Genomic DNA, 72,089 nt, shown 5'->3' on the forward strand with positions numbered 1-72,089 from the left:
GGGGGCGAAAGAGAGAGGGAGGGGGTGAAAGAGAGAGGAAGGGGGCGAGAGAGAGGTGGGGGGGTGAGAGAGAGGGAGAGGTTGAGAGAGAGAGCAGGAGGGGGGGAGAGAGAGAGAGGAGTGGGGCGAGAGATAGAGGGAGAGGGCGAGAGTGAGAGAGAGGAGGGCGAGAGTGAGAGAGAGGAGGGCGAGAGTGAGGGGGTCGAGAGACTGAGGGGGGGGGCGAGAGAGAGGGGGGGTGCGAGAGAGAGGGGGGTAGAGAGAGGGAGGTGGCGAGAGAGAGAGAGGGAAGGAGGTGGGCAAGACAGAGAGGGAAGGGGGTGAGAGAGAGAGAAAGTGAGGGGGCAAGAGAGAGAAGAAGGGGGCAAGAGAGAGTGGGAGGGGGCAAGAGAGACAGAGAGAGAGGGGTGAGAGGGAGAGGGAGGTGTTGCGAGAGAGCGAGAGGGAGTGGGGCGAGAGAGAGAGGGGGAGCAAGAGAGATAGGGAGTGTAGCCGAGAGAGAGGGAGGGTCCAAGAGAGAGAGGGAGGGGGGCGAGGGAGAGGCTGTGAGAGAGGGGGGCGAGAGAGTGAGAGGTAAGGGGGGGCGAGAGAGAGAGGGGGAGGCGGGCGAGAAAGAGAGAGGGAGTGGGCGAGAGAGAGAGAGAGAGGGTGTGGGCAAGAGAGAAAGAGAAAGTGGGAGAGAGAGAGAGAGAGAGAGGAGGCGAGACAGAGTGGGAGGGGGCGAGAGAGAGAGAGAGGGAGGGGGTGGCGAAAGAGAGAGGGTGTGTTGAGAGAGAGGAGGGCGAGTGAGAGGAGGGCGATTGAGGGTGCTAGCGAGAGAGAGCCAGAACGAGAGCAAGAGACACAGAGAGATGACCAAAGGGGGTGAGCAAGAGAGAGAGCGAGAGAACGAGGCGGCGAGAGAGAGAGAGAGAGAGAGGTGCCAGAGAGACAGAGAGAGGGGGCAAGAGGGAGAGTAAGAGACAGCGATAGTGCACGCGAGAGAGAGAGAGAGAGGATTGGTAGAGAGAGAGAGAGAGAGAAAGGGGCAGGATAGAGAGAGAGAGAGGGCTACAAAGAAAGAGAGGGGAGAGTGAGAGTGAGAGAGAGAGAAGCTGCGAGAGAGAGAGCAGGAGCGAGAGAGAAGGGATAGCGAGATGGAGAGACGGGATGAGCGAGGGGTAGAGCAATGAGAGATGGAGGAAAGAAAGAAAGAGGAGGCGAGAGACAGAGGGAAGGCCCAGCGAGGCAAAGACAGAGGGGTGAGAGAGGAAGAGAGGATGTGAGAGCAATGAGGCAAGAGCTAATGAGGGAGAGAGGTGGCGTGTGTGTGAGAGAGAGAGAGAGGTGCCAATGAAAGAGAGGGGCAAGAGAGAGAGAGGGTCGGAAGAGAGAGGGATAGAGTGGAGAGAGAGAGAAAGGAGTGAGACGAAGAGGGGGAGAGAGATGGGGGGGCGTGATATAGAGAGAGGGAGAGAGTGACCGAGAATGAGTGAGACAGAGAGAACGAGCGAGATAGATTGAGAGAAAGAGGGAGAGAGTTGCAAGAAAGAGGGAAAGAGGGGGCAAATATGAGAGAGAGAGTGAGAGAGCGAGGGAAAGAGAGAGGGAGAGAGGGTGTGGGAGAGAGGGTGGGGGAGAGAGTGATCGAGAAAGAGCAAGGGTGGGGTTAGAGAGGGGCGACAGAGAGAGCGAGAGAGAGTGAAAGGAGCGAGACGGAGAGGTGATAGAGAGAAGGATAGAGAGAGAGCGAGAGAGGTGAGTGATGGTGAAGGGGGAACAAAAAGAGAGATATAGAGAGAGACAGGGGCGAAAGTGGGTGTAAGAGAGAGAGGGTGACATTGATGGGGTGAGAGAGGAGAGAAAGGGGGTGTGTGGGGGGAAGGAGAGCGAGAGAGAGAAGGAATGAGAGAGAGAGAGATGGGGAGAGCGAGAGGGCAAGAGAAAGAGGGGGCGAGTGAGAGACAGAGGGATGAGAGACAGAGAGATGAGAGACAGAGGGGTGTGAGATGGGAGGGATGGAACGGTGGCCCGGGGGGGCCGGGGGATCAGAGTGAGAGGGGGTGAATGGGAGGGAAGGGTGGCCCGGGGGGGCAAGAGGGGGGGTGAGGGAGGGTGTGGGGGGGTGCAAGAAGGAGTGGGGGGGTGAGGGGGGCGCGAGGGGTGGGAAAGGGGTGGGGGTTAAGAGGGTATGCTGGGGGCGCGCGAGAGGATGGGGAGGGGTGTGGGAGGGGAGGAGTGAGTGGGAGAGGGGGAGAGAGGGAAGGAGAGTGCTGGCTATGTCATTTCATCAGCTGGGAAACACATTAAGACCGGCGAAGTCCCTCATCCTGATCATTTTCTGGTCAGGACTCCAGTCACTAACTTGCTGCCAGGTTCTGATAATAATCAAAAACACAACAGGAGTTGCACTTGCAGACAATAAGGGTGCCATGTTTGCATCAACATCAGAGCACGAGGAGGCTATTTAGCTCCGTGAGCCTATTCCACCATTCACCCAAATCAAGGTAATCTTCATCATCATGACAAATCTCTGTCTTTGTCCCATAATCCTTCAGCATTTTCATTCGAAATCTACCAATCTCAGATTTAAAATTTGCAAATGATTTCCAATCAATCGCTGTTTGTGGAACCTTATCAAACTCTATCCATTTCTGTGTATAAAAGTGTTCCCCGATATTACACCTTAATGTTCTGACTCTAACACTTTATCTGTTTAATCTTTCTTCTTAAATTAAGCCTTGGAATCCAAGTATCACATCAGTAAATCTACACTGCACTTCCACTCAGAGTGATACTCTCCTTAAGCCATGGTACCCAGCCCTGACAGCTTGGTCTAACTAGGTTCGGATTTGCTGAAGCATGACTTCTAATTCTTTGGTATCTCGTCTTCTGTCGAGATCAATGTCAACATTCTACCGGCCCCTTGGTCACGTTTCTGAACTGGTTTGTGACATTTTCATGAACTATACAGCTGAATCAATCCCACCAAGTTTCTTTGAAGTCCACTCTCTCTCTATTTTCACAATCAAGAAATATCCTATTTTGATCCAACCTCTCACTTGCCGACACAAACTCATCTGTCATTGTTTTTTTTCATTTACTGAATCTATCAAGATTGCTTTCTAATGCTATGCTTCCATCTATCTACACTTGGAATCACAGTAATCTGCAGATTGGCCCAAATTTTGAATGTGGCTCTCCTTTCATTATGAATAGTGAATAATTAGGGCTCCAACATCGATCCGTGCAGGATATCACTAACCATATCCTTCCAATTAGAATATCGACACAAATGTCTCTTGTTCAAATCAAATTCCTCTGCAAGGATATCTTTTGCATCTTATTACCTTTAATGGAGAGTAGAAAGGTGTAAATTTAGGGACATAGTTAAATTTGCCTTGTGTTTATCTGATTGGGGGAGCAATGAATCCCATTAAATATTACTCTTTGTCTTCACCACATGGTAACTCGATCACAAAGATTCACAATGTGAAATATTTATTCTCCTTCATGATTTATAAACTCTGGGCACATTTTTACCGAGTGGTACTCGCTTTATTTTCAAAAACACAGGCCCCGCCCAACTGTTGGCTCACACCCGTTACACAATGTGGTCCTCGTCCTCTCCATCTGAATCTCATGGCAAGATACCTCGAACATGGAGAGGAGCAACTAATCCAAACACTGAGATCCCAGTAATTGGTACCACCACTCACCCTAATCCATAGGAGAAGCCGATTGGTTCCGCACTATGTCCTCATCTGAATCATCCTGCTGGTGCGTTTCGTCCCCATATTAAAGCGGTGATGGCTCTCTGATGGCAGAAGGGAATGGACAGATTTCTCTTCAATCTCATCTTTCGTCATTGAATCGTCGAACTCATGGGAGTACTCAGTGGCAACAGAAGCAGAGTCTGGAGAGACAATAAATGATTGACATTGTTCTTTGTTATTTTCCATTGCTCACTGAAAGGTTTAGAACTTGAACTTGAAGTTAAGGGCTGAGCTAGAATCTTTGGATTAATTATCTGCTCAAGGAGCAGAGTTGGGATACAATCATTGATTCAACACAACTTTGATATTGAATCAGACATTGTTTAAGTTTCCTTAAATAAAGGAATCTTGAATAAAGGAATAAAGGAATCTTGAAATAAATCAGTGCAGGACATGTGCCGATTTGACCCACATATCCTTTGGGTAAGGAAGGAGTGCTAACGTAGCAAAAGATTTGATTGATTCAAATCATCTAACTGAAGAGACACATTTCCCTGCTTAAGGCATGAGATCAGTGGAAGGACAAAACATTATTTCTGGTAAAAGAATTCACCTTTCTCACCAGGTAATGAAGTCACACTGTCTCTGTGGATCGAGACGTAGACCACTGTTTGAACCACCTCCTCAATAGAGCTATTTCCCTTTTCTGTGACCAGAGGTTCTGTTTTTCTCCAAGAATGGTAAGGGTGAGCTGCCTTGTTTACTGCTGCCGCTGCTGCTCCTAAAGAAATGTCACAGAACAACACAGATGTATAGTTTCAGGACACAAAAACAGGTTCTCAGTATTTGTGATTTACACAGACTTCCTTCCCAACCTAAACCCATCAATATAGTTTTCTTTGATTTCTTGTATTCCAAGCTCCTCCTTGAATTCATCTGTTATTTGCTTCAATTATTCCTGATGAAGTAAGTTCTACATTCAAACCCCTTTTTGGTAAAGACTTTGTCGCCTTCTGCAAATTCCCCATTAGATTTAATAGTGATTACAATTATATCCCCAGATCCAGTGGATTCTGTCATTCACAAGCAGAAACATCTTTTCCATGTCTACTCGATCAAACGTAACTGGACCATGTCACTCTTTTTCAATGAGACAACCCTGCCCAATCTTCCTTGATGAATTCAAACTCAGTTTGGATATAATTCCAGTAACTATTCTTTACCTTCCCCGATCCGAACTGTGTGCAGTGCTCCAAGGGTGACCTGTCCATGGTCCTACACATATCGAACACATTTCCATTCTGTCGCCCCAGAAATAAACCCATGGCCTACTTCTCCATCTAACCTCACAAACCGGAGCCATTTGCTGCCAGTGACTCATTCCTATCTCCAGATCCCTCTGCCCTATTTAAGGACATATTTCCAAAGAGGAAGTGGTCTCTTTAGTCTTTTGACCACAGTGTACGACCTCACACATGGGTGGAGGTTAATCTTCCACAGCTTTGACTGCAATATTCCCTTAACCAAATCTTCCCAACAGTAAATCCTCCTAAAAACAAAACTCCAATATATTAATGTACTTAATCTCATCAACTATTTCTTATTTGAAAAGCACTAACTGTCCAGCTCAGTTTTGAACCAACATCCTCTGCCACAGCTATTAAAATGTCACAAGCTGAACTACGACCACTATTTGCATTCATATTCATTGCAGCCCAAGAATGAGAGGTGGTATCATTGAGGGTCTATAAAATGGTCAAGGGATTGACCAAGTAGATGCAGAGAAGATGATTCAATCTACAATGATTTGTCATAAGTTTACAATAAAGGGAAAGTTGGAGGAAATAATTCTCTCAGAGGATGGTGAATCTTGGGAATTCACTACCTTAGAACAATGTGGATTCTGGGACATGAAGTAAATTTAAATAAGAGACACACGGGTTTTTAATTAGTAATGGGTTGAAGAGTTAAGGAGAGCTGGCAGGAAAGTGGTGTTCAGGCCAAGATGAGATTAACCAGGTCTGTATCAAATGGCAGAGCAGTTAGAAGGGGCTGGATTAATAATCCTGCTCCGAATTCTGATGCTCTTATGTTCTTATTTCAAAAGGAGGAAGTAAGAGGAATGGACAAATACAAGGTGTTTAATGGGCATGGTATTGGAAAGACTATGGTGAGAGGCTGTTTGATTTGGTGAGGTGAGGCACAATATCTCTACAGTAGTGTCAGCAGACCAGCTGGGCCCAGCACAGAGAAAAGACCGTGATGTCTCCTTTGCAGCATCTTTCCCCACCTATCCGTTTCTAGCCTCTACCTTATTCCCCTCTCCCTAGCTTTCAGCCTGAAGCTCCTTCACCAAAATCCTTGCAGCGTCTTTCTTCAAACCCACCATCACCGAATCCCCAACCATCAATATTCTGGGGGTTTACTATTGACTAGAAGTTGAAGTGGACTTTCCATATAACTACGGTAAGTAAACCACCCTCCAAATCTCTGAAGCCTGTCCACCATCTACAAGAATCAACTCAGGAGTGCAATAGGATATTCACTGCTTGGCTCGGTTTGTGTGCAGCTCCAAGGACACTCAAGAAGCTTGACAGTGTCAGGGAAAAACAGACTGCTTGATTGGCACCACATTCATTCCCTCCTCCACTGATGCCCAGAGCAGCACTGTGTACTATCTACAAGATACATTACATCAATTCATAACACTTCAATAGCATCTTCCAAACCTATGACCAATACCAAATAAAAGGAAAAGGGAAGCAGATTCATGGGAACATCACCTCCTGCAGGTTCCCTCCCAAGCCACTACCATCTGGAGTTGAAAATCTTTCAGCAGTCCTGAAGTGTCATTGAGCCAAAATTCTGGAATTCCCTCCTAACAGCACTACCAATAGGTCTACAACCCACACGGACTGCAGTGATTCAAAAAGGGAGCTCACAACCACCTTCTCAAGGGCATTAGAATGAGGCAATAAATGTTCGCACAGCCAGTGACACCCACATTCCATAAATTCATTAATTCCTTCATACCTCCTCCTTCCTTCCACAACACCCCCACCCATAGACAGCTGCGCTGCACAAATACAAAGCCTTGAGCAGCATGTGGTAACCCACAAGGAGGCCCAAGCTACATTCAAGCTGTGCTCAGAAAGGTGTGGTCCTGAGCGAACAATCATCCCCAGTGATTCACACACCATAGTCAACAGTGAAACTATCAGTTGCCAACGTTTTCACAAAGAGATTGGTTGCTACATGGGATAAACGGCCAAAGGAAGTGGTAGATGCAAGTACAGTTACAACATTTAAAAGACATTTGGAGAGGTACATGAATAGGAAAGGTTGAGGAATATGAGCCAAATGCAGGCAAACTGCACTGGCATAGTTTGGGATATTTGGTTGACATGGATGAGTTGGACCGAAGGGTTCATTTCCATGTTGATGACTATGATTCTATTCTTTTCAACCACAGTGGCATTTTGCAATTGTCCGAAACTATGGTGTAATTGAACAAGTTAATGGAGGCTTTTGACACCAGGGTCACAGTACTCTGTAGGTAAGGTGTTGAGTAGTAGCTGCAATTTAGTGGACATTTAATAAACAACATAATGAAGAAGTATAGAAGGAAATTACTACAGATGGTGGAATCTGTACTGAAAACAGCAAATGGTGGAGCTGACAGCAGATCAGAAAACATCCATGGAGACCAAGCAAGTTAACGATGTGTCTCGATGACTCGATCAGAGATCTGATGAAGGGTCATCCGGTCTCAAAATGTTAGCTTGGTCTCTCCATCGATTTTTTTTAAAAACAAGTTCATAGGATGAGGGTGTCATTGGATCAGCAGCATTCATTGTTCATCCCTAATTGCCCAATGGGCAGTTAAAAGTCAAGCTCATTGCTGTGTGTCTGGAGTCACATGTAGGACAAACTAGGTAAGGATGGTAGCTTCTTACTTCAAGCATGTTAGTGAACCAGATGGGTTTTCCGTAACCCGACAAAGGATTCATGGTCATGAGATTCTTAATTCCAGATATTCACTGAATTCAAATTCCACCATTTCCTGTGGCACGATTCGAACCTGGTTCTCCAGAATGCAACCTGGATCTTTAGATAAACAGTCTAGCAGTAATACCACTCAGCCACCGACTCCCTCCTGTGACCTTCAGTATTTGTTGTTTTCAGTTCTCAAAAAAATGTTATGCATTAATTTTGAACTCTGTAAAAGCATCCACAGTGAACACAAAAAGCCCACCTCCAGTTATGATGGTTGAGTCTGGATGACTCAGTCAGACTGGCTAATGAAGCAGAGTTACGCATTTTAACATCTGGCAGTTTCTCCGCAGTTTCGGCTGGCGTTGGGCTGCTCTCATTCCTTCTGCGATGAAACAAAGAAATGACAGTCGATACCCCCCACGAACTGTCTAAATGCAATTGTACTTTAACCAAAGTAATTTATTTTAATTCAAAAATGTTTCAGTGAAAGACATTTCAGCAAGCTCACCACCTCCTGTCTCAGTTTAATGGGAAATGGGATCAATTCTGTAGGGCCTACTGTCCCAATGGAAAAAGCCACTGGTTTAAGCCCTTGAACAGGCTATCAGCTGATCAGAGTTTTCAATCTTATTCTTTGACAGATTGCAACATGTTTTGCACAAGGGGGCATGCAGACAGGACAAACTTCAATTATATTCAACACAAGAAAAGGCAATTCCATTTAAATAAGGCAGATGAATTGAGATCAGGCCTCAGGTGAGGATACAAAACAGTCAAGTTTGGAATTCCCAGAGACCATCAAGACTGTCCATTCAATTACTGAAGTTTGTCTCATATTGCTTTCCCAATCAACCTATTTCAATGCATTATGACACCTCTGGAGCAGGTGGGACAGTTCCAGGCCTTCTGGCTCAAAGTTGGAGACACTACCACAGCATCACAAGAGCACTGTGTTTTAGGCTGAGTAACTGGTGGGTTAATTTGTCCAATTATCTTACGAATCTGGAAGATACTGTTACCACCCTAATGCTCGGAAACAAGCAAGTTATTAAATGGGAGCAAAGATGTTACAACAGTCTCTCTGACAAGGGACAAAATATCTTCTATTTGTTGTTTTGTTCATCCTTCGAGAGTTTGAAATTTTTAAACTTTCTAGTCTTCCAGTTTTGTACATCTTTTCTTTCAATTTGATGTCACTCATACTTCCCTCAGCTATGCACCGCTGTTCATCATGCATTTCACAAGTTAATATATATTGTTGAGAATTATAAAATAACTGAATATATTCTTCTGCTTTAACATTCTAACGAGAGTCCCATTCCAGTTTAGCGAACTACTACCTTATCCCCTTGTGACTGCCTTTAAGTTTAGATACTAGTTGAAGAACCAAATTCCTCACCCTAAAGCTAAATTCTATCATGCTGCATTGCATCTTACCAAAAGGGTCTTATACATTGAGCTCATTAATCAATCATATTATCAGGTCTAAAATAGCTGTTCCATGATTGGTTCCAGAGCATGTGTTCTGTGAAATTGCACAGAGCAGTCTACCTCAAATTGTTTCAGAAGGTAACATAAGCTGAGTGCACAATACTATTTTAACATACAGAGAACCCTCTGAATACCAGGATTCTATTAGATCCCCAAAATTACTCAGAGCATGGAATCCTTACATTGTGGAAACAGGCCCTTCAGCCCAACAAATCCACACCAACCCTCCAAAGAGTATCCCAACCAAATCTATTCCTCAATGTTTACCCCTGATTAATGCACCGAAACTGTGCATCGCTGGACACTATGGCAATTTACCATGACCAATTCACCGAACCTGCAGTTCTTCGGATTGTGGGTTTGCAGCCCTGGTTCGCAGTTGCTTCGTGAAGTCTGAATGTTGTTGCCTCTATTAGTCCAACAACACTGTCACTGACACAGGAGCTCTTCCCCCAAATCAGTTTGTGGCAGTCAGAGATCCTGCTACAACCTGCGCACATGCCAACCCAGTCAACTCAATCAGAAAGAATTATTACAGCACAGATTAGAAGACAACTTGGATCACATTGTGCTTTTGAAATCAGAGGCTTTTGAAATGTTCTAACAGTCTTTGTTACAAGGGACAAAGTATTGACCAACTAATAGGACTGAAGGCAGACAGGACCTAATGGCCTGGATTAAACATTTTTAAGGCAACTGACTGCAGAGATATTCAAGGCATCGATTGGAATATTCCAGAATCAGGGGATACAGGAAGCATCCAGTGGATTGATGCACCTGTTCAAGAAGGGAAGGGAGACAGAAATCAGGAAACTACAGACTGGTTAGTTTAATATCTGTTTTTGTAATATGGCAGAGTCGAATATTAAAGTAATAAATAGCAGGACATTTAGAAAAGCTTATCATTAAACATGGTAGACTGGGTTTTGTGGAAGAGACACTATGACAAATTTGCGACAGTTCATTGAGGAGATAACAAGCGGGGCTGATAAAGGGCAATCCAATGATGTTCTGTATTTGGATTTTAGAAATGCAAATGAAAAGGTGCTACAGAAAAGTTAATTGCATAATACAGGAGCTCACTGTTTCAGGGGTGACGGACTTGCATGGAGTGAGGATTGGTTAACCACACTGGCTGTTGCTGAGACCTCACTTGGAGTACTGTATGCAATGTTAGCTCCCATATTTCATAAGGGATAAACCAGTATTGGAGACCATTCAAAAAAAGATTCAGCTAGCTGCTTCAAGGACAAAAAGGTTGACCTATCAAGAATAGCTAAACAGGTTAGGTCAATATACAACAGAATCTCAACAAACAGATTGCATACAGTGTGGAAACAGGCCCTTTGGCCCAACAAGTCCACACCGATCCGCCGAAGCACAACCCACCCAGACCCATTCCCCGACATTAACCCCTTCATCTAACACTACAGGCAATTTAGCATTGCTAATTCACCTAACCTGCACTTTTTTTTGGATTGTGGGAGGATACCGGAGCACCCGGAGGAAAGCCACGCAGACAACGTGCAAACTCCACACAGGGAGTCACGTGAGGCAGGAATTAAACCGAGGTCTCTGGCACTGTGAGACATCAGTGCTAACCACTGTGCCACCCACATAATATAAGGGGTGATCTTATGGAAACAAGATTCTGAGGAGCTTGGGAGGGTAGATGTTGACTAGATCTTCTAGCACCATTAAAGTCTCAAACCAGGGGAGAGTACATAAGGGAGCACTCATTTTGTAAAAACTGTAAAGAATTTTTTTCTCTCAGTGAATGGCTAGAATTTTCTAGCCCAAACAATTGTGAAAGTTAAATGTGGTAGGGGAATGGATCTGGTTGGGTTACTCTTCAGAGGGTTGTGTGGCTTGTTGGGCTGAAGGGCCTGTTTCCACACAGTAGGGAATTTATGATTCTATCTCAAATTATTCTAAAAGAGGGCAGATAGATTTTTGAAATATTGAGCAGTTGAGGGCTATGCAGATCAAGCATAAAAGTGGTGTTGAGATCTGGGTTGACCCAGCAATGATCTGATAGAATGGGGGGAACAAGCTGGAGGGGATGAATGCCCTACTCCTGCTCCGATTCCTTGAGGCTCCATTTCATGCTTTTTTTATCTCCAAAGAAGAGTGTGATACAATGTGCTGAAGATGTCAGATATTGTGAAAATGGGGTGTTTATGTACTGGTTCATTTGGCATTGTTTCATCAATCACAGCTATCCAGTCGTGAGTAGGAAGGCAATTCCCTCCATTAATACAGGAAATCTACTGCAGAGCTCACACAAAGGTATCCTTCCCCTCAGTAAATCGCTGCCTGAACTGCTGTGCTCTTCCAGCACCACTAATCCAGTGTTTGGTTTTCAGCATCTGCAGGTATTGTTTTTACCTTGTTGATTTTAACTCTACTGCGAAACCTCTTGCAAGGATGTCTGCCTTGAAGAAGTTTTCCTCCTCTCTCTACAAAAATACTCTATGCTACTCTCTCCCCACCCCCAGCCTCCTCTAGCTTATCTCTCCACGCTTCAGGCTCACTGAAATATTCCTGATGAAGGGCTTTTGCCCGAAACTTCGATTTCGCTGCTCGTTGGATGCTGCCTGAACTGTTGTGCTCTTCCAGCACCACTAATCCAGTATTTGGAATTCAGCATCTGCAGTCATTGTTTTTACATCTCAGTAAACTCTCCCATCACATTACCAAACATATCAGCAAAAGCAGGACGCACTGCGCATGCTCTAGCCAACAAAGGGACCCCGGGTGATTGATGTTAGCACCGGACCAATGAAAGGACGGTGGGCGGAGCTGGAGGACCTGGCGGGAGGTTGGTCCTCCAACGAATCAAAGTGAACAAGTGGCAGAACCACGTGATCACCCTCGCGCGTGGAGGAGAGTCGCTGTGATGAATTCTCAGGAAGTAATGGAGCGAAAGGATACGGTAAGGAAATAAATAAATAAACAGAGGGAAACGGGAGAAAAACTGTGTTGCTATGAGCGGAGAGGTTTTACAAACATGTTGTGCACGCCGGAAAACACAAATTTGAACATCCCATCCTGTGTTTGTAGTAAACGGGGCTGCAGGCCTGAGTGAGTGCTGGCATCTTTATTTGGGGCAACGATTCAGTGGACACGTGCGCGGCCGCCATCTTTGTAGGGGGCAAGGTGCAGCCTTTCTCTGGTACAGAGTCATTGGGCAGGATTTACACAGAGCACGTTCAAACTCGGAGAAATGGATGTTTATTTCTGGATTTGTTTCGTCATTCATTTAAATGACTTGCTATTGTAACTGAGTTTGCAGGTCATTCAAAATTGGAGGTATTGTGCATCGTGAAGAAGGTCACCTCAGGTTCCAGTGAGATATTGATCAGATACAGATTAATTTAGATAAATGTGAGGTGCTGCATTTTGGAAAAGCAAGTCAGGGCAGGACTTATACACTAGGGGAAAGTGAAGACTGCAGATGCTGGAGATCAGAGCTGAAAACTGTTGCTGGAAAATCACAGCAGGTCAAGCAGCATCCTAAGATCAGGAGAATCGACATTTCAGGCATAAGCCCTTCTTCAGGATTCCTGAAGAAGGCTCATTCCCGAAACGTCGATTCTCCTGATCTTTGGATGCTGCCTGACCTGCTGTGCTTTTCCAGCTACACGTTTTTCAGCCCAGGACTTATACACTGAATGGCAAGGCCCTGGAGACGCTTGTGGAACAAAGAGACCTTGGACTGCAGATTCATAGTCCTTGCAAGTCAAGTTGCAGGTAGATAGGATGATGAAGAAGGTGTTCAGTGTATTTCCCTTTGTTGGTTAGAGCATTGAGTATAGGATGTGGGAGGTCATGTTGCTGTACAGGACATTCGTTAGGCCACTTTTGGAATATTGTGTGCAATTCTGGCCTGCCTCCTATCAGAAGGGTGCTGTGAAACATGAAAGGTTTCAAAAAAGACTTACAAGGATGTTGTTCGAGTTGGAGGATTTGAGCTACAGGATGAGGCATAATAGGCTGGGGCTGTTTTCCCTGGAGTGCCATAGGCTGAGTGGTGATGTTATGGAGGTTTATAAAATCATGAGGAGCATGAACAGAGTAAATGAACAAGATGTTTTCCCTGGAGTAGTGGTGTTCAAAAGTAGAGGACATTGCTTTCGGGTGAACGGGGCAAAAATTCAAAGGGGCCTAAAGGAAAACTCTTTCATGCAGTTTGTGGAATGAGCTGCCAGAGAAGGTGGTGGAGGCTAGTACAATTAAAACTCATTGAAGGCATCTAAATAGACACATGATCTGATTAGGAAGCATTTACAGGGATATGGGCCAAGTGTTGGCAAATGGGAATAGATTAGGTTCGGATACCTGGCTGGCATGGATGAGTTAAACCGAAGGGTCTGTGTCGGTGCTATACATCTCTATGACTGTGGGATCATAACAGCTTATACAACTCTGCTTCATCTCTGGGCTGCCTTATGACCACTTTGTCAATATCTAGCTTGCTCAGTATCGAACAATGGGTGTATTTTTGGTCTGTTTAGTATTTTACGATTACTTTTACAGACATGTTTGTAAGTTAATTTTTCACTGCTACCCAGCCCCTGACCATGTGCTACTTATTAATTTTTTTCTGAAAAATCTTTGACATTCAAGAATTATTTCTTCCAATAAGCAAGTGTATTTTCCTTCCATTTCTGACTATCAAATTCTGCACCATTTTCATTCCCTGTAATCCGTTTTGCACTCCCTGAAACATCAGCTGTGTTTCTCCTTCCACAGATACCAGTGATTAATGCCAAAGCCCTGTTGCCTGGGGAGAGGGTGATGTTTGACTTTTGTGTACAGCTGCAGTTTGTGTGGAGAAGGTGCTCCCACAATGTGGTTGGGTAAGAGACATTACAGAGTATTCATTACAGCAATAGTGATGATTTGAAGGTAATGTCCAAATCAAGAACAGTTTGTAGTTTTATTATCCTGCTTATAATTTCACCAAAATATTATTGGGAACTTTAGACATAAGGTCAGAGACTGATGATATTAGGTCAGGTGACCAAAAGCATTGCCAAATAAGCAGGCTTTGAGGAATGTCTTAAAGGAGGAAAGCAGACCTGAGAAGTTTTGGCTGCGAATTTCAGAAAATGTTGCTTTGGCAACTATAAAAGCAGCCACACAGGTGAAGTAATGAATTAACAGATCATTGGGAGTCTCGAACAGAATGGGTTGTTGAGGTCTTCAAGGATGTGTGATGCGGCGAGCTAGGGATGATCACAACCAGAAATTAAATCAAGGGTGAGAATTTTAAATTGAGGGATGTGGGCCGGATGCTGGCAGGTGAGACTAGATTTGGTTGGGATATCTGGTCGGTATGGATGGGTTGGATTGAAGGGTCTGTTTCCATAATGTACATCTCTGTGGCTCTATGTTGTTGATGATGAATAGGAGTCTTTTGATGGATCAACAAGTTTTGGTACGAGGGAGTACTTGGGCAGCAGAAATTTAGATTTTCTTAAGATTACAGGGAGGTTGAATGTGGGAAGCTGGCCAGGAGTGTGTTTGGATACTGAAGTCTGGAGATAACACAAGGTGGATGAGAGTATGTGAGCTGAGACAAGGGTAGAATCAGCTAGAAATAGTGATCTTGGAGTGACACTGGGCTGTCACACTCGCCTCACCTCTGGGATTCAGTTAGTTGTCAGATTGTGAATCAGGGCGGTAACACAATCGGGAGCTGAGTGGCCCTGGTGGAGCCTAAAATGAGTGTCATTCAGCTGGCTGTTGCTGAGCAGCTGCTGCTTGATAGCCATGTTTATAACATCTTCCATCACTTTACTGCTGATCGAGTGTGGACTGATAGATGGAACTTGCCTGGGTTGGATTGCCCTGTGTTTTTGTGTTGAACATCCCGGGGCAATGTTCCACATTGTCGGTAGATGCCAGTGCTGGAGCGGTACTTGGCTCGGTGGGTGGCAAGTTCTGGAGCACAAACCATCAGTATGATTGCCAGAATATTGGCAGAGCCCATAGCCTTTGCACTACTTAACCATTTCTTAATGTTATTCAAACTGAATGAAACTGGCTTCAACCACTGGAGAAGGCTCAGATGGATCATCCCACTTTGCACTTCTGGCTGAAGATTGCAGCAAATGCTGTTGTCTTATCTGGTGCATGGGTGTGTGAGACCCCTCCATCAGTAAGGGTGAGGATATCTGTGATACTTCCTCCAGTAAGTTGTTTAAATGTCCATCACCGTTCACAACTGGGTGTGGCAGAACTGCAGAGCTCCGATCTGTTCCATTGGATGTCGGATCACTTCGCTCTGTTGCTTGCTGCTGATGCTGTTTTACATGAAATAGCTTCAGGAAATGGTTTAAGTAGAATCCAAAGAGTTTAAACAAATATATCACAGACAAAAGATGAACTGGACCAGAGAATAGGACCCCTTAAAGATTAACGAGGCTGTCTATGGAACCACTGGGGGGTTGGAAAGATATGCAAATATTTCACGTCATTTTTACTGGAGAAAGATATGGAAGCTCGAGAGTTTGGAGAAATAAACAGAGAGAACTTCAAAAGTATCCATGTTAGAGTGGAGTGTACTGGATGTCTTGAATCGCATCAAGGTGGATAAAGCTCTGGGACATGATCAGATGTAACCCGGAACTGTCTCGAAATCGAGGGAAGTGATTGCTGGGCCTCTTCTGAGGTATTTGTATCATTGATAGTGACAGGTGAGGTGCCATTATTTTAAAAAAGGTGGTAAGGAGAGGCCATGGAACAAGAGAATAGTGAGCCTGAAGTCAGTGGCAGGCAAGTTGTTGGAAGGGATTCTGAGGGACAGGATATCCATCTGTTTGGAAAAAGTAAGGAATAATCATTGACTGTTGTCAATGTGGAGCTGAAAACGTGTTGCTGGAAAGGCGCAGCAGGTCTGGCAGCATCCAAAGAACAGGAGAATCGGCGTTTCGGGTATCAGCCCTTCTCAAAACATCGATTCTCCTGTTCCTTGGATGCTGCGTGACCTGCTGCGCTTTTCCAGCAACACGTTTTCAGCTCTGATCTCCAGTGTCTGCAGTCCTCACTTTCTCCTGTTGTCAATGTGGCTTTGTACGTGCACAATCGTGTCTCACTAACTTGACTGAATGTTTTGAAGTGACAAAGAAAATTGATTAAACCAGGCTGTGAACGTTGTTTATATGGACATTCGACAAGGTTCCACAAAGCAGACTGGTTAGCAAGGTTACATAACATGGAATGAAGGGAGAACAAGCCATTTGGGTACAAAACTGGCTTGATGGTAGGAGACAGAGAGTGATGATGGAGATTTGCTTTGTGGACTGGAGGACTGTGAGCAGCAGTGAGCTACAAGGATCGATTATTGGGTCCTTAAATAAATGACTTGGGTGTGAATATGAGGTATGGTTAGTAGCTGTACACAAGGCACCAAAATTGGAGGTGTAGTGGACAGCGAAGAAGGTTAGTTCAGAATACAACAGGATCTTGATCAGATGGGCCAGTGGAGCAAGGAATGGCAGATAGAGTTCAATTTAGATAAATGTTAGCTGTTGGATTTTGGAAAGGCAAATCAGGGCAGGACTTATACACTTACTGGTAAGGTCCTGGGGAATGTTGCTGAGCAAACAGATCTTGGAGTGCAGGTTCATCGTTCCTTGAAAGTAGAGTCACAGGTAGGCAAGGGAGTGAATGGAGCGTTTGTTATGCTCTCCGTCATGTTGTGGTTGTACAGGACATTGATTAAGGCTCTTCTGGAATTCTTTTTTCAGTTCCAATCTCCCTGTTCCAGGAATGATGTTGTGAAACTTGAAACATTTCAGAAATTGTTTGCAAGGACTTTGCCAGAATTGGACAGTTTGAGGACAGTGCATGTTTGGAGTGAGCTGCAAAGGGAAGGGGTGGAGGCTAGTACAATTACAACATTTAAAAGACATTGATGAAGCCATTTCTCGTATTCTGTTTTCAATTTGAATTTCCCTGTTCTGGGAAGGATGTTGTGAAACGTGAAAAGGTTCGGACAAGATTTACAAAAACGTTGCCAGGTTTGGAGGATTTGGGCTACAGGGAGAGGCTGAATAGGCTGGGGTTAATTTCCCTGGAGAGTCCAAGACTGAGAGGTGATTTCATGGAGATTTATAAAATCACGAGGGGCATGGATAAGGTGAGCAGCCGGGGTTCTTTTTCCTCAGGTTAGGTGGGTCCAAAACTAGAGCACATGGTTGAGAGGGCAACGATTTAAAAGGAATCTAAGGACAACGTTTTCAAGCTGAGTGTGGTGTGTGTATGGAATGAGCTGCCAGATGAAGTAGTAGAGGCTGATAAAATCACAACATTTAAAAGGCATCCGATTGGGTACGTGAACAGTAAGGGTTTTGATGGATACAGGCCAATAGCTGGAAAATGGGACTCCAGTAGTTTAGGATTCCTAGTTGGCATGGACGAATTGGACCGAAGATCTGTTTCTGTGCTGTACATGTCTATGACGTTAATAAACTAAGATGTGTTCCTCTTTTGAGGAGAGCAAGCTGCAGCACAGATAATTGTCCTTGGAGCTGAGAAGGTGAAGCAGTGATTTTGACCTGGTGCAGATTTGGTTCCAATATATTGAATTTGCGGAGAGAGAGGAATTGTTCACACTGTCACAACTTTTAGTAACTACTTTCAAGTAATTGGCAAATAATACAAAGTGAAAATGAGAACATTATTTTACTCAATAAGTTCTGAGCATCTGGAACAGTCTTAACGACAGATTCAGCAGGTATTCTGAAATAGACTTGGAATTTTAATTTTGAAGGAAAGATTTGGGGGCTGTGGGCAAATAGGAGGGGAATTCGGACAGATTTGCAGCATCTCCAGCGGGAGAGAGTACAGCCCCAATGGGCTGAATAGCCCCCAGGCCCTGTGCTCTGTGATACTGCCCCATTCTCTGTGAATGATGAAGCTCATCTCAGGGCAGAGAGAGGGAGGAGCCCTCCACTCTCATCACAATGGGGCCCAGCTGATTGACAGCAGCTCCACACCAATGGGAGGAGAGTCTGTGTGGTCCTGCAGCCAATGGGAGTGAATTAGGGGTGTGGCCAGCAAGATGACACACGTCCATGAGCTGTGCAGGTGCAGTGTCACTGTTTGGGGTTGGGAGAGACAGCAGAGACTGGGACAGAGGCTGTGGGACCTGAATTACAAACTCCCAGTAAATTAGAACCAAAGTAACTGCGGGAGATGTAAATCAGAAACAACAACCAGGAGGTTCTGGAAAAGCTCAGCAGGTCTGGCAGCATCTGTGAAGAGAAATCAGAGTTAACATTTCAGATCCGGTGTCCCTTCCTCAGAACTGATACTGAGAGAAAAAATGTTGGTTTACATGCAGAAGGTAGGGTTTAGGGGAGGATGTAAGGAGTAAAGGATAGGTGGGGATAGAGCGAGAAGAAGAGCTGGATAAAGGAATCGATAACGATCTGGCTGGGGGAGGGCGACTAGCTGTTAATGGAGACTGTTAGTGGCTAACCTTAGGTAGTGTGTAATGGCAGGCTGTGAGAACAAGGACTGGTGTGTGGGGTCGGGGGCTAGGAAATGGGGTTGCTAAATTATGGTTAGCCACTATCTGCCTCCGTTGTAAGCTGTTCCCCACAGACGTCACTCCATGATTGGAGGTGCAGAGGACAGCTGCAGATGGGCGGCACGGTGGCACAGTGGTTAACACTGCCGCCTCTCAGCGCCAGAGACCCGGGTTATATTCCCACCTCAGGCAACTGTCTGTGTGGAGTTTGCGCATTCTCCCCGTATCTGCGTGGGTTTCCTCCGGGTGCTCCGGTTTCCTCGCACAGTCCAAAAATGTGCGGGTTAGGTGAATTGGCCATGCTAAATTGCCGTAGTGTTAGATGTAGGGGAATAGGTCTGGGTGGGTTGCTCTTTAGACGGTTTGTCTAAATAATCTAATCTAAAAAATAAACTCTTCAATATCCTTCCTAACCCCCTCTGTACTCCTCAAAGATGTATGTTAAAGTTGTTCTCTTTAATCAACGTTTCTATCATTCGTGAATCACTTTAGGAGATTTGTCAGTGTAAAAGGCTCCACACAATGCAAGTCGTTGTTGTTAATGTCTGACATTAGGAGAAACAGGGCTGAGCCCTCTCTCTTTTATACCTGATGAACAGCAGCAAAAGCAGGAAGTACTGAGCATGCTCCAGCCCACAATGGGCCTCTGGTGATTGATCTCAGTGCAAGACCAAGAAGATGATGGGGATGGGACTGGAGGACCAGGCAGTGCCGGTAGGTCCTCCAACTAATCTGAGTGAATGAGGGGCGTGGCTGTACTCAACCACGTGATAAGCTTCACTGGCAGCACAGTGTTGTTGGGACCAAGCCATTGGGAAATGTGTGAAGGTGCAGGGCACGGTTATGGAAAGACCTATTGACCAGGAAGGGAAGGAAATTTTAATGGAATGGGCTGAAACGTTTTACAGAACTTAGTGCACATCGGAGAACACAAATTTGAAAATCCCAGGCCTATGTTTGTAGCAAACTGGAAAATGGTGAAAGGTGTGAGTGATTGCCGCCATCTTTATTGGGGGCAGTGATCCACGGGACACGTGTGTGGCCGTCGACTTTGTGAGGGGCAAGCTGTAGGGGGACGCATGCGCAGTCTTCCTTGCCAGGGAGTGATAGGGCAGGATTTACACAGTCTCAGAGTCAGTATATTTTCAATGTCAAAGAGTGTGATGCTGGAAAAGCACAGCAGGTCAGGCAGCAGCTGATCGGTGAGAAGGAAGATGGACATGTAGGGTAGGTCAAGAGGGCGGTGCTGAATTGGAAGGCTGGTTCTGGGATAAGGTGGGGGGAGTGGAAATGAGGAAACTGGTGAAATCCACATTGATCCCATGTGGTTGGAGGATCTGAACACAGAAGAGGCGTTCTTCAGATGCCTGGCATTTGGCAGTTGAGGTGGCCCAGGACCTGCATGTTCTTGGTGGAGCGGGAAGGGGAGTTCAAGTCTTTGGGCACAGGCTGTTTGGTTTGTTTATTATTATTTACTGTTACTTTCACAGACGTTTTGTAAGTTAATTTTCCTCTGCTGCCCAACCCCTGACAATGTGCTGCTCTCTAAATGGACTAAACTTTCCACAGTATCTTTGCCAGTGAATAATTCTTTTCTTTTCAACAAAAGAGTGCATTTTCCTTCCATTTCTGACCATCAAATTCTGCAACATTCTCACTTCCTGTAATGCATTTAGCACTCCCTGAAATATCAACTGTGTTTTTCTCTCCACAGACACCAGTGATTAATGGCAAAGTCCCATTGCCTGTGGAGAGGGTGATGTTTGACTTCCTTGTCCAGCTGCAGTTCGTGTGGTGAAGGTTATCCCACAATGTTCTTGGGTAAGAGATCTTACAGATTATTCACTCAGCGCCAGTGAAGAGTTGACAATATGTGTGCAAATCAACAACAGTTTGTATTTTTATAATTTTTGTAATTTCACAGAAATTGAGAATTTCTGACATAAGGCCACAGATGGGGATATTGGGTCAGGTGATCAAAAGTATTGCCAAATGAGCAGGTTTTCAGGAATACCTTAAAGGAGGAAAGCAAGTCTGAGAGGGTCAGGGTGCGAATTCCAGACTGTGTTGCCTTGACCGTGTCGAAACAGCCAGACAGGTGAAGCAATGAATAAATGCATCTTTGGGAGTCTGAAAGAAAATGAGTTGTCGGGATCTCACAGGTTGTGTGGTGCAGGGAGACAGGGATGTTCACAGCCAGGAATTGCATCAAGGGTGAGGATTTAAAATTGTTGCTTGTTAATAGGAGCCTTTTGATGGATCAACAAGTTTTGGTACAAGTGAGCACTTGGGCAGTAGGGTTTTAGATACAGTGGAGGTGGCCCAGGACCTGCATGTTCTTGGTGGAGCGGGAGCGGGAGCATGTAAGTTGAATGTGGGAAGCTGGCCAGGAGTGTGTTTGGATAATGAAGTCTGGAGATAACACAAGGATGGATGAGTATTTCAGTAAATGAGCTGAGACTAGGGTGGAGTTGGGTGATGTCACAGATGTAGAAATAGCAGTTTTGGAGTCGGGCTCCCCCTCACCCATTCACAAATATTGTTCCTTGTTCTGTCTGTCTTTTCTGGTTATGCCCTTCTCTCCAATTCTGCTAAGAACTAATATTTGACCTCACGGTTGTTGGAAAATCCTGCTCCATCTCCACTCTCCCTTTCCTTTCTAAATTCCTCATATGTGGTGTCCATCCAGGATCTATCTTTGTCCCCTCCTGTATCTCACCTACACACTGCCAGGAGGTGACATCGTATTGGTTTCACATGTACACTGACGATGCCCAGCTCTCTCTCCCTATCATCCCTCTCCATTGCTCCACTGTCACTCATTCATCAAACTGCTTACCACTCGATTGGCTGCAATTTCCTCCAATGAAACACTGCAATGGTTAAACCCATTGCCTTCAGTTGCTATTACACATTCCTTTGCCTTACTGCTGAGCCCCTCCCTCTCACTGGGAAATGCCTGAGGCAGAACTACACCCTTCACAATATTGCTCTCATATTCTGACCCCAAGGTGACCTTCTGATCAGACATCTACATAATCGCAAACACCAGGAACTCCAATCTCTAAAATGTTGCTTTTCTCCAGGTCCACTGCTATTGAAACCCCTTACCCATATCTGTGTTGCATTAAAGTTGACAAATCTAAAACAGAACCCTTGATTCTGCAACTGACCAGATTCTGGTTCCAGGTTCCCTCATGATGGGACACATCCTCTCAGTATTTACCCTGTCATACCCCTTAATAAGCCTATATGTTTCAATAAGATCCCCTCTCATTCTCCCCCAAATCCAGTGAGTCGAGTCCCAACTTCTTCAGCCTTTTCTTAAAAGAGAGTCCCTGCAAACCAGGGATCATCCCAGTCAATCTTCTCAAAATGCCTCCGATGAAGTGATGTCTTTCCTTAAATAAAGGGACCAAAACGTGTCTCATTACTCCATTTGTGGTCTCACTCGCACTTTATAAAGTTGCTCTCAGGTATATACTCCAAACTCTTATACTGCAATCCCTTCAAACAAGGAACGACGTTTCATCTCCCTTCCTGATGACCTGTTGTAACTGTGTGCTGGCTTTCTGTGTTTCCTGCACAATTACCCCCTGGTCCCTTTTGTGTTGCAGCTTTCTACAGTTCCCACCATATAAATAGTCCTCTGTTCTTTTCTTACCTCCTGCAAAATGAACAACTTCACATTATCCAGAGATGGCCATTCGTACAGTGATGTGCACTTCCTGGAGGAGAGTAGGGGGAGTTTGAGTGATCCTGATGATAGCATGCAGGAAGTGATGCAAATCCTCTTGGATCACATGGATCAGATGGAGTGGTGCTTAATGGTAATGAAGAATTTACAAGAGTCAGGATGTGTGATAGGTGGCAGTTTCAGGCTGAAAAACTGCAGATACAGTCAGGTAGATGGGTTACCTCTCGGAAAGGTAGGAGAGGGAGGTGGGTAGAGCATGAGTCTCCTGTGGAGAAAGTGAGGACTGCAGATGCTGGAGATCAGAGCTGAAAAATGTGTTGCTAGAAAAGCGCAGCAGGTCAGGCAGCATCAAAGGAGCAGGAGAATCGACGTTTCGGGCATAAGAAGGGCTTATGCTCGAAAAGTCGATTCTCCTGTTCCTTTCGTGCTACCTGACCTGCTGTGCTTTTCCAGCAACACATTTTTTTTCAGCCATGAGTCTCCTGTGGCTATCCCCATCTCAAACAAGTTTACTGTTTTGGATAATGTAGGTTGTCATAGACTTTCAGGGAATGTTGCACTGACAGCCAAGTTACTGGTACTGAGATTGGCTCCACTACAATGAGAGGTCTATCAGATTCCAAACGCTCAAGGATGATAAGGGACTTTCTAGTCGGTCACAGACTGCTGCTTCTGCAGCTGACAGTGAGACATCAGAATGGGGTAGTACCTCCCTGGTGCCAGGGTCAAGGATGTTTCGGACAGGTAGCAGAATATTCTCAAAGGAAAGAATGACCAGTGGGAGGTCATTGTATATTGGTGCCAATGACATAGGAAGGGGAAAAGATAAAGTCCTGATTAGAGAATGTAGCAAATTAGCCTGGAATATAATAAAGCAGGTCCTCGGTCATAATATGTGGATTACTCCAGGTGCTACATGCTCGTGAGACTAGGAATAGCAGGATGGAGGAGATGAATGATTGGGTAAGGAGCTGGTGTAGGGCAGAAGGATTCACATCTTTTAAATCTCCTCTTGAGTAGAGTTGATGTGCATAAGAAGGATGGATTGAACCTGAATTGGAAGGTGTCTGATATCCAGGCAGGGAGATTTGCTCGTGCTACTCAGGAGTCATTAAACCAGTGAGGGAGTGTGGGTAAACTCAAAGAGATAGTGAGAAAAGAGGTAAGTCTGAGGCTGGTACAGTTCAGAAGTCAGACAGTCAAGGCAGGCAAGGGCAAGGCACAGAACCAGGTAGAACTGACAAGTTACACTGCATTTACTTCAATGCAAGAGGCCTGACAGGGAAGGCAGATGGGCTCAGGGTATGGTTTTGAATGTGGCACTGGGATATCATGAGTATTACAGAAACGTTACTCAGAGATGGGTAGGACTGGCAGCGTAATGTTCCAGGGTATCGATGCAAGAGGAAGGATAGAAAGGGGGACATGAGAGGGGGCGGAGTGGCCTTTTTGATTAGGGGTAGCATTCCAGTTGTGCTGAGGGAGGATATTCTGAGATTACGTCCAGCGAAGTTATTTAGGTTGACCTGGGAAATAAGAAAGGGATGATCACCTTATTGTTATTACCTGCGTGGGTTTCGTCTGTTTGCTGTGGTTTCCTCCCACTATCTAAAGATATGCAGGTTGGGGGGATATTCCAGGCTGAATTGCCCAGATTGTTCAGGGATGCGCAGGCTAGGTGGATTAGCCGTGGGAAATGCAGCGTTACAGGTTTAAGGTAGGAGGCTTTGAGGGTCAGTGTGGATGTGATGGGCCGAATAGCCTGCTTCCACGCTGTCAGGATTCTCTGATAATTCTACTAGTTTTGAAATAGTTACAGAAAATAATAAACCAGATCTAAACGGTGTTCTAAATTGGACAAAGGCGAATTTTGACGGTACAAGGCGAGAACTTTCAGTATTTCTTTGCTATTCCCAGGTAAAGGGATGGCTGGAAAGTGGGAACATAAGAGGAGCAGGAGTAGGCTACCTGACCCCTCAAGCCCGCTCTGCCTTTCAATAAGGTCAGGGCTGATCTTTTCATGGCCTCAGCTCCACTTTCCTGTTCTCTCACCATAACCCTTAATTCCTTTCCTGTTCACAAATCTACCTTTTGACCTCACGATAGTCAAGTTGATAACGTCATCTGCTGCACGGAGCAGAAAATTCCACAGATTCACAGATTTATCTGAAGAAGTCCATCCTGAACTCAGTCCTAAATCCCCTTATTTTGACTCTCTGCTCCCGAGTTTGCTCCGTCCCCAGTGGAAATCACCTCCCTGCTTCTAGTTTATCTACTCCCTTCATAATTGCAATTTATTTCCTATCCAAACCCCCATACTCCGAAATTCCAATGAGTATAGAACTAGTTTTCTCAATCTCTCCGCATACGCCAACCGTCTGAAATCCTGACTCAAACTAGTGATCCTCCACTGCACCCTCTCCAGTGCCAGTACATCCTTCCTGAAGTAAGGAGACCAAACCTGTACACAGTACTCCAGGTGTGGCCTCTCCAGCACCCTGTACAGCTGCAGCATAACCATCCCTCTAGCAATGAAGGACAATATTCCCTTCACTGCCTTACTTACCTGCTGCACCTGCAAACCAACTTCCTCTGATTCATGTACAAGGAAACTCAGCTCCCTCTGTACAGCAGCCTGCTGCAAGTTTTCACCATTTGATCAGTTAGCTGTTCGTCCGACCAAAATGGATGACCTCACATTTCCCAACATTGTCCTCCATCTGTTCGACCCTTACCCACTCACTTAACCTATCCGTATCCCTCTGCAGACTTACATTGGCCTCTGCACACATTGCTCTACCACTCAGCTTAGTGTTGTCTACCTTTCATGAATCGATGCTGTGTCTGCTCTGAGACAATTTCTATCCAGATCGCTCACTATTTCTTTCCTGAGAGATCGAGCATTTCCCCCACTACAGAAGTTATGCTAACAGGTCCATTTTAAAATATTGACATCACATTTGCAGCTATCTAATCTATCACAACCGTCCCAGAGTCCAGCATATTTTAGTGAATTATCAGGAGTGCGTTTGCTATTTAGCATCTGACATCTGTTCTAGTCCCCTGGGATGCACTCCATCACAGCCAGACGACCCATCTACCTTTAGGCTGTTATCTTTCCCAACACCACCTCTTGACTGAGAATGATTACTTCTCTGTCCTCATCTGCCATTGCGTCCATAGGCCTGCAACAAAGAGAGTACACAGACAGTATGTTCCTGTTAAGGCCAAGGCTGGTAGGTGTAGGGAATGCTGCCTGTCGAGAGAAATTGAGGGCCTGTTCAAGAAAATGAAGGAGGGATATGGCAGGTACAGACAGCTGGGTTTGCGTGAATCCCTCCAGGAGTAAAAGGGCAGTAGTCTGGGGAAACCATGAGAGCTAAAAAGGGACATGAAATAGCTTTGGGAAATAGGTTTAAGGGAGAACCCAAAGAGATTCGACAAATACACCTAGGACAAAAGAGTAACCAGGCAGAGATTAGGGACCCTCAAAGATCAGCAAGGCTGTCTGTGGAACCATCGGAGGTGGGAGGATTTCATGTCAGCTTTTACTTAAAGAGGATGTGGAAGTGAGACAGTTTGCAAAAATAAGTAGTGATAACTTGACAAGTGTCCATATTACAGAGAATGAGGTACTGGATATCTTATAATACATAAAGCTGAATAAATCCCTGGGACCTGATCAGGTGTGTCCCAGAACTTTGTGGGAAGTTAGGGTAGTGATTGCCGGGCCCCTCGCTGAGATATTTGTATCACCAATAGCCACAGGTGAGGTGCTGTAAGACAGGCGCCATTATTTGAGAAAGGTGATGAGGAAAGTCCCGGGAACAATACACCGGTGAGCCTGAAGTCAGGCAAGTTGTTGGAAGGGCTTCTCAGGGACAGGATTTGGATGGAATTGGAAAGGCAAGAAATAATTAGGGATAGTCAGCATGGCTTTGTGCATGGAAATCACTAACTTGGTCTTCAGATAGATGTTCAACAGGTTCAACATAACAGACTGGTTAACAAATTATACAAATTTGGCTGGAAAATTGGAGACAGAGGATAGTGGTGGAGGTTTGCTTTTCGGACTGGAGGCCTGTGATGAGCAATATGGTGTAAGATTTGGTGTTGGGTCCACTGCTTTTCATCATTTATATAAGTGATTTCTATGTGAATATAGGAGCTATGATTAGTGACTTTACATAGACATCAAAATTGGAGATGCAGTGGACAGGGAAGAAAGTTACCTCCGAGTACAATGAGACTTCAATCAACTGGGCGGAGGAGTGTCAGATGGAGTGGAATTCAGATAAATGTGAGGTGCTGCATTTTGGAAAAACAAATCAGGACAGGACTTATACATTTAATGGGAAGGGCCTGGGGAGTGTTGCTGAACAAAGAGATGTTGAGGTGCAGGTTCATAGTTCTTTGAAAGTGGAATAGGCAGGGTGGTGAAGAAGGCGTTTGGTTAACTTGCCTTTATTGGTCTGTGCATTATGTATAGGAGTTGCGACATTATTTTGCAGCTGTACAGGACATTGATTCAGCCATTTCTGGAATTCTGCTTTCAGTCCTGGTCACCCTGCTATCGGAATGATATTATAAAACTTGAAAGGATTCAGAAAAGATGTGCAAAGATGTTTCCAGGGTTGAGGGTTTGACCCATAAAGAGAGGCTGAATAGGCTCGGGCTGTTTTCACTGGAGCATCGGATGCTGAGAGGTGACCTTCGAGATTGATAAATCGTGAAGGACATGGTTAGGGTGAACAGCCAGGGTCTTATTCCCAGGTTAGGGGAGTCCAAAACCAGAGAGCACAGACGTGAGATGTGAGGGAAAAGATAGAAAGGCGATCTAAAGAGCAATGTTTTCAAGCTGATTATGGTACGTGTATGGAATGAGCTGCCAGAGGAAGTGTGGAGGCTGGTACGATTACATTTAAAAGGCATCTGATTGGGTACGTGTTTAGGAAACTTTTAGAAGGATATGGGCCAAGTGTTGGCAAATGGGACAAGATTAATTTAGGATATCTGGGCGGCATTGTCGAGTTGGACCGAAGTGTCTGTTTCTGTGCTGTGCATCTCTATGACACAAATAAATTCAAATTAAGATAGATTTCTCTTTTATGGAGAGTTAGCAAAGGCCTGACAATTCTCCTTGGAGCTAAGGTTAGGCAGTGATTTCAACCAGAAACAGATTTGTTTCCAGGATATTTAATTTACAGAGACACTGAGAGAAATTATTGTCACAATTTTTAGTAACTACTTTCAAGTAATTGGCAAATAATGCAGGTTAAAATGTGAAGGCTATTTTATTCAGTAGGTTCTGAGCATCTGGAACAGTTTGAACCACAGCTGGATGCTGCTTTTGTTATTGTCAAAACAGTTTTGGAATTTAACTATTTGAGGATAAATGTGGAGGGCTACTGGTAAATAGGAGTGGAGTAAGGGCAGATTGGCAGCATCTCCAGAGGAAGAAATAACAGCCCCAATGGGCTGAATAGCCCCCAGCCCCTGTGCTCTGTGATACTGCCCCATTCACTGAATGATGAAGCTCATCCCAGGGCAGAGCCACAATCATGTACAGCAAAGAAACAAACCCTTTAGTCAAACTAGTCCACACCAACCAGATATCCCAAACTAATCTAGACCTATATGAGAGCAGTTGGCCCATATCACACTCCGCCCTTCCTATTCATATACCCATCCAGCTGCCTTTCAAATGGTGGAACTATACCAGCTGTCACCACTTCCCTGACAGTAGATTCCATACACACACATGAAAGAAGTTGCCCCTTGTGTCTCTTTTATATCATTCTCCTCTCACCTTAAACTTATGCCCCCTCGTTCTGGAAATCCTAACCCCAGGGAAAAGGCCTTGTCTCTGTATCCCGTTCATGATTTTATAAAACTCTGAGGTCACCCCTCAGCCTCCTACCACTCAAGTCACAATGGGATCTGGCTGATTGATGGCAGCTTCAGACCAATAGGGGAGTCGGTGTAATCCTCCCGCCAATGGGAGTGAATGAGGGGTGTGGCCAGCAGGCCAACACGTGACCATGAGCTGTGCAGGTGCAATGTCACTGTGAGGGGGGGACCCAGTGAGTGTGAAGGGAGTGGGAGAGACGGGAGAGACTGGGAGAGAAATTGAGTTTGTGTACTGGGTGGGTTGATAAACACACGATGTCGGCTGCTAGACCTGAATTACAAACTCCCAGTAAATGAAAACCAAAGGAATTGCGGATGCTGTAAATCAGAAACAACAACCAGAAGATCCTGAAAATGCTCAGCAGGTCTGGCAGCATCTGTGAAGAGAAGTCAAAGTGAACATTTCTGACCCAATGACCCTTCGTCAGAACTGATGTTTCTGAGAAACAGTGTTGGTTTATATGCAGAAGGTAGGGGTTAAGGAGTAAATGATAGGTGGTGATAGATTCCAAAGAACGCGATGGGAGCAGTTGGACAAAGGAGTGGATAACGATCTGGCTGGGGGAGGGTGAATAGCTGTTTATGTAGACTGTTAGTGACTAACCATAGGTAGTTGTAATTGCAGGCGATGTAATAACAGGGCCTGGTCTATGGGATGGGGGCTAGGACACTAGTATGTAGGAGACTTAGGACTTAAAACTATGGAATCCAGTATTGAGGCCAGAGGGCTGAAGGGTCCCCAGGTACAAGATGAGGTGATGTTCTTCCAATTTGCGTTAAAGTATGGGCTGGATGTGCACAGCAGGTCAGGCAGTATGCAAGGAGCAGGTGAATTGACATATTGGGCCGAAGCACCTCTTCAGGAATGTGAGGGTGGGGAAGAGGACAGATAATAGGATGGGTGTATAGGGCTGGTGGGAAGGTAGTTGGGAAGGTGACAGGAAAATGCAGGTGGGGGTAATGGTGAGAGGGTGGAGTGGATAATTGGGAAGGAAGATGGACAAGTGGGGCAGTTTGAGGGCGGTGCTGAGTTGGAGGGTTGGATCTGAGATAAGGTCAGGGAGAGGAGATGAGTAAATGTTGCCATGTTGTTGAAGGGTCGCTCCATCCCACCTATTATTTACTCTTTTACCCCTATCTCCTGCAGTCCAAAGATGTGAAGGTTAGGTGAACTGGCCAAGCTAAATTTCCCGTCGTGTTCAGGGATGTGAAGGTGAGGTGCGTTGTTCAGGAGAAATTTAGAATAATAGAGTAGCGGAATGGGTCTAGGTGGGATACTCTTCGGAGGGTCAGTGTGGATTTGTTGGACCGAATGGCCTGTTTCCACACTGTCGGGGGTCTAATTTTCCCAGCTGCCATCGGTTCTGAGGAAGGGTCACTGGACCCGGAATGGCCCTTGGTGTGTGCAGGAGCCGGAAACTGGGAAGGGGGAGTGGCAGCGGAAACCGGGAGAAAATGATTCAGTTTAGACTGGGAGGTTTTATTTACACGTCTGTACAGGGTGTTAGTCCTGAATTAGAAACTCTTGGTGACATGTTTATAGCAAATGCGATAACGGCTGTGGGCCTCAGTCAGTGATAGGTCCTGGGTTATGGCCACCATTTTTATTGGGGGCACGGTACAGCAAGGTGCATGGACATGTCCTCTTCCTGGGTGGGGGAGGGTTGCTTTGAAAGAGGAGCATTTCGACACCAGACACATACCAGAGAAATATTTGTCTTTCCAATTCATCCTGCACTGGCTGAGATTTGTTTTGTGAATTCTTTTTATGGGATATTAATTGAGAATAATTGAGGACGGCATCTCAAAAAAACAGATTTCTGCACTCAGCGGAGTCATCATGATCTGAATATCATTAGCATTTTACTGTGGAAGGAGAAAGGGTTGTCTGTTCTGTCTCTGGGAAAATATCTCCAATGCTTTTGGAAAGAAAAATGCAGAAAGATGTTCAAATTTGTTGTTGAATCCCCCATGGGCGATTTGGCCTGAGTGGGGGCACAGGTGTATCCAAATTATACCTAGACGTTTTGCAGGAACTGTCAGATTTAGTCCCAATCACTCACTTCATGATGTTAACCTATAAACTCCTCATTTTCAACTTCCTGCAAAATTCTCATTATAATTCTTTGTGAACTCAAATTCCAGCACATTTTCAGGTGGAATGTTCCAGGTTCTGACAACTGTCTGTTCATCCAGAAACTGCTGAGGTCCATGTTGACTCTGGGGTTACAAAGGGCTGAGCTGAAAGATGAGATGCAGTTCCTGAGCTCCCATTGTGATGCATTGGAACAGGACAGGAGGCTGAGGGCAGTGTAGGTTTGACCAGACAATGAAAATGACAGGGCTGCACTGAGTGTTGCTTGACTCAATGAGTGCGTTTTGGAGTTGGGTGAAAACAGAGGGAGGTGAGACAGGGAGAAGTTGAGGCTGAAAATCTAGTTTAGTTCAGGCCATTGAGAAATTCACATGGTCCCAACGGGAACAGCCAATTTGGAAGTGATATCTGCAGAGTATTTGTTAAGTTTTTAAAATATAACGTATCAGCTTAAGTAAAGATTGGGGCTTTTGATATATAATGGAAATGTTTGAAGTGAAGGAAGGTTGAAAGCTCTTTTAAATTCTCTTAATGGGAGTATTTAGCTGAATGTAGAGAGACGTAGACGTTGTGACAGGAGACCTCAGACCCGTGGTGTGCTCCTCTTGTACAATGTGGGAAATAAGGGATACTTTCAGTGTCCCTGACGGCTATGTGTGCAGGAAGTGGGCCCACCTACAGCTTCTGGGAAACTGCTTTTCAGACCTGGAGTTATGAGTGGGCTCACTGTGGAGCATCGGAGAATGTCATGGACAGCACGTTTACTGAGTTCGTCACACTGCAGGTGAGGGTTACACAGGCAGAAAGGGAATGGGGGACCATCAAACCAAATAAAAGGCTCAGGAAGGCAGTGCAGGAATCCCCAGTGATCATCCACTTCTCAAAAAGATACTGAATCCTGCTTGGGATTCTGTTGGGGGTGAATGCGTGGAGTGGCTTCTCGGGAAATCAGCAACAGCCAGGTTCATGATACCACAGATAGCTCTGCTGTACAGAACCGGAGGAAAGACAGTGGCAGGGCTATAGTGACAGGGGATTCAAAGGTCAGGGGTACAGGCAGGCACTTCTGTGGCCACAGACATGAATCCAAGATGGTATGTTACCTCCCTGGTGCCAGGATCCGCGATTATCATGGAGCAGCTGCAGGATATTCTGGAGCTGGAGGGTAAAGTCAGTGATTGTGGAACACAACGATACCAATGACATCACTAAACAAAGGGATGAGGTCCTGAAAGCTGGATATAGGGAGATCAGGGATACAGTAAAATGTAGCTCCTGAAATAAAATAATGTCAGACTTACTCAGTGCCATGTGCTAGTGAGAGCAGGACTAAGAGGATAGATCAGCTGGACGTGTGACTGGCGAAATGGTGGACCAGAGAAGGGTTCAGATTCTTCAGGCACTGTGACCGTTTCTGGGTGAGTCCTGTACCAGTCTGACCGGTTACCCCTGGGCAGAGCTGGGAGAAATCTCCTGGTGGAGGCTTTTGCCAGTCCCATTGGTGCGGTTTTAACTCGTCTATCAGGGGGATGGGAACAAAAGTGTAGTCTTAGATGGGTCAGATTCAGGACAGGGAATGGGAGGTAGAATATTAATGATGTAGTCAGCAGCTCAGAAAGCCAAAGGGAAGGAGGATTCAATGAGGATTGAATCCCTCTTCATCCATCAGTCCTGCCATCCCAGGAATTATAGTCAGCAAAATATGGAGCTGTACAGCTCTCTGAGTCTAAGTGCTTGAGCAAAATGGGGGAAATCCACAATAAAAACAAAAAGTGCTGGAGATCCTCAGCAGGTCGGGCAGCATCTGAAATGGTGACAGATGCAGGAAACATTACAGCCTTGAAGAAGTGTTGAGATGATCACACCAGGTACTACAATATCGGTTACACGCTGAGTGCCAGAACGGGGGACTAGAATTAATAGGTGCTTGATGACCAGCATGAATACGATGGGACTGGAAAGTTGATGTTTCGGGTCAGGACTATTCATCAGGGCTGACAATGGGTTCAGACCCAAAACAGCAACGTTCCTGCTCCTGTGATGCAGCCTGACCTGCTGCACTTCCCCAGATTCACATTGTATAAACTCTGATTTCCAGTAGCTGCAGCCCTTAACTATCTCCACATCCCAGGACTCAGGCTGGTGACCCTCCTTTACTCTCTCAATAACCAGGAGAGCCTCCCTTGGGAAAGGGGAACAAAGGTATACACAGTACTTCAGGTGTGGTATCACCAAGGTCCTTCCAGAAAGGGATCTCTGCTACTGTACACGAATCCTCTCACTAGGAAGGTCACCCATCATTAACATTCTCCACTGCTTCCCACTCCTGCCTACTTCCGAAAAAGAGGGAAGCACAGAGAAACATGGAATCAAATGAGGTCAGAGTCTCTGGTATGAAACTGTTGAACACAATGCCCCCATCTTCTACATACTGGCCATCAAGCGCACGTGCCTGGTGTGATAATCTAACCACTTCTTCAAGGCTGCAATGTTTCCTGCATCTGTCAGCATTTCAGACGCTGCCAGACCTGCTGAGGATTTCCAGCACTTTCTGTTTTCTCTGTTGTGCAGGACTGAAAGGGGGGATTTGCAGTTGAGAATTTCAAATTGAACTTCATGTTCAGTTTGGATAGTTACTTGGTCAGTGCTGACCTGAATATCATTGGCCTTTTCATTTGGATGGAAAGGTGTGCATTCTGCCCGTGGACGAATATTTCAAACGTCTGTGTGATTGGGAAAAAAGTACTGAGACAGTGAAGTCCATGTTAGCGTGGGGACTGTGGAGAGAGATTTCATTGGTTTTTGAAAGTCTAAAAAATCATGGCACATTTCCCAGGAACAGTTAAGCCACTGGTTTTGTATGAGGACAATTAACCATGAAACCAGAAAGACAAAAGGATTCCTGCATCATGGAAAAAGCTATGAAAATGGGATTGTTGTTACGGGGTAAATTATTGATCATTGATTGTAATCCATTGGCGTTGTCAGGTCTGTTCCAACTCCGTGGGGAAACACTGGAAATGTGATGAATGCAGTGTAGGTTTCAGTTATTAAACTGGAAAAGGTGCAGAAGAAATTTCCAAGGATGATGCCAGGGCTCAGGGGTCCGAGTTACAGGGAGAGGTTGGACAAGCGAGGGCTTTTTTGTTTAGAGCAGAGGAAACCGAGGGGGGATATTTTATAGAAGTGTATAAGATCATGAGAGGCGTGGGTAAGGTGAATGCACTCAGTCTTTTTCCCAGGGAACCAAGGACTGGAGGGCATCAGTTTAAGATTAGAGGAGAAAGAATAAAAGGGAAGCTGAGGGGCAACTGTTTTACACAGAGGGTGGTACGCATATGGAATGAGCTGCCAGTGGAAGTGGTTGAGGCGGGTGCACTAACAACATGTAAAAGGCATTTGGACAAATACATGGATAGGAAAGGGTCAGAAGCAGATGGGCCAAGTGCAGGGAAATGGGGTTAGTGTGGATGGATATTCTGGTTGGCATGGGCCATTTTGGGCCAAAGGGCCTGTCTCTGCTGTAGGATGCTGTAACGAAGTGCATTTGCTATTTCTCCCACGAACTCTGTTGGTACCCTGGGATGTATTCCATCAGGGCAATGAGACTTGTCTACCTTTAGCGCCATGAGCTTGCCCAGCTCTAACTCTTTCAGATTAATGGTTATTATCTAGGTCCCCACCTTCCTCAGTCTCCTGATCAATTACTGGCATGTTCTTCGTATCCTCCACTGTGGAGACTGACTGCTGTGTACTCATATTCTTGAACCCTGCTGGATAGGAATAACCAGGCACAGAACTCTGAGAGGTCTTCTTTGAGTCTTTATTGATGAGACATGGCAGTTACCTGGGTATTTTACGTGCAAAACGCCTTTAGGCAGCATCAGGTCCGATGTACGGCTCCCATTCTTCTACCTTTGTGATTTGTGACTGTCATAGAGACTGTCTGTCAGGATTATCTCCATGTCAACAACAGTTTAAAAAGTCTAGTTCAGTTCAACTCTGTGGTTAAACCACACACCACTGTCACCACCCCTCCCCCCACACCCCTGTAGCTCCCTCAAGTATCTGACAGGCGCTTCAGTTTCAGTGGGGCTCTCTATCGGGATGCTGATGTGGAGGAGCCGGAGTTGGGGTGGGGTGGACAAAGTTAAAAACCACACATCACCAGGTTATAGTCGGACAGGTTTATTTGGAAGTACAAGCTTTTGGAGTGTGCTGTGATTTTTAACTTGATCAGGATTATCTCTCTGGTAACTGTTAAATGCTTCAACAATTACAGAGGCCATACGTTCACCAAACAATAGGTTTCCCCCTAGCAGGGTAAACTGTCCCTGGGCATAGCTACTCATCTCTTTTTGTACCCAATCCCATCAAGCTTTCAGTTGACCTTTGAAGTTTTTCTAATCTCCTAATTTCTCCTTGGTCATTGCCAATTTGTATGCCTTCTATTTCAATTTGATAGACTCCCTTATTTCCTTAGACACCCATAGCAGCTTACCCCTTTTCCGACAGTCCTTCCTTTTCACTGATATATACTTTTGCTGAGCACTTCGAAAAATTGCTTTGATATTCCTCCACTGTCTGTCAACTGTCCCATCGAAAAGTCTTTGCTCCCAGTCTACATTACCAACTCCTGTCTCATCCTATTGTAGTCTTCTTTGATTAAGCACAGGATCTTCGGACTGGATTTAATCTACCCGCTTTCCATCTGTGTTCTAAATTCAACCAGATTAATCACGCGTCTTTTGTCAGATTACAAAATGAGGCGATGTTTCCTGGGTGTTTTGGTTTTCGTTATCAGTGACCTTGGCTTTGTAATAAATTACAGACTAGATATTCACAACAGAGTTTTCTGGACAGTGTGAATGTACCACACAGTCTATAACCATAAATCACTGTCTCCCCTCAGTTTAAAATTGCAAAATCATTATCTTCTACACACTTCCTCACTATCTCAGTTTTGAATACTATTCCACTTGACTATCCTACATTTTCCGAAAATCTCGTTTGGTGAAGGTGGTGAGTTTTGGATTCCGCTTTCCAGTTATTACCGTAAGAAGATAAGCACTGGTCACAGGAGAGGCAATGCAGCCCTTCGAACCAGCTCCACCATTTAATACGGTGATGATTGAGCTCACGCCGGTCTCAGCTGGATTTTCCCACCTGCGCTCTCTCTCTCTCTCTCTCTCTCTCTCTCTAACTCTCTCTCTCTCTCTCTCTAACTCTCTCTCTCTCTCACCCTTCAGCTTGGCATCCACTGCGTTTTGAATAGGGAATTCCACAGATTCACAACACATCGAGATAGGTACATTCTTCTTCATGAGAATAGAATAGAATCCCTGCAGTGCAGAAGCAGGGTATTCATCCATCGAGTCCACACCAATCCTATAATTCAGACTCACCCATTCCCAGTAATTCCCATGGTTAATGGCTTAACCTGCACATGCATGGAACTGTGGTTTAGCATGGCGAATCCACCTAATCTGCACATCTTTGGACTTTGGGAAGAAACTGGAACACCGAACAAAACCATGCAGCCACTGGGAGAACGTGTAAACTCCACACGGTCACCTAAGGCTTGAATCAAATCAGGGTCTCTGAAGCTGTGAGGCAGAGGTGCTAGCCACTGAGCCACCTCTGCCTAAAACTGCTTCCCCTTATTGACCCCTCCACCCCGCAATTGACTGAATCTATATTCCTTACGTCAGAAATTGGGTTGTCTAACCAGATATCTCAGTAAAACCCAGTGACAAGCCATATGTCCTTTCTGTCTGAATGGGGATCCTATACACAACACCCTTCCACCCCACACGTTTCATTCACTTTCCAGAGACAGGGCTCCAGTGACTTCATGGGGACTGCAACTCCCATAATTCCTGAGGCAGAAACCACAGGTGTGTGGGGAAACCCGGCACTGTATATGTACAGAATGTAGGCGGGTTTTGGAGCACGTGTTTTGGGATAATTAGGGGACAGTATTTCACAATGTGATTGGCTAGAGGAGGGACGTATCTGCTTGTCGTATTGATCAGTTGGGGGGTCAAAGTGTCACTACACCCTCGTGGGACCACTCTCCATCCCCAGTTCATTGTAATGCTGGGAATAAACTAATGAGAAACAAGGAAGAATCTGACCCATTCTCCCAGACTGAAGGTTCCTCTTCTGTCCAGGATCTGCCACCTCCCTTTCTGTTTCCGTCTGTTTCATTCTGCTCTTACATTATTGACTTGCAGCAACTGAAGGGAAAGGGAGTAAACCCAGAAAGGGTGCAGAGTCTAACCAGGGACGGGAAGTGGTGGCATGGATCTGTTTATCAGTAACTCCATGAGAATGGGGAGGGTGTACATTAGGGGCAGCAGAGTCAGAATGGTGGGAGAGAGTAAGTGGGCTGGAGGGTTACAGCTTTGGGGGAAGAAAGGGGAAAAGATATTCCAGAGAAACTAGAATAGTCTGTTCTGAATTTCTAATCTGTGCATATTCCTTTATACAGGGTGCTAGATGGTGAAGATTTGCAGACTGAAATCTCGACATCATGTGCAGATTGTGATTAAGTTGACCAGTATTTGAAGAACCAAAGATGGAGAATCACTCAGACAAAACCCTGCAACACTCCCCCTCCCAGCATTGTCGGTCTATCTGTGCCAAATGGACTGCGAGTTGTTCAAGATGGCAGCTCACGACCATCTTCTCAATGGTACCTAGTGATGGGGTATAAATGCTGGCTGAGCCAGTGATGCCCATATCCTGGAAACGGTTTCTATCTTTATTTGCTGAAACCCAGTTGATGTTACTGCAGGATGATGAGGGACGCTGAGTGTGTCCTCCAGGAAGAGCACCATCACATTACCCCTGCCTACACCCAGCAATAACACGGCAACATCACTGGTATAAAAGGCAGTGAAGCCCAAGGAGGACTGAAATATAGTTCATCGTGGTAAAGTCATGAAAGCGGATTGGAACAGAGCAGGAACAGGAGACTGAGCTGGATGGTCAGCTGTTTCCCATTGAATGGTGGAGCCAGATTCAAAGGTCGAATGGCCTTCTCCTGCTGCTATCTCCCAGGTATGTATATAGTCATGCAGCACGGGTAGGAAGAAGTCGTCAGGGCAGGGATCCTGCAGGAGATTGCACTTCCTCCTCTGTTTTCAGTGAGGGATGGTTTGATGGATTTTATTTAACATTTGTCTTTAACGCAAAGTTTGTGAATTTGTTTTTTTGTAAAAGGTACAAGTTTATTCCACAATAAATAAAACTTAAATAATCGAAACTATCTGCAGGTAACAGTTTTTAAAATTTCAAATGCCCTTTAAACAAAATCCTGTCTACTCCCAGACCCCATCACTCTTCAGTTACTCAACTCCAGGGAAATATTCCTTCCCTCTCTGAACCTTTGGTTTGATTTACCTACTTTCAGTTCTCGTTCTGTGAGCTGTGAAGCATTTTTCTCCCATTTCTCCTACCCAGAAGTGTTATCTCACACAGCTGAGCAACCTTCCCACCATCAACATCATTATTCCATTATTTTGCTTTTTGTTAACGTATAATCACCAGCAGTAGCACACCAGTGTCATCAGTTGAATATTTCCAAACAAAGCCCATTATGGGCAAAGCAAACCATCACAAGTGACAGAGTGGGAAGGGGCTAAATCAAAGTAGAGTTGGGGGTGAGGGGGTGGCAGTGGCGGTGGAGATAATGCACTGTGTCCCCTGCGGTGCCCACCTCTATCTAATGGCATAGAGAGGATTGATACACCTCACATGCCCCTCTTCCAAGGAGACCCTGAGAATATTCTTTATCCTCAATCATAGAATATAATCCCTACAGTGTGGAAGGAGAGCATTGGTCCATCAAATCCCACCAACCATCCCTGTAACACTGCATTTCCCATGGCTGATCCACTTAGTCTGCAAATTCTGAAGACTGTGGACAATTTATGACGACCGATCCAACTAACCTGCATATCTTTGAATTGTGGGAGAAAACCAGCGCACATGGAAGGGACCCACACTATTATGGGGAGAATGTGGATACCCCACATAGGCCGTTGACCAAGGCTGGACTCCAACCTTTTACCTGGTGCTGTGAGACAGCAGTGCTATGATCACAATTTAAATCAACACAGATGAACCCTGCTCCTTGTAACATTGCTGTTTGTGGTGACCTACTGCCTAGAGAGGCATCCTGAGGTTCAGAAAGTAGCAATATAAATTCAGTCAACTCCAGCCCAGTTAAGGTTGTTAACAACAACAACATCAATACTCCAGCAGTGTCATCATGTACAAGGTCCACTCCTGACTCTGATGGACAGTAACTGCAGAATCAGAGTCCTGCAGTGATGTGTGAACTCTACACCATACGGAGCAGGGGGATGACCACTTCCCTGTGTTCACTCACTGGTCTCTCAGTCGTGTTGAGTCTCAGCAAATCCCTTGTCACGCAGAGAGGGAAACAACTCCTACCCATTGTGAACCCGCTGGTGTCTCGGGTCAGGATGAATCACTGAATCCCCTCTCACAGACTGACCATCTGAATGGCCTCTCCCCTGTGTGGGCTCACTGGTGTCTCAGGGAGTCAGGATGAATCACTGAATCCCCTCTCCCACACTGACCATCTGAATTGCCTCTCCCCTGTGTGGGCTCACTGGGGTCTCAGGGGGGCAGGATGAATCACTGAATCCCCTCTCCCACCCTGACAATCTGAATGTCCTCTCCCCCTGTGTGGACTCACTGGGGTCTCAGGGGGCAGGATGAATCACTGAATCCTCTCTCCCACACTGACCATCTGAATGTCCTCTCCCCCTGTGTGGGCTCACTGGGGTCTCAGCAGGTGGTGCATTTGAGTGAATCTCCCCCCACATTGGGAGCAAGTGAATGGTCATTCTCCAGAGTGAGCTCGCTGGTGTTTCAGCAGATCAGAGGACTGAGTGAATCCTTTCCCACACATGGAGCAGGTGAAGGATCTAAATCCATTGTACCCCCTCTGGTGTCTCAGCAGATTGTAAGATTGAGTAAATCCCTTCCCATACGTGAGGCAGGTGAACAGCCTCTCCCCAGTGTGACTGTGTCAGTGAGTGTCCCACTGGGAAGGGGTAAGTAAATTTCTTCCCACAGTCCCCACATTTACACAACTTCGCCCTGGTCCCGTTACATTGGTGTTTTCGCAGATCACATGACCGGTTAAATATTCGACAACCTGCCTAACATGAGAATGATTTCTCTGAGCTAGGAATGCTGCTTTCCCCCTTTCATATTACTGATAAGGATCAGGACCTGCAGAATTGGACGACTCTGCAGTTGATGTGATGTTAAAACTGAGTTTTCCATCTATGAACTCTCTCTCTCTGTGAAACAAGTTTTTCCCTATTATTACTACAACTGCCAACACCAGCTCTCCCTTCAGCTCTCCTGAATTTCTAAATTTGGACTAATGCAAAGACCTCAGTAATGTGCTTTTCTCTCACTTGTTTCTGAAAGTAAATTGGAACCATTTTGAATAAATTTATACACTTTACCAGCAGAACTCATGCCTACTCTGTCATTTACAATTTGTAACCTCTGGGAAATTTGTTACCACCTTCGATGACCGTTATAACGCTCTGCCCACTTCTCTGGAGCCAGGATAAGTCAATTCTAACAATTACCAATAGATTGGATCTGAACAGAATGTCCCCACAACAGTAGGCACTCTGACACTCAGTGCCCATCATTTAAGTTCTTTTTCTTAAAACCCCACATGTGTCTGGCAATCTGGCAATACAATTGAAGATATTTTATACAGTAGCCTTTCAGTCTCAATTGCCAGTTCCAGTCCTTGAAGCAGCCAGTAACACGCCATAGTGACTTGAATTCTAACAGCAGCATCGCCTTGGCAGAAGAGATTGAGGAGAAGAAGCTGTCTTCTCTGGACTATCTAAACATGGAACACTTCAAATGAACAAACATCTTAAAGAGATCAATATGCTAGATACAGCAAGGGTGTGTGCCCTGGCTGGTGTGTCTGGAATGAAATAAGCACTAACTGTGGTATCTTTACCCAGCATCCCCTTTAGCTGCACAAATGTTTAACATTTATTTGCTGCTCTAATTCCACTCTCTTGATCACTCCCCTTTGTAACTTCTGTAATGTTGACAGCCGTGCAAATTGGTAACATTTGATTCAATCCATCCCAAAACCTCTCTGTATCTGTGTCTCACTTTTGTTCACTGAGACCCTCATTCAATCTGACCTCTTTACAAACCCTGCCCTGATATTTCCTTAGAGGGCTCAGAATGAAATGTTCACAGAATTGTTAATGCGGAAAGTAGGCTGCTTAACTCATCAGCTCTCCAAAGGTAAGAGGGCTGACAGGTAAATAAGAGGGGTGTGTGGGGTTGGTCGGATGGGAACTCGGAAGGCAGTAGGTCGATGTCGATGGGAGGGAATGATGAGAGGTTGGAGTGGATAATTGGGATGGAAGATGGACAGGTGGGACAGTTCAAGAGGCCAGTGTCGAGTTGGAGGGTTGGATCTGAGAGAAGGTGGGGGGGGAGGGGAGATGAGCAAACCTTGATGCTGTGTGGTTGAAGGGTTAATGTGGAAGATAAGGTGTTATTCTTCCAGGCGTCGGGTGGCTGGGATTTGGCGATGGAGGCAGCCCAGAACCTGCATGTCCTTGGTGGAGTGGGGGAGGGCGTTGAAGTGGTCGTTGAGAGGGTGGTGGAGTTGTTTGGTGCATGTGTTCCAGAAATGTTCTCTGAATCAAGTTGGCATCCTGATTCCCCAATGTAGAGGAGACCACATCGAGAGCAAAGGATAAAATAGGTGAGGTATCTGGACGTGCAGGGAAATCTCTGCTGGATGTGGGAGGATCCTTTGGTGCCGTGATTTGCCGTGAAGGGAAGGTGTGGGCACAGGTTTTACACCTCTTGAATCAAAGGTGATGGGAGTGGAGGGTGGGTTGGTGGGGAGCATGGATCCAATGAGGGAGTCCCAGAGGAAATGGTCTTTGTGGAATGCTGAAAGGGGTGGGAAGGGAAATATATCTCTGATGGTGCGGTCTGATCGAAGGTGGTGGAACTGACAGAGGATGATCTGGGTGGAAGGTGAGGACTGGGGGTTCAATCCTTGTTGCGTTGGAGGTGTGGGGTTCAAGAGTAGAGGTGCAGGAAGAGGAGGAGATACACTGGAGAGCATTGTTGACCACATGGCAGGGGAAATTGTGAATCCTTGAAAGAGGAGGCAATTTGGTATGTTCTGGAGTGTTCTGCCAGCTTGCATCAAGTTTCACTGGAACACTGCAGTAAGCTTGAGACAGAGATTTTGGCCAGGGAACAGTCTTGTGTGTGAAAGAGCTGGTAACTGGAAGCTCAGGGTCTTTTTTGCAGCAGGACTTAGATAATCAGCCACCATTTCCACCACCGTCACTGAGATGCTGCCAGACACAGGTTCCTGTCCCCTCCATTAACAGCTATGCACCCTCCCAGCAAGATCGTAATCCACTCCTTTGTCTTTCCAAATGTTCTGGTCTCTCTTTGCACTCCATCTCAACCTATTATTTACTCTTTATCCCCTATCTCCTGCAGTCCAAAGATATGCAGGTTCGGTAAATTGGCCAAGCTACATTTCCCGTAGTGTTCTGGGATGCATAGTTTAGGTGCATGAGTCAGGGGAAATGTAGAATAATAGGGTCGGGGAATGGGTTTGGGTGGGATAATCATCGGAGGGTGGTTGTGAGCGTGTTGGGCCGATGGCCCTGTTTCCACACGGTGGCTGGGAAAATTTAGAATTCCTACAATCGGATCTAAGGAAGGGTCACAGGTACCGGAATGACCCTTGGTGTGTGAAGGAGATGGAAACGGGAAAGGGGAAGTGGCAGCGGAAACCGAATGAAATGTGCCAGTTTAGACTGGGAGGGGTTTAATTACACTCTGTACAGGTCGCTAGTCCTGAATTAGAAACTCCTGCTCCCACGTTTGCAGCAAATGGGAAAATGTCTGCGGCCCTCAGGCAGTGATAGGTCCTGGGTTATAGCCGCCATCTTTATTGGGGGCAAGGTACAGCGAGGCGCATGGACATGTCCTCTTCCTGGGTGGGGGTGGGGCGATTTGAAGAGGAGCATTTACACATCAGACACATACCAGGGAAATATTTGTCTTTAATATTCATCTTGCACTGACTGTGAGCTTTGTCTTGTGATTTTTTTAAATCAGATATTAATTAAGAATAATTGAGACCGGGATCTCAACAGCATGTTTCTACAGTCAGCAGAGTCATCAGGATCTGAATATCATTGGCATTTAACTGTGGAACGAGAAAGGTTTGTCTGTTCTGTCTGTCGAAAAGTAGCTCATACGTTTAGGTAAAAACAATGTCCTGTGGCCCAACATTTCAACTCCCCTCCCACTCAGCAATGACATGGAGGTCCTGGGCCTCCTTCACCACCGCTCCCTCACCACCCGACGCCTGGAGGAAGAACGCCTCATCTTCCGCCTTTGAACACTTAAACCACAGGGCATCAATGTAGACTTCACCAGTTTCCTCATTTCGCCTTCCCCCACCTCACCCCAGTTCCAAACTTCCAGCTCAGCACTGTCCCCATGACTTGTCCTACCTGCCTATCTTCCTTTCCACCTATCCACTCCACGCTCCTCTCTGACCCATTACCTTCAGCATCACCCCAATCACCTATTGTACTCTTTCCTACGTTCTCCCCACCCCCACCCTCCTCTCATTTATCTCTCCACACTGCAGGCACCCTGTCTCTATTCCTGATGAAGGGCTTTTGCCCGAAACGTCGATTTTACTCCTCCTCGGATGCTGCCTGAACTGCTGTGCTTTTCCAGAACCACCCTATTCCAGACTCTCATATTTTTGTCAAACAAATAGCAGAAAAATGTACAAATTCATGGTTGGATCACCTTTGGGGTATGTGCACTGTTCTGGGCCGTGCAGCCCGGGAAGGAGATATTGGTCTGAGAGGGAACATAGATTTATCCAAACTACACCTCGACTCTTTGCAGGAACTGTCATGTTTAGACCCAGTCAACCACTTCATGATTTTAACCTGTGAACTCCTTGTTTTCAATTCCCTGTAAATTTCCCATTAAAATTTCTTTTGGACTCAAATTCCAGTAACCTTTTCACGTGGAATTTTCCAGATTCTGACAATTATCTGTTCATCCAGAAATTGCTGAATGCCATGTTGACGCTGAGTGCTGCTTGGCTCAATGAGAATGTTTTGGAGTTGGGTGAAAACAGAGGGAGATGCGACAGGGAGAAGGTGACGCTGAAACTCAGTTTTAGTTCAGGCCATTCAGAATTTCACATGGTCCCAATGGGAACAGCCAATTTGTAAGCGATACTGCGGAGTATTTGTTAACAGTTTTTAAAGTATAATATATCAGCTTAAGTAAAGATTGGGGCTATTGATTATAATGGACACGTTTGAAGTGAAGGAAGGTTGAAAGCTCTTTAAAATTCTCTTAATGGGAGTAACTAGCTGAATCTAGAGAGACATTGAGACAGGAACCTTCACACCCGTGGTGGGCTCCTCTTGTACAATGTGGGAAATAAGGGACGCTTCCAGTGTCCCTAACGGCTATGTGTGTAGGAAGTGTGTCCATCTGCGCTACTGGGAAACTGCTTTTCAGACCTGGAGCTGTGAGTGGACTCACTGTGGACCATCTATGATACTGAGAATATTATGGAGAGCACGTTTAGTGAGTTCATCACACTGCAGGTGAGGGTTACACAGGCACAAAGGGAATGGGTGACCATCACATCAAGTTAAAGGCTCAGCAAGGGAGTGAAGGAGTCCCATTGATCATCCCCTTCTCAAACAGATACTGTATACTGGTTGGAATTCTGTTGGTCGTTAATGGGTAGGGTCGCCTCTCGGGGAAATCAGCAACAGCCAGGGTCATGACACCACAGATAGCTCTGCTGCACCGAACAGGAGGAAAGACAGTTGCAGGGCTATAGTGACATGGGATCAATGGTCAGAGTAAGGGCAGGTACTTCTGTGGCCACAGACATGAATCAAGGATGGTATGTTACCTTCCTGGTGCTCGGATCTGTAATAGCATTGAGTGGCTACAGTGAGTTCTGTACCTGGAGGGTAAATAACCAATGGTTGTGGAACACACAGATAACAACGACATCGCGAAACAAAGGGATGAGGGCCTGAAATATGTATAAAGGAAAATCAGATATATTAAAATGAAAAGTAAGAATGTCAGAATTACACCCAGTGCCATGTGCTAGTGAGAGTAGGAACAAGAGGATAGATAAGCTGGATGTGTGGCTGGAGAAATGGTGTACCACAGAAGGGTTTAGATGTTCCAGGCACTGCGACCATTTCTGGGCTAAGTGAGACTTGTACCAGCCTGACTGGTTACCCCTGGGCAGGGCTGGGAGAAATCTACTGGTGGGGTGATTGCCAGTTCCATTGGTGAGATTGTAACTAGTCTGGCAGGGGGTTGGGAGCTAAAGAGTGGCTTAGATGGGCCAGATTCAGGTCAGGGGATGGGAGAAAGAGTCTTTGTGATGCAGGCAACAGCTCAGAAAGACAAAGGAAAGGAGAATTAAACGAGGATTGAGTCCTCTTCATCCATCAGTCCTGCCATCCCAGGGGTGAGAGTAAAAAAAATATGAAACCTTTTAAATGTCTATGACTCTAAGTGCCTCAGCAAAATCGTGGAAATCTGAAATAAAAACAAACAAAAAAAATTGCTGGAGATCCTCAGCAGGTCTGGGAGCATCTGAAACGGTGACAGTTGCAGGAAACATTGCAGTTTTGAAGACGTTGTATAATGCCATCCCACAATGTCCACTACTCCAGGCAAAATGTCCTCAGGCCCTCACATGTTTCAATACTGGCAGCACCCTTATAAATCTTTTCTGGACTTTTTCAGGTTTCCCAACATCTTTCCTATAGCAGGGATACTAGAATGTAAAGCAGTATGGGCATTCCAGAAGTGGCTGAGCCAATAAACTGTACAACCGAACCATGATCTCCCAACTCCTATACTCAATGCACTGCCCAATAACAGCTAGCACAGCAAACACCACCTTCACCGACCTGTCTACCTTCAGCCCCACTTTCAAGGAACTATCAAACCACTCTGCACAGTGTATTTGTTCGTCAACACTTCCCAGGAACTTGTTATTATGGGGCTGAGTCCTATCTTCCTGAAATCAGGGAGACTAGATTTGAATGTGGTATTCTAAAGCTGGCCTCACCAATGCCCTGTACAGCCACAACGTGAACTCCTGACTCTTATACTCAGTGACAGAATCCATACAGTGTGGAAGTAGCCCATTCAGCCCATGAGACCTTACCAACCATCGGAATAGCATCCCACCTGAACCATGTGACCCAGCATTACCCACAGTTAATCCACCTAACCTGCACGTCTTTGGATTTTTTGAGGAAACCAGAGCGCCCAGAGGATGCCCGTGCAAACACACAGAGGGATAATGTGCAAACACGACAGACTGGAATCGAACCCAGGTCCCCTTATTGATGAGTGCACTGACCCATAAAGGTCAGCGTCCCAAATGCAGTCTTCAGCACCCAGTCTCCCTGAAACTTGACTTTCCAGGAACTATGCAGTTCTGAGCTCTTCAGAGTGATTGAAAGTGAGGAGGAGAAAACAGGAACAGGGTTGAGTTGTCGATCTATAAAATAACTCTCTGTTCCCCTCTCTCGGTTTCCCTCCCCCCTCTGTTCCACTCCCCGTTCTCTGATTCTCCCCTGCCTCTGCCTGTCCTCCCCTGCCCCCATCTCTGTCCTCACCTGTGCGACCACTCTCAATCCCCACATTCTCTCTTTCCCCCCACACTCTCTGCCTACTCTCCCCTCCCTCTCACCTAGTTCTGTATACCCTAACCACAGGGAAAAGACCTTGTCTATTTGCCCTACCCATGACCGGCTGATTTTATAAATCTCTATCAGGTCACCCCTCGGCCTCCGACCTGCAGGGAAAACACCCTATCCAACGCTGGCAACATCCTTGTAATTCTTTTCTGACCCCTTTCAAGTTTGAGAACATCCTTCCGATAAGAAGGAGACCAGAATTGCTGGAATATTTCAAAAGTTGCCTAATCAATGTCCTGTACAGCCACAGTATGACATCCCAACACCTATACTACATTCTCTGACCAATAAATGAAAGCATACCAACTACCTTCTTCACTATCCTATCCACCTGTGACTCTACTTTTGAGGAACTATAAACCTGCACTCCAAGGTCTCTTTGTTTCACAACACTCCCTAGGAAGTTACTATTAACTGCAAAAGTCCTCCCCAGGTTTGCTTTCCTGGAGCATCTCACATTTTTGTAAACTGAACGCCTCAGCCCATTCGCCCATCTGATCGAGATCCCATTGTACTCTGAGGTAATCTTTTTCACTGTCCACTACACTGCCAATTTTGGTGTCATCTGCAAACATGCTAACAATACCTCTTATGTTCTCATCCAAATCATTGATATAAATCGCAAACAGTAGTGGATTCAGCACCGATCTTTGTGACATTCCATTGGTCACAGGCCTCCAGCCTGAAAAGCATCACTCTACCACCACTCTCTGTCTTCGACCTTTGAACCAGTTCTATATTCAAATGGCTAGTTCTCCCAGTATCCCATGAGATCTAACCTTGCGAACCAATCTCCCATGAGGAACCTTGTCGAATGCCTTACTGAAGTCCATGAAGATCATGTGCACCGCTCTGCCCTCATCAATCCGCTTTGTCACTTCTTCAGTAAACTCAGTCCAGTTCATGAGTCATGATTTCCCCCGCACAAGGCTGTTATTGATATCCAGGACTTAACTCTGTACATTGGGGTCTGCGTCGCCCAGTTATAGGATTTAATATTCTGGATAACGTTCACGTACACCAGCTTTGTGTTTGTGACTGCGTATTGAGTCTTGTTAATAACACCAACACAGGTGAGTTCCTCTTGAAAGGCAGTCCCTATATCCCTACCCCCTCCCCCCTGCTCTGTCTCCTCCATCCCCACCATAGACAGTAAGTACGAGGAGCTCAAGGAGTTTCCATGTGAGTGAGGTTGTGAAAATCTTCCCTTCTTTCCACGAGCCCACCATGAAATGGTGGTAGTGTCCTTACCTCTGGACCCAGAGAATCGGGTTCAGAGTTTGGTAACAGCGGCTTTGAAGAGGCTGATTGGAAAACATGCCCAAGCCACCAGGCCATACTGTCTCCCAGCTGTCCCTGCCTGAGTCTCCAAACAGAACCTTCCTGTAGTTTCTCTCCTGTCAGACTCTCCCATTACTCAGTTTGTCCAGTATCCCCTCCTGCTGCTGCACTGATCCTGTCCCTCACTGACCTGTCCATCCTCCAGTGTCCTCCACATTCATTCATTGTTTACAATCCCATTGTCCCAGTCCTCCAGCCCCGCCCCCTCCACTCTATTGAGCAGCAGCTGATAACAATCCTCCAGGATTCTGTGTGATCGAGAGCATGTTCCGTAGGAAGGGAGATCAGTGCACGGGCGCAGTGCTGGCCAGTTGTTGGCGTATGTGCAGGGCGGGTCAGTGCCAGGGAGGGAGGCTGTGGATGTGTGGGATTAATCTGTCATTGCCAGCTCCCTTCCTTCTTTCCTCTGAGAACCCGACCCAGGGGAATAGCCCTTTGCGTGGTATCCTGACGAGTGGTCAAAAAATCAATGGGGGAGCATTTTGCAGCAAGTTGTCAGAACTCTTATGAATAGTCAGGATTGTTATGGAAAATGACAAGGATGAGCCTCCAATTGGAGTTCTAATTTGTTTAATTTTAGTTCAACCAGATATGATTTGGCCAGTGTGTGCAGAATGATTCTCATCAGAGAATGGGGGTTCTGGGAGATGGGGGGAGGATTCACCAACACCCTGGAGGCTCCAAATCAAACTCATTGATTTGGTTCTTCATCTGCAGACAGCAGCTCGGAAACTGAATTCAAGGCGAGGAGAGAGATTGTGAGAACTGGGTGTGGAGGAAACGAGGGATGAGATTGGTTTGGATTTCAGTTAACAAGAGAGAGAAATTGTGAGACTGAGATTTAAAGCTTTGGGGGAACAAGGAAACTACAATTTAATACTATCATTGTCCTATAAAGTTCCATCCTGTATTAACAATGGTGACTTGTTTTTTTCTGTTGTAGGGTACGGAAAGGGTGGATTTGCAGATGAGAAATTCAAATTGAATTTCATGTTCAGATCTGATAGTTACTTGATCCGTCCCGATCTGAATATCATTGGCCTTTTCATCTGGAAGGAAAGGTGTGCATTCTGTCCGTGGGTGGATATTTCAAATCTCAGTGTGACTGCAAAAGTACTGAGACACAGCCAAGTCCATGTTAACGTGCTTTGAGGCTTTGAATGGAGGCTGGTTGTCAGTGTTATCTCCGTGGCAACGGCAGTTTAAAAAGTCTAGTTCAATTCAGCACTTTATATTTAAACAACACATCCCTCCCCAACACCTCCGTGGCTCAGTCAAGTACTTGACAGGTGCTTCAGTTTCGGTGGGGTTGTCTGTCAGGATTCTCATGTGGAGGAGCCGGTGATGGAATGGAGTGGACAAAGTTAAAAATCACACGACACTAGGCTATAGTCCAACAGGTTTATTAGGAAGCACTAGCTTTCCAAGCACGATGTAATTTTTAACTTTATCAGGTTCATCTCTATGCTGACAGACTTCTTCAGATAAGTACTTCAACAATTAAATAGGCCATATGTTCCCCACGCAATAGGTTTCCTCGAGCAGTGTAAACTGCTATTCTTGCCCTGGGGATAGCTGCTCATTTGTAGACCCAGTCAAAATCCCATCAAGCGTTTTGTTGATCTTTAAAGTTGTTCTAATCTCCTAGTTTCTCCTTGGTCTTTGCCAATTTGTATCCCTTCTGTTTCAATTTGGTAGACTCCCTTATTTCCTTAGACACAAATGGCAGATTACTCCTTTCCCTACAGTCCTTCCTTTTCACTAATATATAATTTTGCTGTGCACTTTGAAAAATTACTGCCTCATCCTGTTGTCGTCTACTTTGTTTAAGCACAGGATCTTGGGATTGGATTTAATCTTCCAGCTTGCCATCTGTGTTATAAATTCAATCAGACTTCTCACAAGTCTTTTATCAGATTACAAGGGGAGGCGATGTTACCTGGGTGTTTTGGTTTTCATTGTCGGAGACCTTGGCTTTTGTAATAAAGTATAGAATAGATATTCACAACAGAGAATTTTGAATGCTGTGAATGTACTACGCAGTCTAAAACCATAAATCACTGTCTCCCCTCAGTTTAAAATTGCAAAATCATGATCTTCTACACACTTCCTCACTATCTAAGTTTGGAACGCTAATCCACCTGACTATCCTGCATTTTCCGAAAATCTCCTTTAGTGAAGGTGGTGAGTTTTGGATTCAGCTTTGCAGTTATTACCGTAAGAAGATAAGCACTGGGCACAGGAGAGGCAATGCAGCCCTTCGAACCAGCTCCACCATTTAATACGGTGATGATTGAGCTCACCTCGGCCTCAGCTGGATTTTCCCGCCTGCTCTCTCTCACCCTTCACCTCATTGCGAATTAAACATCTGTATCTCTTCATTAAATTTGCGCATTGCCCTGGCATCCACCACACTTTGAATAGGGAATTCCACAGATTCACAGCACATTGAGACAAGTACATTCTTCCTCATGAGAATAGAATAGAGTCCCTATAGTGCAGAAACAAGGTATTCGTTCATCGATTCCACACCAACGCTATGATGAGCATCCCATTCAGACCCACTCGTTCCTGTAACCCTGCTTTTGCAATGGCTAATGGTTTAACATGCAAATGTATAGCAAATAAGTATGGCCAATTCACCTAACCTGCACATCTTTGGATTGTGGGAGGAAACTGGAGCACCCAGAAGAAACCCACTCAGACATGGGGAGAGCGTGTAAACTCCACCCATTCGCCTATGGCTGGAATCAAACCCAGGTCCCTGAAGCTCTGAGGCAGCAGTGCTATCCACTGAGCCACCTCTGCTACAAATCTACTTTGCCTCATTAACCTCCCCACCCCCACAATTGGTTGAATCTATGTTGCTTATGTCAGAAATCAGGTTTTGGAAGCAGATGTCTCAGTAAAACCCAATGACAGCCCATATGTCCTGCGTGTCTGAATGGGGATTCTATACACAACAACATCCAGCCCACACTTTCCAGAGATAGGGCTCCAGTGGCTTCATGGGGACTACAGCTCACACAATCCCTAAGGCAGGGACTACACGTGTGAGGGGAAACCCGGCACTGCACATGTACACATTGAGGGCCGATTTTGGAGCATGTGCTTTGGGGTTACTAGCGGAAAGTATTTCACACTGTGATTGGCTGGAGGAGGAATGCATCTGCTTGTAGTATTGATCTGTAGGTGCGTTAAAGTGTCATCACACCCATGTGGGACCAAGTTCCATCCCCAACTCATTGTAATGCTTGGAATCGACCAAGGGGAAACACAGAAGGATCTGACCCATTCTCCCAGACTGAAGGTTCCTCTTCTGTCCATGATCTGCCACCTCCCTTTCTATTTCCGTATGTTGCATTCTACTGTTACATTATTGACTTGCAGCAACGAAAGGGAAAGGAAGTTAACCCAGAAAGGGTGCAGAGTGTAACCAGGGAGGGAATTGGTGGCATGGATCTGTTTATCCGTAACTCCAAGAGAATAGGGAGGGTGTACATTAGTGGTAGCAGAGTCAGAACGGTGGGAGAGAGTAAGTGGACTGGAGGATTACAACTTTGGGGGGAGAAAGGGTAAAAAAAATATTCTGGAGAAACTAGAATAGTCTGTTCTGAATTTCTATTCTGTGCATATTCCTTTACACAGGGTGCGAGATGGTGAAGATTTGCAGACTGAAATCTCAAAATCATGTGCAGATTGTGATTAAGTTAACCAGAATTTGAAGAACCAAAGATGGAGAATCACTCAGACAAAACCCTACAACACTCCCCCTCACAGCATTGTCGGTCTATCTGCGCCAAATGGACTGTGAGTGGTTTAAGATGGCAGTTCATGACCATCTTCTCAAGGGTATCTAGAGATGGGGAATAAATGCTGGCTGAGCCAGTGATGCCCATATCCTGGAAATGGGTTCTATATCTATTTACTGAAACCCAGTTGATGTTATGGCAGGATGATGAGGGACGCTGAGTGTATCCTCCAGGAGGCAGCACCATCACATTACCCCTGCCTACACCCACACAGTAACACAGCAACGTCACTGGAAAAAAAGGCAGAGAAGCCCAAGGAGGACTGAGATATAGTTCGTCGAGGTAAAGTCATCAAAGTGGATTGGAATACAGCAGGAACAGGAGACTGAGCGGGATGGTCAGCTGTTTACCATTGAATGGTGGAGCAGGAACGAAAGGCCGAATGGTCTCCTCCTGCTGCTACCTCCCAGGTATGTGTATAGTCATGGAGCCCGGGTAGGAAGAAGGGGGCAGGGATTCTCCAGGAGATTGCACTTCCACAACAGTTTTCAGTGAGGGATGGTTTGATGGATGTTATTTAACATTTATCTTTAACACAAGGTTTGTGAATTTGTTTTTTTTAAAGCAAATGTACAAGTTTATTCCACAATAAATAAAACTAAAAGAATCGAAACTATCTGCATATAACAGCTTTTAAAATTTCAAATTCACTTGAGAACAAAATCCTGTCTACTCCTGGACACCACCACTTTCCAGTTACTCAAACTCCAGGGAAATATTCCCTCCCTGTCTGAGCCTTTGGTTTGATTTAACTCCTTTTCAGTTCTCATTCTGTGAGTTGTGAAGCATTCTTTTTTCCCCATTTCTCTTATCCAGAAGTGTTATCACACACAGCTGAGCAACGTTCCCACCATCAACATCATTATTCCATTATTTTGCTTTTTGTTAACATATAATCACCAGCAGTAGCACACCAGTGTCATCAGTTGAATATTTACAAACAAAGCCCATTATGTGCAAAGCAAACCATCACAAGTGACAGAGTGGGAAGGGACTAAATCAAAGTAGAGTTGAAGGTGAGGGGGCAGTGGTGGAGATGAAGCGCTGTATCCCCTGCGGTGCCCACCTCTATCTAAAGGCATCGAGAGCATTGATATACACCACATGCTCCTTCTCCAAGGACACTGTGCTGCATCGCCTTTATCCTCAATCGTAGAATAGAATCCCTACAGTGTGGAAGGAGAGCATTGGCCCATCAGACCACACCGATCATCCGAAGAACATCACGCCCAGAGCACTCCATCCCTGTAACACTGCATTTCCCATGGCTGATCCACCTAGTCTGCACATTCCTGGACACTGTGGACAATTCAGCATAAGTGGTCCACCTAACCTGCACAACTTTGGACTGTGGGAGGACACCAGAGCACCTGGAGGGGACCCACACTATCCTGGGGAGAATGTGGGAACTCCACACAGTGTGTTGACCAACGCTGGACTCCAACCTTGTACCTGGTGCTGTGAAGCAGCCGTGCTACGATCATAATTTAAATCAAAACAGATGATCATTGCTCATTGTCACATTGCTGTTTGTGGAGACTTACTGCCCAGAGAGACACCCTGAGGTTCAGAAAGTGGCAATATAAATTCAGTCAACTCCAGCCCAATTCATGTGATTAACAACAACATCAATACTCCAACAGTGTCATCATGTACAAGGTCCAGTCCTGACTCTGATGAACAGTAACTCCAGAATCAGTGTCCTGCAGTGACGTGTGAACTCTATCCCACATGGAGCAGGTAGATGACCACTTCCCTGTGTGCACTTACTAGTCTCTCAGTAGTGTTGAAGACTGTGCAAATCCCTTGTCACACAGAGAGGTAAACAATTCCTACCCAGTGTTAGGGGGCAGGATGAGTCACTGACTCCATTCTCACACACACAACATCTGAATGGTCTCTCCCCTGTGTGGGCTCACTGGGGTCCCGGGGGGCAGGATGAATCACTGAATCCCTTCCCACACACTGACCATCTGAATGGCCTCTCCCCCAATGTGGGCTCACTGGGGACTCCGCAAGTGCTGCATTTGAGTGAATCTCTCCCCACACTGGGAGCAAGTGACTGACCTTTCTCCAGAGTGAGATTGCTGGTGTTTCAGCAGGTCACTGAGTGAATCCTTTCCGATACACGGAGCAGGTGAATGGCCTCTCCCCGGTGGGAATGCACAAATGTCTCCGCTAGTCAGAGATTTGAATGAATCCTTTCTCATACATGGAGCAGGTGAAGAATCTAAATCCATTGTGCCCTCTCTGGTGCCTCAGCAGATTGCAAGATCGAGTAAATCCCTTCCCATACGTGGGGCAGGTGAACGGCCTCTCCCCAGTGTGACTGTGTCGGTGAATGTCCCACTGGGAGGGGTAAGTGAATTCCTAATTCTAATTGAGCCCAATCTCATTCTGCTCGGACCAGAACCTGTTCCCGAGAGAGTTGCAGGAAAGGCAGAATGCTCAGCTGCAGCTGCTCACCTGACCAGTCACCAGACCCGAAAGGTTCACTCTACACAGATGCTGCCAGACCTGCTGAATCTTTCCAGCAATTTCTGTTTTTGTTTCTGATTTTCCAGCATTTTCAGATGTTTAGTTTTCCAGTACTCATCTTGTCTGTTGCAGAGGAGTTTATTGATGAAGTTAGAGGGTTTTGAAAATCGTACGTCAGGACACACATCAGCTATGATGATCATGAATGGCAGAGCAGGGTTAAGGGGCTAAATGGCCTCTTCCTGTTTCGATGAAAGTTATCCATCTGCAGCTTGTGGTAACATGTCCCCTCACTGCTCACTTCACCTCCATGTCTAACACATTGTTACTGACTGAACAAACCTCCTGTGTTTGAACTAAACCTGCTCATGTTCAGTGGCTCCCTCTCCTACCACGCGGGTTTAACTCTCATCATGGAATGCTGTCTCGTATTACTGCGGGAATGCGCACAAAGGACTAATCCTGGAGTCTGTTTCCCCTGGGATCCACAAAGCCCGTTTATTTCCTTCTTCCTCTCTCATTCTGGCTATTGAACTCTTGGTTTCAATCCAATCCCCTGTCATGCTCTTCAACATGCCCATGTGGGTGGACTAGAGGCAGCTGGAATTTAATGAAGGGATGTGGGGATTAGGCGGAAGTACGAGGAGAGGTGACAGCAAATAAAGCTCTCATTGTAACGGCAGAGTTTCTCCATGACCCAGTGAGTGGTGAGGCACCTGAGTTTGTGGGGGAGGCAGATTCAATCGGGGATTTGGGAAAACACTCAGAGACTGACCTATCCATCTGATGGTTAACACAGTTAGGTAGACTTAAACCAGAATACACATTTAGATAGCACCTTTGATGACCTGGGGTAAGATAACATGTTTCCAGCCAATGATTTCAACCTCAAATCTCTGAAAACGCAGACACAAAGCTTCCTATTTGTACTAGGCTGTCTCTCAACCACCTCTTTTCTTGGGAAAATTGTTTTAGGTTGTCTAGCCTTTGCTTGTGATCATAACCTCTATGTTCCTGTAGAATTTGTGACTGAAACTTTATTTTCCTGATCCTTTTGAGTGATGCCATCAGCAGAAACATGTCCTGACCTGTGAGGAATTTCGGTTGGAGTATTTGTATTTACAAATTCATTCTTACCCTCACGTACAGTGTGAAATTGCTGTAAAACAAAAGGAATGGAATGAGTGAGAACACACAGAAACAAAAAGGCAGCGTGTGTATCTGAGCTGAATGAACCTGGCATGAGGAAAACGTGACGACAATCAAAGCTAGTTAGAGTCACACAATCCCTTAAGCACACAAACAGGCTATTCGGTCCATCGAGTCGGCAATGATCTGCTGTCTCACTCTACCCTCATAACCCCACATTAACCATGGCTAACCCAACCCACCTAAATTGTACACGACAGACCATGTTAGCATGGCTAATAGAGCAAACCTGCATATCTGTGGGAGGGTCACAGATTCCATCCAAATGCTCGGAATTGTGGATGAAGGCTCACAAATACTTTTGTCTAATGCAAATGCTGTATTTTTCAAAATAAAATCTGGGGGGCACTGCAACCAGAAAGATTTCCAATTATCTCTAGAGGAAGAGAATTCAAAACTCGAGCCACTAACCCAGGGGGTGCAGTGTAAGTTACAGAGATCTGGGAACCATCAGAAATGTAGCAGGTTGTGAGTAAGGTGGTGGTGAGACAAGGACAAAATGACAGTCTGTCGCACCGGGGAAGGCAGGAGAGATTAAATAGCAGAAATGGTAGTCCCTCAAGGCCCCGGGGAATAGTTTTAGGTCTGGGAAAGATACAAGGAAACATGGTGTGCAGCTGTCAAAGATATACATTGAGAAAATAGATTATAATAACGTAGAAGGCAGAGTTCACAGTCTGAAATTTTTGCTCTCATTGGTGAGTACAGAACGCCGTAAAGCTGGGGTAGTTCTCTGATAGCCAACACATACAGGATAGGCCAAGTGGCCTCGATTTGTGCTATAACTCTCTGATAATTTTATTGTGACATTTGGAATTCAGGTCAGATGAAGTTTAACTTCTCAAATTGGACTGGGGTTTAATATTCTGGAGAAATGTCAAATGAATCGCATTGATCCCATTCTGCAGACTTTAGTCCATAGCCCTGCATGTTCCAGCATCTCAGTTACATCCATATCCTTTTATTCTAATGTGATGCTGGTTACTGCCTCTGTCACCCCATCAATGAGTTCCTGCTCCCCACCATGTCTGAGGGAAATGAATTCTCCCTTCCTCTTTTTTTTCTGAGAATTAACTTCAGTCTAAAACCTTCAGTTCCTGACAGCTCTGTTAATGAATGGCTGTTTCCTTTCCACTTTACCTGGATTCCTCAGCATTTTATTACTTCAATTAAATCTCAGCACATCTTCCTTGTATACACTCCTCACCCCCAGCCTATCCAATCTTTCGTCAGAGCAGAATTTGTCCAATCTGAGTAACAATCTGATCACTCTCATCTGTACCCTCTCTGGTCAGAACACAACAACACTGGAATGTGAGGACTAGGAGTGAGTGCAGGACTTTAGCCGTGGTCAGACCAGTATTCCTGACATTTCCAGTGTCACCTCCGTGTTCTTGTGGTTGTCGCTGACACAAGAAGTATCCTAGTTTTCCCGCATGGAAATGCATGTGCACTCCATGGGACTGGGATTCCCTACCATGTGTTTATTGTTAACTAATCCTAAATTAACTTCAGATTTAAACAAGATTATCAGCTACCCATCAATCAACTTCTTTCATTATACTCAAGTCACCTTACTTCTTAAAATCTCTTTAAAATTATTGCTATCTAAACACAACAGGGTTTAATTTGATGAACAATTATTCAGGTGTATTCACTGTTACAATCACTTGAAGATTATCTTTACCTTCAGCTACATCTGGTGAATTGAACACTGATTGTAATTGTATGAATATCAAATGGACTTGGGTTTTATGCTAATTAATCCAGTCTGACATTCTTGTTGATTAATATCTTGCAGAGAACTGTCCTCAGAACTCCAGCTGTGCTTTGACTTCAATCACAACTGGATGTGGATGGACAGAGATCTTAGATCTGTTCTGTTGTTTCCAGAATTGCTTTGCTCTGTCTATCACTTGCTGCTTGTGCTGTTTGGAATACAAGTAATCCTCTTTGGTAACTTCATCAGGTTAACAGCTCATTTTTAGGTATTCATGCTGCTGTTACTGGCATGCCCTCCTGAATTCTCACAGTTGATTGAGGATTGATCCTCTGGTTTGATGGTAAGAGGTAAGTTGGGGGATATGCTGGGCCGTTATTCTGCAAATTTTGTTGGCGTACAATTCTACTGCTATTAATGGAAGTAAAGAGCGAAACCCTTACACTGTAGGCCCGATATACAAGAAGCTACATGCAGTATCATGAACACTGATAGGCCAAGAAATGAAATGAAGGACCATCACTGTACAATGATACAGGATCACAACTGCAGCAAGGGGAGATTAAGAGCCAACTTGACATAGGAGTAGGGAAAGAAGCAGCTGATCAGATTGTCTCCTTCATAGTCACAAAGGGACTCTGTGAGATTATTGTATTGTTGGAGGTGAGGATGGAGGAGGTTGGGGAGATAAAGAGCCCTTCAAAATAAACTAATCTGCCCGAGAGTTATGTGATCGACTTGATTGCCATGCATTTAACAGAAACCTAATTGAAACTGTTTTTATTCACAAAAGATAACAAAACTGACACTGTTTCCAATCATCATCAGAAACACGGTTCCGAGATGAATGTTAATAGCCCATCAACATTCAAACTCCTGTAATCATTCAGCAAACTTATGCATGATTAATCAGTCCTGATGAACCAGAAAATCACTGTTCACTCTGTGCAGATAAACAGTGATGTGGGGAAGTACTGGCCGAGTGGTATTGTCGTGAGACAGTTAATCGAAAGTCCCAGGAAAAGTTCTGAAGACCTGGGTTCAAAGCCTGCTGCAGCAGATGGGGGAATTTGAATTCAATAAAAAAAACCTCTGGAATTTCAGAATCTAATTGTGGCCATTAATCGGTTGTCAGAAAAACCTATCTGGTTCACTAATGCCCTTTCAGGAAGGAAGCTGCCATCCTTACCTGGTCTGGCCTACATTGTGACCTCAGACCCACAGTAATGTCGTTGACTCTTACCTGCCCTCTGGGTAATTAGGGATGGGCAGTAAATGCTGCTGGGCCAGCGACACCCTCATCCTGTGAATGAATAAAGGAAAATAAAAGTCTCTACCCAGTGTGAATCTGTACATGTTCAACAGTGTTGTGAACATTTCCAAAACTTAGTTCGCTATATAGAAAACTTTATGAACATTACAACTGCCAAAATTATTGTTCACTCCTTGGTGTGAACAAGAGAAAAAATATCCTTCTCCTGTGGTTATGAGTAAATTCCCTGATGTTTCAGTAGGATGGATGCATGAGGGAATCCCTCCACCTCACACACAGAGCATGTGAATAGTTTCTCCCCAGTCTGACTGGTTTGTCCAGTTTCCCGGTGGGATAGGTAAAGAGTTCCCTTCTGGCATTCCCCACATTTCCAGTCTCTCCCTGGTGTGGCTGCACTGGTGTTTTGCCATTTCAGATAAATGCCGGCAGACTGTTACACACACCGTGTAGGTGTGTTACTTCCCAGTCTAAATGCTGCTGTTTTCTGTTGAAAACCTTTTGATAATTTGGTTCCAATGATCTGTTAGCGGCTGTGGAAACCCCGTCCCCCCCCCCACCACCCCCACCCCCATTCCTGAGGAAGGGTTTACGCCTGAAACATCGATTCTCCTGCTCCTCACATGCTGCCTGACCGGCTGTGCTTTTCCAGCACAACACTTTTTGAAACTGATAAACAGAATGACTGTCAGAGCTGGATGTGGTTTTGCCTGAATCCTTTGACCCAACCCTTCACAGGATTGGGACAGTTCAAGGCACGTCTCTATGAAATGGGATGGATTTGCAGAATCCAAACAGGCATTATGTCGTAACTCCTTGCACCAGGATATAGATATCATCGCCCTGATGACTGTGGAAGGAACCATTGTTCATTTCCACAATCTGTTAGAAAGCATTTCAGGTATTGGTGTGGCTGTAGATGTTCTGAGATATTTACAATCCTGGGTAGACCATCCTGGAGCAGGTGTTCAGTTCAGTGTACCCGAACTGCCCGCCCCCCCAACCAACAACCCAGCATAAAGCAGTAAACATTATCTCCTGCTGTGGAAGCACAGCCTGTATTAGTCTGAGAAGGAACACTGAGCAGATTTACCTCAATGATAATTTAACCCCATGAAGGCAAGTGACCAGAGCAAGTTAAGCAAGTCCAAATAAAATGCATTATACCACAAAAAGAGGCCCATCAAATCCAAGCTGGCTCTCTGCAGCAGAATCCCAAATTCGCATGCCCCATATGCCCCCTACACTCAACAAGTTCATTTCCCTCAGACCTCTTATCATTGTTTTTAATCAATCATTGATCTTCTCTACGTACATCACCATAACAGGCAGCATGTTCTGCATATTTCCAACCAATACAGTCAGCAGGCACACTTGCTCATCTCCCGCTGTCTCAAAACCTTACATCTGACCTTAATTCTTGTGCCATCTGAATATCATTGACTTTTTCTGTTGGAAGGAAAGGTGTGCATTCCGTCTGTGGATGATTATTACAAATGTCGGTGTGACTGGAAAAAGTACTCTGTGGTTTATGGCTTTGAATGGAGGCTGTATATTGGGATTATCTCCAAGACAATAGCACCTCACATTTATCCCCCTCCATCCACGCATCAATGAATTTAATATACGCTGTGATGTCAAACACTTCTTCTGCAAACTCCGTGCTCAGTTTTACAATCAGGACTCCCGCACACCTTCCCAGGACCCCTTTGCCAGCCTCCAACACGCTCCATCCACCTGGACACCCCGTGCTGGCCTATTCCCTGGCCTAGATGTCTACATTTCCAACTGCCGCTGAGACATTAACTACCTCAACCTGTCTACCCCCTCCCCCACTCCAAACTCTCACCATCGTGACGCACCGCACTCCACTCCCTCTGCTCCAATTCAAACCTCACCATCAAACCAGCAGATAAAGGGGATGCAGTGGTAGTTTGGCGCACTGACCGCTACACTGCTGAAGTCAGATGCCAACTCAAAGACACCTCCTCCTTCCGCCCCCTTCACCATGAACCACCCCTATCACCAAACCGTCATCCCCCAGACCATACAGAGCCTCATCACCTCAGGAGATCTGCCAACCACAGCTTCCAACCTCATAGTCCGGGAACCCTGCACCGCCCGATTCTAACTCCTTCCCAAGATCCACAAGCCTGACCACTCCAGCCGACCCATTGTCTCATCTCCACCTATCTTGACACTGTCCTATCCCCCCTAGTCCAGGAACTCCCCACATATGTTCAAGACACCACCCACGACCTCCACCTCCTCCAAGACTTCTTTTTCCCCGGCCCCCAACGCCTCATCTTCACCATGGATATCCAATCCCTCTACACCTCCATCCGCCATGACCAGGGCCTCCAAGCCCTCCGTTTCTTCTTCTCCCGATGTCCCCAACAGTACCCTTCCACTGACACTGTCATTCGTTTGGCCGAACTGGTCCTCAACCTTAACACTTTCTCCTTCAAATCCTCCCACTTCCTCTAGACCAAAGGAGTAGCCATGGGCACACGTATGGGCTCCAGCTAAGTCTGTCTGTTTGTTGGCTACGTAGAACAGTCGATCTTCCGTATTTACACCGGCACCACTCCCCACATCTTCCACCGCTACATTAATGACTGCATTGGCACCACCTCATGCTGCCGTGAGGAGGTTGAGCAATTCATCAACTTCACCAACACATTCCACCCCGACCTTAAATTTACCTGGAACATCTCTGACACGTCCGTCCCCTTCCTGGACATCTCCATCTCCATTAATGACGATCGACTTGACACTGACATTTTTTACAAACCCACCGACCCCCACAGCTACCTGGATTACAACTCTTCCCACACTACCTCCTGCAAAAATGCCATCCCGTATTCCCAATTCCTCCCCTGTATCTGCTCCCAGGAGGAACAGTTCCACCACAGAACACACCAGATGGCCTCCCTCTTTAGAGACCGCAATTTCCCTTCCTACGTGGTTAAAGATGCGCTCCAATGCATCTCGTCCTCATCCCGCACCTCCGCCCTCAGAGCCCACCCCTCCAACCGTAACAAGGACAGAAGAGCCTGGTGCTCACATTCTACCCTCTGACCTTCGCATAAACCAAGTTATCCACCGACATTTCCGCCACCTCCAAACAGACCCCACCACCAGGGTTATATTTCCCTCCCCACCCCTTTCCGCCTTCCGCAAAGACCGTTCCCTCCGTGACTACCTGGTCAGGTCCACGCCCCCCTACAACCCACCCTCCCATCCTGGCACCTTCCCCTGCCACTGCTGGAGTTGCAAAACCTGCGACCACACCTCCTCCTTCACCTCCATCCAAGGCCCTAAAGGAGCCTTCCACATCCATCAAAGTTTTACCTGCACATCCACCAATATCATTTATTGTATCCGTTGCTCCTGATGCGTTCTCCTCTACATTGGGGAGACTGGACGCCTCCTAACAGAGTGCTATAAGGAACATCTCAGGGGCCCCCAGCACCAATCAACCACACCGCCCTGTGGCCCAACATTTCAACTCCCCCTCCCACTCTGCCGAGGACATGGAGGTTCTGGGCCTCCTTCACCGCCGCTCCCTCACCACCAGACGCCTGGATGAAGAACGCCTCATTTTCCACCTCTGAACACTTCAACCCCAGGACATCAATGTGGACTTCAACAGTTTCTTCATTTCCCCTTCCCCCACCTCACCCTAGTTCCAAACTTCCAGCTCAGCACTGTCCCCATGTCTTGTCCTAATTGCCTATCTTCTTTTCCAACTATCCACTCCACACCCCGACTTATCACCTTCATCCCCTCCCCCACTCACCCATTGTACTCTATGCTACTTTTTCCCCACCCCCACCCTCCTTTCACTTATCTCTCCATCCTTCATGCTCTCTGCCTGTATTCCTGATGAAGGGCTTTTGCCCGAAACGTCGATTTTACTGCTCCTCGGATGCTGCCTGAACTGCTCTGCTCTTCCAGCACTGCTAATCCAGATTCCCCCCCCAGGCCTTCCCCATCTGGCACCATTCCACGAAATCCCAGAATGTGTAATGCTGCTCGCTTACGATGCCTCTCTTCATTGTGTAAGGTTCCAATGATTTATGTGCTCATCACTCAATTTAGTAAACTGCATTTCCTGCTCACAATCTGATCTCATCTAGACTGGGGAGAGAAAAACAGCACAGGTGACAAACGTGTATATACCTACATTCTGTCTGCAAGCAAAAAAAGACCCTGAGCTTCCAGGTTCCGGTCACTGCAACATCCCACTGTGTTCCCATGCCTCCATTTCAGTTTGGTCTGCTGCAGAGCTCCCGCATATCACAGAGCAAGTGGGAAGAGCAGAAAGTCATTTCTGCTGAGAGACCGTGCAATCTTCAATACCCAGTATCGAGTTCAATCATTTTATACCCTGTGCACCTTCTTTCACGTTCCTGCCCCACCTACACATACCATTCGTTCCAAAGGCGGATCGTTTGGCTCGAAAATCTATCCCAGGATGCACTAGACCTGCTGATTTTGTTCAGATATTTCTGCTTTTTCTTTGGATAACTTTATTCAGTTCTGATCGCCAGCCTTCAGGAAATGTGTGTTTGCACGGGATGGTGGTCAGAGGAGATTTACCAAGGTAGTATCTGAGCTCGACCATTCCCCCTGCGAAGATGGCTGCAGGTGCTGGAGCTCAGAGTCGAGAGTGTAGTGCTGGAAAAGCACAACACGTCAGACAGTATCTGAGGAGCAGCGGAATCGATGCTTCGGGTGCAAGCCTCCGCCATTCCATTACCAGCCGATGCCTGGAGGAAGAACTTCTCATATTCCACCTTAGGACTCTGCAACTGCACGGGATAAATGTGTATTTCAACAGCTTCGTCATTTCACATACCCCTACATTGTCCCAGTGCAAAGCCTCCAACTAGGCGATGCTCTCTGTACACGGCCATCAATCCCACCACCCCCCTCCCCGAACTATCACATTCTCCATCACCTTCATCCACCTGTCGCTTTCCCAGCTACCTGACAACCAATCCTATTCCCCTCACTCAACCCCGACTCAGAAGTCTCATTCCTGATGAAGGGGTTATGCCCGAAACATCGATTCTCTTGCGCCTCGGATGCTGCCTGACTTGTTGTGCTTTGAAAGCACTACACTCTCGCCACTGCAAAGATAGATGAGCTAGACTGGGGCTCTTCATCTGAGAGTTGAGAAAGCTGAGAGCGAAATTGATTAACGTGCACAGAAAGGCGATAGACATTAGTGACAGGAACAAACTTCTTATGGGAAGGATTAATAACCAGGGATATAAATGAAACGCTAGAGAGAGGATGTTCAGGGAATATTTAGGAAGAATGTTCACATCCTGAGAGTGTTGTTTGTCTGGAAGTCACTTTTGAACGTGTGGTAAAGCTAAGAGTCATCAAAACACTTCAGGTGTATTTAGCCGAACACTTGAGGAGTTAGAGCATGCATGGATAAGGACCAGGTACTGGAAACTGGGGCGAGGATAAACAGATGTTTGATGAAAGACTTGAACACCATAACTCTGGGTGCAGTAAAATGGAGGCTAGTACAGCTCTGTGGCACAGTGAAAGACGTGTTGGACTTCTACTGCATTTTTAAGATTGGGATTCAAAGTTTGTGGGTTTGAGTCCCACCAGAATCGGAGTTTAGTTCAGATTTCAGCTGAATCAATGATTGTTCTGCTGATTCATCATCAGTTCCCATTGTCTGGACTTCTCCTCCCTGCTACTGACCAGAGAAGATTCCTCACTTTCTGGATGGTGAGTTTTGAGGGAATCATATCACTTGAAACATGATCAGCCCAGAATCGGCTTCGCATTCACAATACCCACTGCAGAAGCCCACTGTCTCTAAACACATTTCCCTCCCACAGTTGCAGAGTTTTTCGGTTTATTCAGTGTCTTTTTTCCCTTTGGGCGACAGGTTGATGTGGATGGGCTGGTAAAAGACATTGACGTGTTCGGTCAGCCATGATGATAACAAATGGCAGGGTAGCGCTGGCGTGCGAAATGGCCCCCTCCTGTTCCTCTGTGTCTGTGCTGTTTCTGACAGAGGGTTTTAAACAATAACATGTGAATCTACACCATGGAATACCAAGGTCCTCCCCTTTAACCCACTGCTCTTACAGCTGGAATACACAGCTCTTGTTGTAGCTTTAGATCAGACAGTGGAGGATTCTCCCAGGCGATCTGTCAGACTGCATGATCCTTCACACAGGTTTCCAACTGGGCACATGGAGCAAACGGCCATGCAGGTATTGGGGATTCAGGGACTGATTTCCCCTTTGGCTGGCTAGAGTTCTGGTCATGGTAATAATCATGAATTTGGGAAATTCAGTATCTTACTCAGGATTCTTATCATTTTATAATTTAAACTGAAATTCAATTTACTCTTGCATGACATTCTGAGATCTTCAGTATTCATGAAAACTGTGCATCATGTCCTTGGATGTAGCCATGATGAAGATTGATGATGAGTGCAGTACGTTTCATGTTGTCTGTAGGACCTTGCAGAAGGAAGTTAGTGAAGTGTCGTTGAATCGAATCCTGCGCCAGATTGAAGCCGACCGAATGAGAATCCCTGTGACAGCGACAATATAACATTGTCTGGAAACAACGCAGCGATAGACAGAAATCCAGTTTTCAATCGAGTCTATTTTGCGCATCATTTTTCTGTGTCCCATTTCTGAACCTGATGCTCGAAAAGTCACAGGTCCATATCAGTTCCTCCTCTTCTGCCTAAACTTCAACTTCAGAACCACAGCAAAATTAGAACATGCGGGTCGAAGGTCCCAGAGGTACGAGTAGGGCATGTTATCGGCTTGTTGCCGGCGGCTCCAGTGGAGCAACTGATCAGTGCTTGGTACTAAACAGCGTTTTAAAATGCCGCAGTTGTAATTTCAATCCTTATCTAACGCTGGTTTTACTGACGTTGATCAGGAATTATTGGAGCATCAGACTGAAGTGTAGTTGAAGAATAATGTCGAATAAAGCAGCATCTCATCTAAAACTCCAGTTTCTGATTTGTGGGATTGTTCTGTCTTTGGGAAAGGTATCAATTATTAACTGTAAAACTGCACATATTCCCCAGGTAACTATTCCATCTGTGGATCGAGAAACAGAGGTGATATTTTAGCTTGATGACCTTTTTCAAATCTCTGACACTGCACTGGATTACATTCTTGAAAAGGCTGTTCAACTCGTTTCATATCATCCTGTTTGCTGCAAACTCACACAGCTCATTAAACCGTTCGAAAGGAATTAGATTTATCTCTTTGGGTAGACTGAATGTTGTTAGTGAATCTGGTAAAGTCATGACAAATACTTTTGCTGCTGTGCAGAACAGAGAGTTCGGACAGGAATAAGGACGAGTCTTGTCGCTGGCTTTTTCATGAGGAGATCAGTGAGTATTAAATGGACTCAGTCCCGTTCCTGGTCATTGTGACCAAATGTTCAAGACAACAGATGGCTTGACATCGACAGGTCCGTTCCTACTCACTAGAGTAATAATTGTATTACAGATCACATGAGTAGTGGAGATGATGATGCTTATGGCAACCTGAGAGAGTGTGGTAATTAATCCCACGTTGTTAGTCTCACTCTATACCATAAACCAGTTTGCCAGCGGACTGAGCTACCCGGCTTCCATTTAATGCAAAGCTAAAACAAGCAGCTCAGTACATTCGCACTTTGTAATAGTTCACGTCGAACCAGCTGCTGCACCTTTCAACACCACCAGCTCTTCCTATACTTAACAGGTTCAGTTGCAGGTGTTATGCAATTCCTTTCCAATGAACGCTAAACAATTCGTGAGTGTGTTACCTTTTCTTCCCCATCCAGGCAGCCCAGAATCCCTGCCCCGGTTAAATTCGCTCCTTGTGTGTCTGCATGTGGCCTTTCAAATATGCTGGAATCATCTTCTAAAATGTTTTTTTCTTTCTGAAAAATCATCACCGATTTCAAAAACTCAGGATAAAGAGTACCTGCTGCATACATCTTTGTCGTTCCTCGCTGGTTTTGAAGCTCTAACCTCAAGTTATACACTCACCTGAACGAGGTAATTTCCCTCTTATTTGCCCTTACCAACCTCACATCCGCGAGAAAACCTCCATTAGGACAAAACTCAGTCATTCCTGATTTATGTCGCATGAATCTTCATCTATTCCACTATCCCATTAAACCCCTTTCTTTTCTTTTCTCGTGTCTTTATCTCCCAGTAAATCTCATTTCCGTCGTCTCTAACTATATTGTATCAAGGGAACTCTGACCATATCCTTCCTAACCAAATTGAACCCCCCAAACCCCGTGTCTTTCATCATGTCTTTATATCCCAGTAAATGTCGTTCTGAGAAATGATGTTGGGTCTATTTCAACTCATTAAAACTTACCACTTTGCAATACAATCTCATTAATGGTACAGGAAAGATGAGGGTTATTTTACTTACAGCTGAATTGTTGTCTGTAGCAACATTGGGTCAAATCGCAGTCACATAGGTGACTGCTGTTCTCATTTTCATTTCTTCTCAGCGTGTTCTGAAGTAATGAAGTGAAAAATCAATTGATATTTTTAGACATAAGTAAGGGGGCATGTTAAATCTGAGGTTTTGAGAATAGGGCAGTTTTGATTAACATAGACCAGAGATTGTTCAAATCCCAGGCACATCAGATTGATAGAGAGTGATGTTGAGCGAAATAGACTGTCTTAGCAAATCCCGGTGTTATGAAGTTGTGGGTTTAACGTACGTTTAATGGTGCTGAAATGTCTGGCTAGCACAAGGAGTCCAGAACAAGGCAACAATATAACATTTGCTCGAAACAACTAAGAACTGTGTTACATGGATACAAAAAACAAATTCGAATTTGGACAATCAGTTTAAATTATGCCCCAATCAGGTTTGAATTTGGTATTTTTACAATGTTAAAACCAATGAAACGATCCAACGTTGTGTGGGACAAATATCGGACATTTTGAACAATTACCCAGAGCGGCAAAGAATAGCAAAGAGAGCAGCTAAAAGACCAACAGATGTAGGATGTTAGAAAAATCTCCAAGAGGTGCCTATCTGGAGAAATAGATTGCATAGAAAAAAAGCATCAACACCGACCTGGAGAAAAAATCTACAGAGGAAGATACAAAGACAAGATTCGACAACTAGCAAGTTTTTAAATTTGAATGTTTTTATAAAAGTTATTGGGGTCGAGGTTGGGGAAGGTATTGTAGAGCATATGGTTTAGAGAAAGGAGTTGTAGGTTGATTGTTCTCTGTCAGTAAAAGACAATAAAGTTGTTATTTTTAACTTTAAGTAGTGATTATTGTGTTAGTTCTTTGCCTGTTGAATTTGAACAGAAGACAGCACGGGGTGAATCATTTCTGTCTTGTTGGTTTACATTAGCAGAGGAGGTTTACCCCGTCACGTAACACCAGTTCCTGTGGTTGCTTTATTGTTTCGCTCATTTGTGCATTTTGCCTCATTAACGATTTTGAAGTTGTCCCCTCTACACAAAGGTTCCGTGTATTTGTACCATTGTACAAAAGCAACAGGGTGTCTCGGCGACAGGGCTCCCTACGATAACATTCGACGCTGATTCAGTCTATCTATCCTGATATTGATCCATGGAAACAGCACTGTGCACTCTCCTCCAGTCTGGAAAACGATCCCTACACAGATAATGTTGCATTCCGCTCTCAAGGGGCTTTTCATTCCATCGCTTTCAATTCCTCACAGAATCCGTTTCAACAGGTTTTGTCACTTAGTTATTCCTTTGTTTGTGCTCAAATCCTGTGAGCAGAGAATCACAGTTGGAGCGTACTGAGCCAATAACTCTGAGGGCTGACCATACTCTGACAACTGTACACTGATGTTCATCATTTCACCAACAGCAGGTTGATGTGCTCTGCAAATTTTCACCCCTGTTTTAAGAAGCAAGACAATCAGTTCCTGGTTCTATCTTTTATTGTCACACAGACTAAGATTGTAAATGCTGGGAACATGCACTGGTCGGGACAGTTTGCTCTAGCACATCCATTTTCTCCCCAGCAGGTGGTAAGATGATGGTATGAATCGCCTTTTTCTGTTCCCTGTCACTCTGGGATGATGTGAGCTGTGAAATCTACTCTCTGAGCTGGGGGTAACGTGATACAGCTTATACACATCAGGTGCAATGTGCCTGAGCGACAGGACTCGCTACAGTAACATTCCATGCTGATTCAGACAGCATAGTCCTCCTGTGAATTCGAGAAGGACACAGAAACTCTTCCCGATGACTGAGAGAGATTTTCTCTTTCCCTGCAGTTCGACACATTCCTATTTATCTCAGATGGCGTTATTTGTTCAAGGTTCCCAAAAGGCTATGAGGTCCTGTGAATGCGTGATCTCCATTTTGTTCCACTTTCCAGAATTTCCATACCTCCAACTCCCACTCGCCCCGTCCCGCGCTCCACAAGCCCGTGTTTGATAGGAAGCTGAAGAGTGGACTCACATTGCTCTCCCACGACACTGATTGCCAAGAAAAGATGAGTTCATCCAGCTGCCACTGGTGGGGGCCCACTTGCGGGTAAAGTGGCTCGCACTGCCTCTGGGGAATCTGAATTTAGAATGGCAAGGAACTGTTATTAAAACTCAAGTGCTGCCTTCACTCCGAAGCAACAGAAGTGTTTTTTTTTAAACAAGCAGATTCACCTGATTTATGGATCATGCTTCTGTTGCGGGTCTGGCCTGTTGGTCTTGGGTGTGATATCACCTCGGGTGGGTGATGTAAGTGCGAGAAGTTACACTTGAGTCCTGGAGCTTTGCATCCAGTTCCATGTTTGACTCAGAAAGTATAATTTTGATGAGCTCGAGGTCAGATCAAGGTACCGAAGCTTAAAGACACACAACAGCCGTTTCTTGTAGGCCGTTACTCGGCGGAGAAATGGATTCTCTCGCTTCAAATGATGATGATCCTGCTAATGTGGATTTTGCCGAGTGCACGTGCTGTGCGGAGTAACTGAAAGCCTTAATCTGTTCAAAGTTTTGTTTTTTCTCATGGTGTGATCTGCATGCCTTTGATTCCTATGATCTGCCTTTACTAATCGCAAACAAAGGTTTTTACTGTACTCAGGTTCATGTGACAATCAATCAATCAAATAGCGTCAATCAGTCGAACCACACAGACATTTCCTAGTCGCACAGAAACCCACCAACACTCGCAAACAAAATCTAACAAACCTAAAAGACCCGGTACAACCCATGGACAAAACTAACGTAATCTACAAAATTCAATGCAAGGACTGCCACAAACACTACGTAGGACAAACAGGAAGAAAGTTAGCCACCAGGATACATGACACCAGCTGGCCACAAAAAGACACGATCCTCTCTCCCTCGTAGCCCTACACACGGATGAAAAAAAAAACACAATTTCGACTGGGACAACACATCTATCCTGGGACAGGCGAAGCAAAGACATGCCAGAGAGTTCCTCGAGGCCTGGCACTCCAACCACAACGCCATCAACAAATGCATAGATCTAGATACCACGTATCAACCACTCAGAAAAGGAACAGGAAATGAAATCACCACAAATCCCAGGAACGCAATCCAGGACAAACATATAAATAGAAAGCAGGAATCAACAGCTTCGCTTCCTTTGGAGGTCGCGCTTCATTTGGAGGTCGCCACTGATGATAAAACCTAGCCAGGTAATGAAAGGTCTGGATATCAGACCTACAGCTCAGCGAGCAAACGAACACGCTACATTTCTTTATTGTTTGATGCCAGCACAGCGAAGGCGGGCTGCATGGCCTCACTTTGCACTGTGACATTTTTTGGGATTCTGAGTAAAATCACAGTTAAACCAACTGAATGTGAGAAGTTACTCACAGGTTATATTGACACAGCCAAAATACATCTGTGCCACAGTGTATCACACAGTAATAGTGAAGACCTTTTGAAATCATCCTCTGTGATTCATGCCACACGCCAGACGAAAAGTTGAAGACTGTGTGAAACTTCTATGGTCCGCGCTAACAGAGCGGCCCAGGGGGGAGAGTATTCGGCTGATAGTCCTAAAATTAATGGATTGAAAACATCCTCTGCTCGTTGACCATTCCCGCTTTCAGTGTGTGTACTGCCCCTGCCAGTGTTTCTCTATAAAAGAGCTCCATTCCACGTATTGCATGTTGTTTCACTTTCTGCTTCCTTTCTCTTAATGTATCTGAAATGAATATTTCGTACTGATACACCCGGGAAATTTACACAATTGAGAAAACACTCTTGTGAAGTTCTGGAAGCTCTTTTCCTGTTCACGGTCGGTCTGCTCTGATCTGATTCGCAAAATAACTTGCCAGATCTGGGACTAAACTGGAGAAGGTGCGATATTTCAGTTGCAGAACGCTCTATGCGCATGACGCCCTGCAGTTATTCCCCACGCTGTTTCACACAGCAGTGTCCTCCCCGTGAAATGAAAAGCCATGAGTGACAATTGGTCAACTTGTTGGAGACCACATTACTATACGGACACAGCTTCGCATTATTATGACATACATCACCAACTATGAATAACCACAGAGATATACAAGCGACAGAGAGTCGCCATGGACTCGATGGGCTGAACACCTTCAGTCGGCGCGTGAGTGATGCCACACGTTGATGCTGCCACACTCCCTGTCTCTGGGACAGAGTGGCTGATGGTGAAACAGCGTCTCATTTTTATCCTATCGTGGGCGTTAGGCAGTCTGCAGCCCCGCAGTTGAGGGCCGTGGGGATGACTCTCAGTGAGTGAGGATTTCACTCGGATTGTCTTCATCTGAGACAGTTGGGGCTCAGGTGTTCACTGCTGTCAGATTGCAGCAAAGAAACCAATGTCACTGCCAATAATAAAGGTCATTTAGAACGTTGGGACAGGTCTCCCTGGAGAGCAGAAGGACGAAAGCTGGCCTTGTGAAACCTTTCCAAGACATGAGTGGTTTAGAATGAGGAAATAAGGAAGGGAGAATGCTCGCTACGCATGAAAGGGTCGAGCACGATTCGGCAGAGTTTTAAAGTCATTAATGAAAGAAGAGAAATGTACATGAGGAGAAACGTTTTCACATAGGGATTGGTTAGGGTCTGTAAATCACTGCCTGACATTGACAAAGATGCAGTTTCAATCGAGTTCTTTAAAAACTAATTCGATGTTTATGTTGAAAGTAAAAGTGTGCAGAGTTACAGGGAGAAGGCAAGAGGATGGTACCAAAAGAGAAACACATTTACCTCTGTGGAGAGCCAACACATCTAAGGTGGTTTGTGACACATTTGTGATTCTGAGTGGAATCACAGTTCGACCGACAGAATGTAGGGAGTCAGACCATGGCGATATTGGCAAAGGCGGGACACGTCTTCACAACCGAATCTGAGCTCGCACGTACATGTCACAGGGAGGAGGGGGTGAGAGAGAGGGGGGAGCAAGATAGAGAGAGGGAGGGGGTGAGAGAGAGAGAGAGGGAGGGGGCGACAGAGAGAGAGAGGGAGGGGGCGAGAAAGAGAGAGAGAGGGAGGAGCGAGAGAGAGAGAGGGAGAGGGCGTGAGAGAGAGAGGGAGGGGGTGAGAGGGGGGGGCAAGATAGAGAGAGGGAGGGGGCGACAGAGAGAGAGAGGGAGGCGGCGACAGAGAGAGAGAGGGAGGGGGCGAGAAAGAGAGAGAGGGGGAGGAGCGAGAGAGAGAGAGGGTGAGGGGGCGAGAGAGAGAGGGTGAGGGGGCGAGTGAGAGAGGGTGAGGGGGCGAGAGAGGGAGAGACTCGAGAGAGAGAGGGGGAGGGTGCTAGGGAGAGAGAGAGGGACGAGGCTAGAGAGAGAGGGCGGGGTGTGAGAGAGAGAGATAGGGATGAGGAGAGAGAAAGTGAGAGAGAGGGAGGGGGCGAGAGAGAGGGGGAGGTGTTGAGAGAAAGAGAAAGCGGGCGAGAGAGAGTGGGAGAGGGGTGAGAGAGAGGGAGAGAGGAGGTCAGAGAGGGAGA

General features: G+C 45.6%; 1 long non-coding RNA gene across 1 annotated transcript; it reads left to right on the top strand.

Annotated features, from left to right (window-relative positions):
* Positions 1-12,053: 12,053 nt before the first annotated feature.
* Positions 12,054-51,975, top strand: LOC140471924 (uncharacterized). Its single transcript, XR_011957284.1, has 6 exons — positions 12,054-12,117; positions 20,441-20,547; positions 36,922-37,493; positions 42,621-42,727; positions 48,573-48,690; positions 51,278-51,975. It is a non-coding gene; the product is annotated as an uncharacterized lncRNA (long non-coding RNA).
* The last annotated feature ends 20,114 nt before the right edge of the window (positions 51,976-72,089 follow it).

This window comes from Chiloscyllium punctatum, unplaced genomic scaffold (genome assembly GCF_047496795.1).
Source record: "Chiloscyllium punctatum isolate Juve2018m unplaced genomic scaffold, sChiPun1.3 scaffold_204, whole genome shotgun sequence".
NCBI classification, from domain to species: Eukaryota; Metazoa; Chordata; class Chondrichthyes; order Orectolobiformes; family Hemiscylliidae; genus Chiloscyllium; species Chiloscyllium punctatum.